The 51218-nt window shown below is 40.1% G+C and overlaps 1 protein-coding gene and 1 pseudogene across 1 annotated transcript; one reads left to right on the plus strand and one right to left on the minus strand.

The window, feature by feature from the left end:
• The first annotated feature begins 4725 nt into the window (after positions 1–4725).
• On the plus strand, positions 4726–21161 carry LOC134761924 (transcription factor E2F5-like; annotated as a pseudogene).
• Positions 21162–21772: 611 nt separating this feature from the next.
• Positions 21773–24829, minus strand: LOC134761925 (ribosomal biogenesis factor). The gene is made up of 3 exons (XM_063726629.1): positions 24693–24829; positions 22216–22332; positions 21773–21924 (listed from the first exon to the last, which is right to left on the minus strand). The coding sequence occupies exons 1-3, from the start codon at positions 24804–24806 to the stop codon at positions 21853–21855; spliced, it is 303 nt and encodes a 100-aa protein (XP_063582699.1). The 5' UTR covers positions 24807–24829; the 3' UTR covers positions 21773–21852.
• Between the last annotated feature and the right edge of the window lie 26389 nt (positions 24830–51218).

Here is a 51218-nt window from a genome sequence, read left to right on the forward strand (position 1 = left end):
CCCTGAGCCAATGAGCCTCAGCTAATCCTAACTCAAATAAAGCTACCACATAATGTCTCTCCCTTTCCACAGTTAACACCGGGTCTTAGTGGACTCGTTTGTTCAAATGAAGAGATGTGGCCTCATGATTATTAAAGCTGTTTTTAGCACTTATGGACTACCTATCTCAGCTTTCCTGGTTCATTAGTCTTGAGCACCTCTTAGCAGCATTGCAAACTTTAATTTTGTTCCACCTATAGACATTGCTTTGTTCACCTTTGGTTATCATATTTTTAGAACAGGATTTAACATTTGGAGGGGAGATCTAATTCTTTCAGAGGAATATTTTTGTTTGTTTTTTTCTGTAAATTCAGTTAATGTGATACAGTTAGATGCTTCCTTTATGGCTGTATAGGTAAAATCCTATGAGAGTAAATGTAGCCTTTTAAAGTAAATGTGATTAAGAAATGCATCTACTTATTCAACAGTTACAGTGGCAAGCATGGGTTGGGAATGGTGACTTGCTTTGCTCTCCACCTACCCCTTGTCTGTACCCAGGCAGCTGTCCAGGGCTGGAGGAAAATGCAAAATAATGCTGATAGGTCTCACTTTATATTCATGATCACCAACTACAAAGGGGCCAGTAGTGCTGTCCAGCATTCCTTCCATGCTACCTATTGTCTTGCTTTTGTACATAAGTATTTTGCACTTTCTTCTCTCCTCTCAACCATTAATAGCTCCTTTCCTTTCTCCCCCATCCCAATGCTGATGAGAGAATAAAAATCAACCAGAAGGAAATGTCTAATCTTTCTCCCTACCTGGTCTACTAATGTACCTATGCCTGTACCCAGGTACTCTGCTGGACTTCAGTTATTAATATGCCCTGTTATTATCTAAGGACAATCCTCACTTATTGAATTCACATCCTGCCTTGCCTACTTATGGCCATCTCTAGCAGTCATCCCTTCTCTCTTCTGCATTGTTAATGATTCCTCTTCGTTCTTTACCAGATTATTCCTATCAGCATACTCACATTTTGAAATAGCTCCCATCTTTAAAAGGAAAAAAAACTTCCTGGAGACCCCACAGTTCCCTAAAAATATTGCCCCATTTCTCCTTACCTCTTTGCAGCAGAACTCTTCAAGAGTTGTCTGCTCTAGCTTTCTTTCCATTCTTTCTTGAAATTTCTCCATTAAGACTTTCAGCCCCACCTCTCTGCCAAAACAGCTCTGATCAAAGTCACCCATGATCTTTCCAAAGGCAAATCACTGATAGGTTCTCACTAACTTGCTCTGACAGCAGTACTTGATATGGTCACACTTTCTTACACTCTCTTCCCTTGGATTCCAAGACCCCACACTTTCTGATTTTCTTCTGACTTCAGTGTCAGGTTGTTCCCTCATTTCCTGGACCTTAAGCTTCCCCAGAGTTGGTTCTTAACCTTCCCTTATATGCTCACCTCCTATGTCAAACTAGTGGATTCCATCTTGTGGTATAAAATGTCTATTTGCTGAAGACTACTGAATTTATATCTCTAGCTTAGATCTCTCCCTTAAGCCACACACTCTCGTGCCCAGTGGTCTTGATTTCTCCTTGTGGATGTCAGAAGGTCCAAGGCCAGTTTCTTTATTTCCATTGCCCCAAACTGGTTCCTTCTGTAGTATACCTTATCTGTAATTGCTCTTATCAAAAACTGAAGTCATTTCTGATTCCTCTCTAGGGACCTGCTGCTTGCCATACCTTCAAAATATATCCAGAATCTTACCATTTTTCACCATCTTCATAGCTACCCCTCCATCCAAGCCACTACCATCTCCGGCATGGATTATTGCCATCACCTTCTTGTTGGTCTCCTTTCCTGTCTTTATCTCCTTTTTCCATTTTCCCTCTCATTATTCTGCCGCACTGGCCTGCCTGCCTCTCCTTGAAGAAGCTAAGCATCCTTCACACTTCAGAGCCTTCATGCTTGCTGCTTCCTCTGCCCAGAATGCTCTACCACCAAACATTCACAGGGGTCTCCTACTCCATTCAAATGTTCGAATGTCACCTTGTCAGAGAGCTCTTTCCCTGAAAATCCTGTTTGATATAGCACCTTCCTCTTGCCTGCATTCTCTCCAAACATAATTATATGTATATTATTAACTTCCCTCTCTTCTTTGAGGGCAGGGACTTTGTTCTGTCACATTTATATCTTTAAGACCCAGAACCAAGCCTGGAACATTTTGGTGTTAAATGAATGGAGGAAGGTAGTGGTGATAGTGGTGGTGGTGGTGGTGGAGATTCATGGTATTATTCTGCTAGGTATTGAAGCCTCAAATTAGTTTTTAAAGAATTCACACACAACTTTTTCAAACACTATATAAAACAAGGTAAGTCTGTATACACACAAACTTTAACCAATCTTAAACACAGTCTTACTCATGATCCATTTCAACCTGTATTTGATGATGAGGCTGACTAGCCAACATTCAAGTAATCACTATGCAGTAGACATTGTGGTAAGATCATCCAGTTTAATTCCCACAATACTCCTTTCAGTATATGTTATACCATTTTATGAAAAAGGAAATGAGGCTTAGTGAGCTTACAATGAGGCCAGCTGAAGATAGGAAGTGGCAGCCCTGGGATTGGATCTCAGTGTGTTTAGCTTCAGAACTTCTTAAGAATGATGGGACTGGCTGGGTGCCATGGCTCATGCCTGTAATCTCAGCACTTTGGGAGGTCGAGGTGGGTGGATCATCTGAGGTCACGAGCTCGAGACCAGCCTGGCCAACATGGTGAAAACCCGTCTCTACTAAAAATGCAAAAATTAGCCAGGCGTGGTGGTACACACCTGTAGTCCCAGCTACTTGGGAGGCTGAGGCAGGAGAATCACTTGAACCAAGGTGGTGGAGGTTGCAGTGAGCCAGGATCACACTACTGCACTCCAGCTTGGGCAAGACAGGGAGACTCTGTCTGAGAAAAAAAAAAGAATGATGGGACTTTCTAAAATAAAAGCCTCCTGGAGATTCTTTTACATATGATCTGTACATGTTGGTCATTTATATGTTTACATACTTAAATAGTAAAGTATTTGAGAAATAATGTTTAGTTTTAGAAACTAGGAGTTAAATGTTGTGATTGGTAAGCAGTAATAAATATAAATGATAAGACACCTTTTTAAAACTTTGAGCTAAAATTCAAATCTCATGGCACTTTGCCTAATGACCTAAGCTAGATCTTGTGGTCTGGTTCATACAAACATGTTCTGATACCAAAACCAGTGTGCTGTTGCTATGGCTGTGAATGCTTTTGTGTGTGAGTACAAAGATACCAATAACACAGAGCCATGGCTTGGAGTTCTCTGAGTTACTTCTCTAGAGAGAGGAAAGTGAGAAATGAAACAGCTTCAGATTTGTACCGTTAACTTTGCAGTCATGTATTGCTCTTCATAAAAACAGCTTCGAAGTCAAGAGTGAAAATTCTATGAAGGTAGATAAAAAAAGAAGGGAATTGCTAAGTACAAGGGAAGAAGATATCAATGAAACAAACCATGGCTAGTCCTGCTGTTAATTTTCTGGTTCTCTAGAAGGGACAGTGCCAAGTTAGAGTTGGGGAACAAAGAGCCCCACTCTCCTGCTTTTCCTTCTTCTGCCACATCCTGCTTATTCTCCTGGTCCACTGAGGCATGAATCCCCTTCCTGAGGAAGACCTGAATGATGGGACAGTAGTAACCTGGGGGTTTTGGTGGCCCATACAAAAAAATGTGTCTGAGAGAACTGACATTTCTCTTAAGATCTCAAATGCCTGTACAGTCAGTATAGTTGTCAGTGGTACCTTCTCCAGGGGGAAGGTAGGTCCAGATTGCAAGCACTGTGCTGAGCTAGGTTTTTACAGAATAAAGAAAGTAGTAATGCTCTCTGGGAGAGCTGTTAGCAATTATGCGAAGCTGGGAGAGCTGTTAGCAATTATGCGAAGCTAAAACCTGTTCATTTAGATATTTTAGATAATGTGCTGAAAATTGCCAGTAGAGACACAAATATTTGTAACTACCATGAATCTTAAAATGTGGCTCCACATTCAAAATATGCTATTGTCTAATCCACTCTGAAAACTTCTTTGAGGTTCTCTTTGTTCTTTTGGGAACAAACATCAAAAACGTGAATTGGAACTAATCAGAGGAATTGTTTGTTGAATTCATAACATGATAGCTTATATTGTTTTGTTGATCTTATCTAATGTGAATGCAACTATCAAGTTTTTGTATAATAGTTGCTAGTGCAATCTTGAGCTATTGATTCTGATTTCTTGCTGATTTTATGCTTTGCGTTAGGATGGCATGATTCATTCCTCTATTTTCATTATGAATCTAAAAATGTAGATATTTATTTCAAGGTATTATAAATGTGCATATAGTTCAGAATTTCCAAGTGTCTTAACTACCAAAATAAACTGCTGAGATGTAATTCTTTAAGATTTTAAAAAATAAGTAACACGTCTTTAGATGAGACTGTTCATGAACAGAGAAATAAGATAGGAGGTGACATGGATAGGCAATTAGTAGCTCCTCCTCAGGATTACTCCATAAAGTGACACAAAGTATTCTTATTGTGTTCTTTTATTTTTGCAGGCTTTGTGTCATGACCTTAATTTCTTTTTCTGTTCCAACATCTGCTAGCTTTTAAATGGAATAATTTCTTTGGTATTTGCAGTGTTTGGGAGATGCTTTGAACATGCTCAGCTATTGTCCGCAAACAACTGACTGGGTCAAATTTGAGATTGGACTTGCTGTGGACTTAATAATCAACCCTTTTTGGCTTTAAAATATGACTTGCCCTTTATTTCACTGTTCTCATTGTCTTTCCTAAACAGGCTGCTGACACTTTGTCTGTGAGGCAAAAAAGGAGAATTTATGATATCACCAATGTCTTAGAGGGAATTGACTTGATTGAAAAAAAGTCAAAAAACAGTATCCAGTGGAAGTAAGTTACAAACCAGCACCCTCTTCTCAAACCTTTATTTTTCTTCTCAATGCTCTGTAAAATTTGAACTTCCTGGTGTTTCTCTCTCCCAAATCCTCTATTTCAGTCAGGCCCCTCAGCTTTCCCTGAACACACCTCTCTGGGCCTCTTTGTCACTCCTGTGTGGGGTGTTCCCTTGCTCTCTTGGATGTTGGGTTTTCACTCTTAAAGTTCAAATCTTACTTTCTCCCTCAAGCTATTACTCATTTGGCACACATTGCATACTGTCTTGTGTTAATCTCTTCCTAACTCTTTACCCATCCTTGAGAGCAAGAACTACTTTCATAGGAATTTGTACTTTGTAAATAGTAATTGATTGAAATGCATGTTGTCATTAATTGTGGCCTGGTTTTATGTTTGAATGTAACAACTTCTGTTCTTCTAATGTGTCCCCTTTGACCACAGTTTTTGTCTTGTTTTGTTTTAGCCAAAATTCCACCAAAACATTAAAAAATTGTAATTTATTTTACCAGCAACTCAGTCACATCCTGAGACTGCTAGGTGTGACTGATGAGCACACTCTTTTGGTACCTAGTCACCAACCAGTCTGGCCTTCCAGATGACAAAAAAACACTGTAGGGAAGATTGAGAATTTTTGAAATTTGGTTGTTCTTGCCAATAAATTTTCTAAGCAAGAGGTATGGTGTTTAAAATTTTTAAGGATTTTAGTGCTTGATTTTAAGAGTGTAAAGACTTCTGCCTTGAATATGTTACTAAATAAGTCAGTTTTATTACAGTAAAAATTAAGTGATATTAACCTAGATCTGATACTGAGGATATTAATTCTCATATGTTTTTAAGAGGTGTAGGTGCTGGCTGTAATACTAAAGAAGTCATAGATAGATTAAGATTTCTTAAAGCTGAAATTGAAGGTCTAGAAATGAAGGAAAGAGAACTTGATCAGCAGAAGTTGTGGCTACAGCAAAGCATCAAAAATGTGATGGACGATTCCATTAATAATAGGTATCCTTTTAAATAAGTTATGCATATACATATAGCTTTGGAATATGTATGTGTAAATTATTTCAGTCTGAAGATCATTCACTTTGTTTTTAGACAGTTAAGTTTTATAAGTAAATATGACATTTTAATTTTATTATATTCTTATAATATATACTAATATTTTCTAAATGTTAACTTTTTAAGTTATATAGTACAGATCCATTACCATTATTCCTGTGTTGCACTGAGGTGGAAAAAGAGATTCGTCGACTTATGGTCTACCTATTGATAGAATGCAGTATGCTAGCCAGTGTGCTTAGGAAATCTGTGACTATTAGAAGCCATTGTTAAGTACATATTTATTTTTAAATAATTATGTTCAGTGTTCTGAAGTATAAAATTCAGCAGCTCTCAAAGTTTTGAAAATTTTTCATTTAAAGATGGGATATCATGTGTCCACAATCAATCCTTGATACTTTCTGCCTAATATGAACCCCAAAATAGTTCCTACTGGAGAACAGGGGTATAAGTCAGGTGTGCCTATCACCAATATATATTGGGGCAAAAAGTTATTATATATAATACATATAATATCATATATAATATACAAAATATATATATTTATATATAATATATAAAAACATTATTTTATATATATATAAAAACACATATCCATGTGTTTCTTACCACTGTCTTCTCTTAGATATCTGTGATTCTCTTAGTTTAGGAACTTACCTGTACTCTCAAAAAAACTAACCACATTTTACCTTGTAGTACCTCATGAAATTTTGACTAATGTATACAATATAATTTACTTTTCACATTTTCCTGTATTTGGTGAACAAGTCCATTATCTCATTTGTTATTTCCTTTCAATGGATCAGAGCCCCTTAACAGTTGGAGAACAATGGGAGTTTTCAAGCTGTGTTCTGTGGAGCTCTGAAATTCAAAAGCCATTTATCTATTTTATCTTGGACTTCGCTGCCCTGCTTTACAAGATGCTGGCCATTCCCATTGCCCCAACCATGGTTATGTGTGATATATATAAAGTTTTCTGTATCTTATGGTATTTTGACATCTCCACAAACCTTTCTGGCTGAGGAGAGACTGCCCATCCTGGGACTAGTCACTTCTTAGAAACAGCATGGGCTCATGTCCTTTGTAGGGACATGGATGAAGCTGCAAACCATCATTCTCAGCAAAGTATCACAAGGACAAAAAACCAAACACCACATGTTCTCACTCATAGGTGGGAATTGAACAATGAGAACACATGGACACAGGAAGGGGAACATCACACACTGGGCACTGTTGTGGGGTGGGGCGAGGGAAGAGGGATAGCATTAGGAGACATACCTAATGCTAAATGATGAGTTAATGGGTGCAGCACACCAACATGGCACATGTATACATATGTAACAAACCTGCACATTGTGCACGTGTACCCTAAAACTTAAAGTATAATAATAATAAAATTAAAAAAAAAAAGAAAGAAACAGCATGGGCTCAGCTAGGAGAATCCCTTTGATATATAAACTAATCAGTCCAGGTCCAGACCTCCTCTCTCCAGTCCATACACCCCAGGTGGCAATATTCCTCTGCCTTAATCATCCCAGGTCCAGGTACCAGACAACTAGGGGACTACTTGCATAGCTTAGAGCCCACCAAAATTATCCAAACTAGGCAAAATGCAGAGGCTCACACCTGTAATCCCAGCACTTTTGGAAGCCAAGTTTGGCGGATCACCTGAGATCAGGAGTTTGAGACCAGCCTGGCCAACAGGGTGAAACCCTGTCCCTACTAAAAGTACAAAAACTAGCTGGGCATGGCAACGTGCATCTGTAATCCCAGCTACCAGGGAGCATAGGAGAATTGCTTGAACCCAGGAGGCAGAAGCTGCAGTGAGCCAAGATCACACTACTGCACTTCAGCTTGGGCGACAGAGCAAACTCCGTCTCAAAACAAAACCAAACAAAATTATCCAAACTAGCTAATCACAGTGTTCTCCCTACCCTGCATTTTTTTTTTTTTTTTCCTCAGATGGAGTCACTCTGTTGCCCAGGCTGGAGTGCAGTGGCACAATCTTGGCTCACTGCAACCTTTACTCCCAGGTTTAAGCAATTCTTCTGCCTCAGCCTCCAGAGTAGCTGTGATTACAGGCGCTCACCACCATGCCCTTCTAAGTTTTGTATTTTAGTAGAGACGGGTTTCACCATTTCCAGACTAGACTTCTTTTTTTATCTGTCCATGTGTGGCAGCCCGTCTGTGCATATGGTCAGGCTGGTCTTGAACTCCTGACCTCAAGTGATCCACCTGCCTCAGCCTCCCAAAGTGCTGGGTGGCTTGAGCCACCATGCCCGGCCACCCTGCATTTCTTTTCCCAAGGAAACCCCAGTAAAAGCTCTGGGCTAATGCTTTCCCCTTGCTCCTGTCTTCTGCCTCCTGACCACCTTGTTGTCTTAACCATGTGGCCCTGAGTAGCCTGCCCTGCCTCCCGTCACTAGGACCTAAGAGTATAATACTTTGTTTTTCTGAGTCTTTCTTTTCCTCTGTGTCCTCTTGTGGCCATACCTGACCATTTAATACAAGAACAAAAAACAACAATCACAGAAAATTCCTGATGTGGAAGCTGATATGGTTGCTGTTGGCCTCCTTTTCCCCATCCATTCCCTTCCCCCAGAAACCTTTGCCTCCATGAAGAATGTGCACTGCTTTCCATCTCTCTCCTAAGGGTCCTCAAATGTCACAAAAATCAGAATGGCTTCTTCTAAGAGCAAAGGATGGGAACTCCTTTAATTGTCTTTACCTTTCTAGAGTAGATTTCTTTTTTTATCTGTCCATGGGTGGCAGTCCCTCTGTGCTTATGGTCATTTAGTTATTTTGACATTCAGATGTATTACCTTAATTTAAATGCCTACGGCTTGATATAAATGTTTTTCCTTAACTCCTATGACAGTACATTTTCCTATGTAACTCATGAAGACATCTGTAATTTCTTTAATGGTAAGTACCATTAGACTTTTCCTTGCATTCTTCCTCTCATCAACCGATTCAGTGGAGAGTGATTTAGAATTCCCTGTGCCCTTATCCTGTCATTTTCAGAAGTTGTGGACACAGTGTCTCACTCCACCATGCCATGTATTCATAGACTGCTTTTGTTTCTGTTTTCATGAGAATAGCTGCTTTTCACAGCATTCAGTTCATTAGCTCCACTGGTAGGCATCAACTGTGTGTGGAAGGGGAAGGGGACAGGGACAGAGGGCAAGCTAAATCAGGGCGGGATTAAGCAACTTTCATTGTCACACAGTCACAGAGTTAGTGACCAAACTTGAACTAGAACATGGTTCTCATCAGCACTGTTTATGAAACTATATGCAGCAAGTATATGCTGGTCTCAAATGAAACTCAAAGAAACCATGAGGAAAGAATTAGGTGAATCCATCTTACAACCAGGAAACCTATTCCTATGCAATTTGCTGCCCCTGTGTTTTCTCCTTAAGATAACAATATCATGTTAATAATTATAGTTATTAATATAACTAAAATGGGGGGACGTGTGTTCCCAAAATTACAACCCAAGTAAAATGAAATTGTGCATATTTAAATTTATGTGTATTATCCACTCATTTAAAAAGATTCTGCCAAGTACCTCATCAAGTGGAATCTGACTTTCTATGTAAGACTATGTTGGAAATACGTATGGACCTATTGTTCTATTTTACCACTGTATTTACTGAGTTTTTTAAGGAAGTTTGCTGAGACTTCTGTTAATCTGCAACTCAACAGAGATTTGTTGTAGAATTTGGCTTCAAAAATAATAAAATCATTTAAGCTCAACATTTCACTGTCTCATACCTAATCTCCACTATCCTTAGTCCAATGAACAGTGTTATTTGAGGCTAAATGGTTTTAAGAATCTCAGACTTTACAGGAGTCTTAGTGAAAGCAAAATCAACTTGAGCTGAATTTGTTAATGAGAATCATACAACTAACCCATGTATAATACTGATATATGTATTACCTTATTTAATCCTCAAAATAAATCTATGCAGTAGGTTGTGTGTCCCCCATTTTATAGAATTGAAAACCAAAGCTCAAGGTCACCTAGTTTGGGACTGAACCAAACATTCTGATTCCAGAGCCCACATTCTTGCCACTATATTCCATGATCAACAGTATTTTATGTAACTTTATATTTATTTTTGACCAGGTGATACACTTTTGGCCATTCAGGCACCTTCTGGTACACAACTGGAGGTACCCATTCCAGAAATGGTATGTAGGATAACTTATATTTACATAAGTGGGAAAAATGAATCTACTGTCTCAAGAAGGATATTTTCTTTAGCTGAATGTGAGCTAATTGTGTAAACACTGTGAGTTAGTCAAGTTTTTATCTAAAAGTGTTGATAGCTGAATTTGTATGTCTTTAATTCCTTGGTAAAATTATAGAACTAAATGAATCATAAATGATTTTAAAGATTATTGGCTATATCCTTAGTCATTTATTGATATCATTTAGCTCAAATAAAGTCAATTTTTAAAAAGTAATCAGAATGTTTTATCAAGTGATTTTTGTTTCACACAAAAATTAAAACTATTGTATAAAATTATCTTCAGGCTATGTGAATAAGGTGTGTATGAAACAAATGAATATTGTGTTTAGACTTGGGTCCTGTCCCTAAAATATCTATCCCGAAGTAACCAAATGATTTAAAATGATTTAACATTTTGATTAAATTATTTTAAATTTGAATTTTTTAAGATAGAAGATGTCAAGAAATGACTAATGATATGGCCAATAATCTATAAAAATCAGTTAAAATGACCACATTGGGCCGGGTGCAGTGGCTCACGCCTGTAATCTCAGCACTTTGGGAGGCCAAGGCAGGTGGATCACTTGAGGTCAGGAGTTTAAGACCAGACTGACCAACATGATGAAACCCCATCTCTACTAAAAATACAAAATTAGCCGAGCATGGTGGTGCACACCTGTAAACCCAGCTACTTGGGAGGCTGAGGCAGGAGAATTGTTTCAAGCCAGGAGGCAGCGGTTGCAGTGAGCCAAAATCGCGCCATTGCACTCCAGCCTGGGCAACAAGAGTGAACCTCTGTCTCAAAACAACAACAACAACAACACATCTACAATTGATATAAAAATTGCCACTGAGGAAAAAGTTCAATGTACATATCAACAATCAATTCCTTTAAATTAGGTCTTTTACAAAACATTGTCCGGCTTATTAAATCAAAGACATTTATTGACTATAAATGAGTTCCATGATTTTCATTTTCAGATTCAGATTTTTAAAAACAAACTAATTTGAAAGCAATAACCAAAAACGGGAGTAGAAAAAGATTACTATATTATCTACCTCCTTCCCCCACCCCCTTATTCTAAAAGTTTAAATTTAGGCATTTGTATTACTGGAGCCTGAAGCCTCAGGATACAGATTACTTTTTCAGCTGGAAGAATGTTATATTTATTTCTCAGTAGGAGAAATTAGTTGTCTTTGTGCTTGCAGATGGGAAAAAAAAGAATTTGATTTGTGAAGCATGTTGAACTGACCAGATCTGTGGTGGCCAACCCCAGGGGATAAAGCTCCTGTATATGGGGAATACCTGGAGCATTGCTTTGCCCTGACATATTATATAGTCACACATGGTAATATCGGACAGTTGCCAGAATCTACACCAGAGAGTTTTTGATGACTAGTGGTTCAGAGCCCTCAAAATTACATTCTACTCTATGTCTCTACTTTTGTGTTTTGACTTAATGACTTTATTGTGTTATGTGAATTTAGTAAGTCCCTAGTAGCTTTGCCTGTCTTATTTTACTGTCTTAAGTTAGCTAGAAATATTAATAATTGTATATTTGTTTATACCCAATAACTTCAAAGGGTCAGAATGGACAAAAGAAATACTAGATCAATCTAAAGATTCATTCAGGACCTATCCATGTGCTGCTTATAAATAAAGAGTCGAGTTCATCTAAGCCCTTGGTTTTTCCTGTTCCCCCACCTGATGACCTCACACAGCCTTTCTCCCAGGCCTTGACTCCAGTAACTCCACAAAAATCCAGCATGGCAGCTCAAAATCTGCCTGAGCAACATGTATCTGAAAGAAGCCAGGCTCTGCAGCAGACATCAGCTACAGATATATCTTCAGGTGGGTTCAGAGCCTTTCTTTTTTTTTTTTTTTTTTTTTTTTTATTATTATTATTATTATTATACTTTAGGTTTTATGGTACATGTGCGCAATGTGCAGGTAAGTTACATATGTATACATGTGCCATGCTGGTGCGCTGCACCCACCAACCCGTCATCTAGCATTAGGTATATCTCCCAATGCTATCCCTCCCCCCTCCCCCCACCCCACAACAGTCCCCAGAGTGTGATGTTCCCCTTCCTGTGTCCATGTGTTCTCATTGTTCAATTCCCACCTATGAGTGAGAATATGCGGTGTTTGGTTTTTTGTTCTTGTGATAGTTTACTGAGAATGATGATTTCCAATTTCATCCATGTCCCTACAAAGGACGTGAACTCATCATTTTTTATGGCTGCATAGTATTCCATGGTGTATATGTGCCACATTTTCTTAATCCAGTCTATCATTGTTGGACATTTGGGTTGGTTCCAAGTCTTTGCTATTGTGAATAATGCGGCAATAAACATACGTGTGCATGTGTCTTTATAGCAGCATGATTTATAGTCCTTTGGGTATATATCCAGTAATGGAATGGCTGGGTCGAATGGAATTTCTACTTCTAGATCCCTGAGGAATCGCCACACTGACTTCCACAAGGGTTGAACTAGTTTACAGTCCCACCAACAGTGTAAAAGTGTTCCTATTTCTCCACATCCTCTCCAGCACCTGTTGTTTCCTGACTTTTTAATGATTGCCATTCTAACTGGTGTGAGATGGTATCTCATTGTGGTTTTGATTTGCATTTCTCTGATGGCCAGTGACGGTGAGCATTTTTTCATGTGTTTTTTGGCTGCATAAATGTCTTCTTTTGAGAAGTGTCTGTTCATGTCCTTCGCCCACTTTTTGATGGGGTTGTTTGTTTTTTTCTTGTAAATTTGTTGGAGTTCATTGTAGATTCTGGATATTAGCCCTTTGTCAGATGAGTAGGTTGCGAAAATTTTCTCCCATTTTGTAGGTTGCCTGTTCACTCTGATGGTAGTTTCTTTTGCTGTGCAGAAGCTCTTGAGTTTAATTAGATCCCATTTGTCAATTTTGGCTTTTGTTGCCATTGCTTTTGGTGTTTTAGACATGAAGTCCTTGCCCATGCCTATGTCCTGAATGGTAATGCCTAGGTTTTCTTCTAGGGTTTTTATGGTTTTAGGTCTAACATTTAAGTCTTTAATCCATCTTGAATTGATTTTTGTATAAGGTGTAAGGAAGGGATCCAGTTTCAGCTTTCTACATATGGCTAGCCAGTTTTCCCAGCACCATTTATTAAATAGGGAATCCTTTCCCCATTTCTTGTTTTTGTGAGGTTTGTCAAAGATCAGATACTTGTAGATATGTGGCATTATTTCTGACGGCTCTGTTCTGTTCCATTGATCTATATCTCTGTTTTGGTACCAGTACCATGCTGTTTTGGTTACTGTAGCCTTGTAGTATAGTTTGAAGTCAGGTAGCGTGATGCCTCCAGCTTTGTTCTTTTGGCTTAGGATTGACTTGGTGATGCGGGCTCTTTTTTGGTTCCATATGAACTTTAAAGTAGGATATTATCCAGGAGAACTGCCCCAATCTAGCAAGGCAGGCCAACATTCAGATTCAGGAAATACAGAGAACGCCACAAAGATACTCCTCGAGAAGAGCAACTCCAAGACACATAATTGTCAGATTCACCAAAGTTGAAATGAAGGAAAAAATGTTAAGGGCAGCCAGAGAGAAAGGTCGGGTTACCATCAAAGGGAAGCCCATCAGACTAACAGCGGATCTCTCGGCAGAAACCCTGCAAGCCAGAAGAGAGTGGGGGCCAATATTCAACATTCTTAAAGAAAAGAATTTTCAACCCAGAATTTCATATCCTGCCAAACTAAGCTTCATAAGTGAAGGAGAAATAAAATACTTTACAGACAAGCAAATGCTGAGAGATTTTGTCACCACCAGGCCTGCCCTAAAAGAGCTCCTGAAGGAAGCACTAAACATGGAAAGGCAAAACCAGTACCAGCCACTGCAAAATCATACTGAAATGTAAAGAACATCGAGACTAGGAAGAGACTGCATCAACTAACGAGCAAAATATCCAGCTAACATCATAATGACAGGATCAAATTCACACATAACAATATTAACTTTAAATGTAAATGGACTAAATGCTCCAATTAAAAGACACAGACTGGCAAACTGGATAAAGACTCAAGACCCATCAGTGTGCTGTATTCAGGAAACCCATCTCACGTGCAGAGACACACATAGGCTCAAAATAAAAGGATGGAGGAAGATCTACCAAGCAAATGGAAAACAAAAAAAGGCAGGGGTTGCAATCCTAGTCTCTGATAAAACAGATTTTAAACCAACAAAGATCAAAAGAGACAAAGAAGGCCATTACATAATGGTAAAGGGATTAATTCAACAAGAAGAGCTAACTATCCTAAATATATATGCACCCAATACAGGAGCACCCAGATTCATAAAGCAAGTCCTGAGTGACCTACAAAGAGACTTAGACTCCCACACATTAATAATGGGAGACTTTAACACCCCACTATCAACATTAGACAGATCAACGAGACAGAAAGTCAACAAGGATACCCAGGAATTGAACTCAGCTCTGCACCAAGCGGACCTAATAGACATCTACAGAACTCTCCACCCCAAATCAACAGAATATACATTTTTTTCAGCACCACACCACACCTATTCCAAAATTGACCATATACTTGGAAGTAAAGCTCTCCTCAATAAATGTAAAAGAACAGAAATTGTAACAAACTGTCTCTCAGATCACAGTGCAATCAAGCTAGAACTCAGGATTAAGAATCTCACTCAAAACCACTCAACTACGTGGAAACTGAACAACCTGCTCCTGAATGACTACTGGGTACATAACGAAATGAAGGCAGAAATAAAGATGTTCTTTGAAACCAACGAGAACCAAGACACAACATACCAGAATCTCTGGGATGCATTCAAAGCAGTGTGTAGAGGGAAATTTATAGCACTAAATGCCCACAAGAGAAAGCAGGAAAGATCCCAAATTGACACCCTAACATCACAATTAAAAGAACTAGAAAAGCAAGAGCAAACACATTCAAAAGCTAGCAGAAGGCAAGAAATAACTAAAATCAGAGCAGAACTGAAGGAAATAGAGACACAAAAAACCCTTCAAAAAATAAATGAATCCAGGAGCTGGTTTTTTGAAAGGATCAACAAAATTGATAGACCGCTAGCAAGATTAATAAAGAAAAAAAGAGAGAAGAATCAAATAGATGCAATAAAAAATGATAAAGGGGATATCACCACCGATCCCACAGAAATACAAACTACCATCAGAGAATATTACAAACACCTCTATGCAAATAAACTAGAAAATCTAGAAGAAATGGATAAATTCCTCGACACATACACCCTCCCAAGACTAAACCAGGAAGAAGTTGAATCTCTGAATAGACCAATAACAGGAGCTGAAATTGTGGCAATAATCAATAGCTTACCAACCAAAAAAAGTCCAGGTCCAGATGGATTCACAGCCGAATTCTACCAGAGGTACAAGGAGGAGCTGGTGCCATTCCTTCTGAAACTATTCCAGTCAATAGAAAAAGAGGGAATCCTCCCTAACTCATTTTATGAGGCCAGCATCATCCTGATACCAAAGCCTGGCAGAGACACAACAAAAAAAGAGAATTTTAGACCAATATCCTTGATGAACATTGATGCAAAAATCCTCAATAAAATACTGGCAAACAGAATCCAGCAGCACATCAAAAAGCTTATCCACCATGATCAAGTGGGCTTCATCCCTGGGATGCAAGGCTGGTTCAATATACGCAAATCAATAAATGTAATCCAGCATATAAACAGAACGAAAGACAAAAACCACATGATTATCTCAATAGATGCAGAAAAGGCCTTTGACAAAATTCAACAACCCTTCATGTTAAAAACTCTCAATAAATTAGGAATTGATGGGACATATCTCAAAATAATAAGAGCTATTTATGACAAACCCACAGCCAATATCATACTGAATGGGCAAAAACTGGAAGCATTCCCTTTGAAAACTGGCACAAGACAGGGATGCCCTCTCTCACCACTTCTATTCAACATAGTGTTGGAAGTTCTGGCCAGGGCAATTAGGCAGGAGAAGGAAATCAAGGGTATTCAATTAGGAAAAGAGGAAGTCAAATTGTCCCTGTTTGCAGATGACATGATAGTATACCTAGAAAACCCCATTGTCTCAGCCCAAAATCTCCTTAAGCTGATAAGCAACTTCAGCAAAGTCTCAGGATACAAAATCAATGTGCAAAAATCACAAGCATTCTTATACATCAATAACAGACAAACAGAGAGCCAAATCATGAGTGAACTCCCATTCACAATTGCTTCAAAGAGAATAAAATACCTAGGAATCCAACTTACAAGGGATGTGAAAGACCTCTTCAAGGAGAACTACAAACCACTGCTCAAGGAAATAAAAGAGGATACAAACAAATGGAAGAACATTCCATGCTCATGGGTAGGAAGAATCAATATCATGAAAATGGCCATCCTTCCCAAGGTAATTTACAGATTCAATGCCATCCCCATCAAGCTACCAATGACTTTCTTCACAGAATTGGGTTCAGAGCCTTTCTTTTGTAAATTAGAGAGGGAGAAACATAAAAACAGGTTGGCTATCTCTTATCCAAAGTGATTATGACCAGAAATGTCCCAAGCACTTTCAAATTTTTGGAATATTTGCATATACATAATATCTTGGGGATAGGACCCAAGTCTAAACACAATATTCATTTGTTTCATACACAGCTTATTCAAATAGCCTGAAGATAATTTTATACCATAGTTTTAATTTTTGCATGAAACAAAGTATTGACTGTGGCTTGACTGCAACCTATCACAAGGTCAGGTGTGGAATTTTCCATTTGTGGCATATATAGATGTCAGCTTTTACCTGGAGTTTACTTGGTAAGGTTATTTTATCTCTCTTAGTAAGTCTTGGATAAATTAGTGAAATATGTTCCAACTATCTTTAAGTATAGACCATAGTGACTTACGCCTCTTGTTTCTCCATATTCTTTGTTATACTTTTTATTTGGGAAGCTTAGTTTTACAGAAGTGATAAATGGTCTCAACTACAATTATGTAGGAAATCTTACTTTCCTCAGTTGTTTCATTTATGAAATTTTAAAAAGCTAAAACATTTCACACTGGGTATCAGGAGTAGAGAGCACAACTCTTAATTTGGCAGTATCTTACTGATTCCAAATAAAGGGACCATGGTAGGCAATCTCTCACTGACTACAGAATGAATGAATGGTGCCAATATAGATATCATATTGCAGATAATTTAAAACTATATTGTATATAATCCAAATTGTTTATTTTACCTCTAAGATGTGTCTCATTGCTAAAATGGGAGTTCACAGGTTAAAAGTGATGCTAACAAGATCTAACTGGACATGGAATGTTTTTTAGCTTCTTTTTGCCCGCATCTATTCTTTTCCTTCCCCTATAAATATGTCTATACTATAGGCCATTAGGGTGCACAATAGAAAATGTAGTCCTGGCTGGGCGCAGTGGCTCACACCTGTAATCCCAGCAATTAGGGAAGCCAACACAGGCAGATTACCTGAGGTCAGGGGTTCAAGACCAGCCTGGCCAACCTATAGTGAAGCCCTGTCTCTACTAAAAAATACAAAAATTAGCTGGGCGTGGTGGCGCACACCTGTAGTCCCAGCTACTTGGAAAGCTGAGGCAGGAGAATTGCTTGAACCCAGGAGTTGGAGGTTGCAGTAAGCCGAGATCGCGCCACTGTACTCCAGTCTGGGCGACAGAGTAAGACTACGTCTTAGAAAAAAAAAAAGAAAGAAAGAAAATGTAGTCCTTAAAAAGCTTACAATCTAATTAGAATATAAAGCAGGCAAGCTTTACGTGGGTTTTACATGGGTAAGCTTAGACACAATTAACACATTGGCTTCAACAAAGTGTTTTTAAAAAGTGAGTATTCTGTTTTTATGGTTTCATATTTGGAAATCCTAACTAAGGAAAGTAATTTTGGGCCACATTAGAGCGGGCCTTGAATTTCAGAGTAGTTAGGATATTTATCCAATAAACCAGTGAAGATCTGTGACCAAGAAAATAGCATAATTAGCTATAATGGTGCACACAGGAGTAATATGATTAGGAAAGATGGTTTTGGCCCTGGGAAGCAGAATTCAGAGGCAATGGAAACTAGACGTTTGCAGTTATGCAATTGAGAGAACATTAGGGCTAAAACAAGGGCCAAGAGTGGTGGGGCTCATGCCTGTAATCCCAACACTTTGGGAGGCCGAGGCAGGTACACTGCTTGAGCCCAGGAATTTGAGACCAACCTGGGCAATACAGTGAGACCCTATCTCTAAAAAAAAAAAAAATTAAAAATTAGCTAGGCATTGTGACGTGTGCCTGTGGTCCCAGCTACTGGGGAGGGAGGCCAAAGTGGGAGGATTGCAAGCCTGGGAGGTCAAGGCCACAGTGAGCCATGACAGCACGTAATGTACACCAGCCTGAGTGACAGACAGAGATCCTGTCTCAAAATAAATAAATAAATAAAAAGGCTAAAACAGTGATTACAGTGAGATCGGGAAGAGAAATAATGAACAGATCTGAGAAACACTGTAGGCAAAATAACATTTGATGTGTGAGATCTGGAGATAAAGTTAACAGGAGGAATGGAAAGTGATGTTGAAGTTTTAAGGTTCAATAACTGGGAGAATTATGAAACTACTGACCAAAACTGAGTCAGTTTTGGTAGAATGATGCTGAGGTGATTTTTTGTTGTTGTTGTTTTTTGTTTTTTTTTTGACAGGGTCTCACTTTGTCAGCCAGGCTGGAATGCAGTGGCGTGATCTCAGCTCAGTGCAGCCTCAACCTCCTGGGCTCAAGTGATCCTTCCCACCTCAGTCTCCCAAGTAGTTGGGACCATAGGTACGTGCCACCAATGTCTGGCTAATTTTTTTTGTATTTTTTGTAAAGATGGATTTCACTATGTTGCCCAGGCTGGTCTGAACTCCTGAGCTCAAGCAATCCGTCCGCCTCACTCAGCCTCCCAAAGTGCTAGAATTATAAGCATGAGCCACCATGCCTGGCAGATAATGAGCCTTTTGGTCTTCCTCTTGAGTTTGGAAGTTTAAAAGTAATGCCAGGCATAGAGTAGGTGCTCATGAAAACAACCTGTCCACAAAGTACTAGTACTTTATATAAATGTGCACATCAGTCAAGCTGCTGCTGTGACTACTTGTGTTTAAATATAAGTATCTTTTACTGTTAACAGAAATGTAACAAAACTTTATTACTGTTTCCAGCAGGATCTATTAGTGGAGATATCATTGATGAGTTAATGTCTTCTGATGGTAAGTAGGTTAGAATTTTACTAACTCATATATCAGTAATGCTTTTGTGGAATTTATAAGTGAAACATAATTTAAAAGAAATGAACATATATTTGCCACCTGCTTTACTATGAAGATTCATGAAAATTCTCCCTTAACACTTACAGTAAGTAATAGGCATCCTTCAGAATTTATTTCTCTTTGCTTGCATTTTGAGGGAAAGGAATCCATATGGGGATACTTCTCACCTTCATTGAAAATAAACTGTTAGCCCTTTCCACTCCTGAAGGATCTGGTCCAAGAAGAGTAAAATAACTTGTCTAAATCAGCAAGTGATCTGAACACCTGCTTTTGTAAATACCCCTACCCGGGCCAATTTCAAGCTGCCAATGTGAAGTCACTGAATTAGTATTAATATTAACCACGTTGTCATCTAACCTGAAAAATTATTAAATATCAGTTAGCTACAATATGCTAATTACTTTAATAATTTCTCTCCTTCTGTAAGTTCTTGGATCAGAGTCCTAGTTCCTAACAAATATAGTAGAAACCTACGAAGTGGTAGCAATTAAGTTAGCAATGTTATAGTAACTAGAGATGTACTAAACATATATGTAGAAGCAGAGAACATCAGCAAACTTTGTAAGTCCAATTCATTCTTCTGTTTGCAAAGTGGCAAACAGAACACTTTCATTAGTGTTCTGTTGTGTGTTTGTTTTTTTTTTAGGCAGAGTCTCCCTCTGTCATCCAGGCTGGAGTGTCATCTAGGCTGAGTGCAGTGGCACGATCTCAGCTCACTGAAACCTCCACCTCCCAGGTTCAAGTGATTCTCCTGGCTCAGTCTCCTGAGTAGCTGGTATGACAGGCGCCTGCCACCACACATGGCTACTTTTTGTATTTTTAGTAGAGACGGAGTTTCACCATGTTGGCCAGGCTGGTCTCGAACTCCTGGCCTCAGGTGATCCACCTGCCTCTGCCTCCCAAAGTGTTGGGATTACAGGCATGAGCCACTGCACCTGGCCTCATTAGAGCCTTTTAGTTATATTACCTTAGTGATAAGTTCAACCAATAAACAATTTAACTTCTAGGCCGGGCGCGGTGGCTCACGCCTGTAATCCCAGCATTTTGGGAGGCCAAGGTGGGCACATCACGAGGTCAGGAGATAGAGACCATCCTGGCTAACATGGTGAAACCCCATCTCTATTAAAAAATACAAAAAATGAGCCAGGCATGGTGGCGGGCGCCTGTAGTCCCAGCTACTCGGGAGGCTGAGGCAGGAGAATGGCGTGAACCCGGGAGGTGGAGCTTGCAGTGAGCCGAGATCAAGCCACTGCACTCCAGCCTGGATGACACAGGGAGACTCCATGTTAAAAAAAAAAAAAAAGAAAAAAAGAAAAATTTAACTTCTATTTCTCAATCTAGTATCAATAATCAATGTATAAATTGTTACTAAATGAGAATCTTTCAAAATACACATTACACAAGTCTTTAATTTGGAATGATGTATTTGAGAGTATTTTGTTAAAGATCATTTACTGTATGTAGAAACCATCTTTAACACTGAATTTGTTTTTTGTTTGCAGTGTTTCCTCTCTTAAGGCTTTCTCCTACCCCGGCAGATGACTACAACTTTAATTTAGCTGATAATGAAGGAGTTTGTGATCTGTTTGTTGTCCAGATACTAAATTATTAGATTCAATGGAAACTTGGGACTGTTATCTACCTCTAACTGTGTAACATTTTAGACTTCTTAATAACCTAAGTATTTAAAATAATGAATGTAACACCTCTTTTAGTTCACTGATTCTGAAGTGTTCTTCCCTAATACTTTCTTTACTTCACAAAACTTCAACCATAAAAACAAAGGGCTCTGATTGCTTTAGGGGATAAATGATTTAATATCCACAAACCTCCCCACTCCCAAAAGTAACTAGATTCTGGATTTCAACTTCTAATTGTGAATCCTTCTGTTTTTTCTTCTTACAAGAGGAAAGTTAAAGGACACTACAAGTCATCAAAAACAAGTTGGCCAAGGACTCATTACTTGTTTGTCTTATATTTTTACTGCCACTAAACTGCCTGTATTTCTGTATGTCCTTCTATCCAAACAGACATTCACTGCCACTTGTAAAGTGAAGGATGTAAACGAGGATATATAACGGTTTCAGTGAACAGATTTTGTGAAGTGCCTTCTGTTTTAGCACTTTATCACATTTTGTTGACTTCTGACATTCCACTTTCCTAGGTTATAGGAAAGACATGTTTATGTAGTTTGTTTTCAAAATGTGCCAATGCCTGTACATTAACAAGATTTTTAAAAATAAAATTGTATAAAACATTTAATTTATTGGTCTTTGTGAAGAATTAGATGCATCACCACTATATTACAACAGAGCCATTAATCTTGTAGCTTCGTCAACATTAACAGGTTTGCTTTCATGACGCTGCTGAGGAATCTGAAAGGAGAAAGTATTGTATTTAAAAACGTAGACAACAATAGCAGACAAATGACTTATATAAGCTGTTATTCAATTTAATTTTTCTAGTCATATCTTTGGAAGTAGAACAATAAATCTGTATATTCAGACAATGTTTTAGAGTCTGAATATGCTATTTATACTATAGAGCCTAGTACTAGAGAGCCAGTACCAAGAAAGACACTCAATTTACAGGCTTTGAAAACTTGGAGTTTAATTTACTAGCCTCAATTTGTTAGCCATAAAAAAAAGCAAATGATTTCTGCTTACCAGTTCTTTCTGCAGAGGTTCAAGTGAAGTGCTTTTTGAGAAATGTGCAAGTTCCTTTTGTACATTTACAAAAGCTTTATTTACTCTGTTAACTTTTTCCTCATTCATAATGTTTATCTTTTAAAAAAGAAAAAAAAGCATTAATCTATGATCTCATAACCATTAAAGATAAGATATGTTCAACCTTAACCCATTAAATCTAAAATCTAAAAACTCTTACCAACAAATTAGGAATAATTCACTCAAAAATTCTTATAGTCTTATTGGGAAATTACAGACAAAAAGTTTTGATTTTTAAAAAATGGGATTTATGTGGATATGCCTCACACTTATGTTACAGAAGGCCAAGATATGTGACTGTGATACTGTGATTCATAATAAGATATATACATATATTTGGTCTTTGTCCTCATTTCCCGTCATACAGCTTTTTAAATCACTGTATTAAGAGGCATAACAGTGTCTTTTTAATGCTAATGAGATGGCTGGCAGCTGGGAGTCTCTAGATAGCCTCAGGAGGAGGGCTAGTCAGATAAAAACCAGGGTTGGAGGATTAGGACTTTCTGCTCCAGAGAGAGGAGTTGGGAAAAAGGTTAAGCCCATCACTAATGGCCAATGATTTAATGAATTATGCCTACATAATGAAGCCTCCGTAAATCTACAGAAGAACTGGGTTCAAAGAGCTTCTGGATAGCTGAACACATGAGGGCTCCTAGAAAGTGGCATGCCCAGAGAGAGCAGGGAAGCTCCATGCCCCTTCCCATGTACCTTGCTCTCTGCACTTCTTCCATCTGGCTACGCATCTGTCTCCTTTGTAATATCCTTTATAATAAACTGGTAAAAGTATTTTCCTGGGTTCTGCAAGCTGCTCTAGAAAATTAATCAAACCCAAGGAGGGGGTCATGGGACCCTTTATTTATAGCTGGTTGGTGAGAAGCACAGGTAAAACATCTGGGACTTGTGATTGTCACTGGAAGTTGGGAAGAGGCTTAGGACTCAAGGAATCTGACGCTATCTCCAGGTCAGCAGTGTCAGATTTCAATTAAAGGACACCCAGCTGCTGCCTGCTGAAGATTCATCTGCTGAATTGTTAGGTGTGGGGGAAACCACCCCACAAATCTAGTATTAGAAGTGTTGAGTGACCATATGAGAGTGACAATAAGAGAGACTGAGTTGCTTTTTTCCTGTATCCTTATAGTGACCAAAATCTTTCTAGGCTACAGTGCTGTCATCCCGCATCTATAGAAGAAACCTGGATCAAATACTTTTAGTCCCTTCTAACATAACAGTACATCTCTGAATCCTTCCTGGACCTTCTTGTCTTAATGGAAGACCCCTGATGACAGCTTCCCTTGCAGTCCTCCTCTTTTGAGTGTAACAGAGGTAGGGGTGGTGCTCTTGTTCTTCACTGCTGCTGCCGCCAAACAATTTCTCCTTCAAAACCCTTACCTCCTATGCACTTTATGCTGCCTACCCATAGATCTCTCTCTTAGATTCTACCTGGTGGCATATATAAAAGTTCTAGTACCTCCTGTCCAAATAAAATAATCTTCCTCAAATACACCAAGCTTTTCCCTAGCTCAGGGCCTCTGCACTGGCTATTTTTCTTTGCCTCGAACCCACCACTCCCAACACTTCCTGGCTCTTTGCATTGCTAGCTCTTTATCATTCTAGTGTTGGTTTCAATGTTTCAACTATGAAGACTGTCCTATATAAACTGTCATCCCCAAAACCCCCACCATCTGCTTAATTTCATTCCTAGCATTTATAAAATCATAAAACTATTCAACCAAAAAGCTTAACTCAGCTAGCTCATGAAAGTTGAAAGATGAAATGTTAGAATTCTAAGGATTATTATAATTAAACTGAGTCCTGGAGAGCTGACTCCATCTACTACTGAAACTTGAAAACATTTTCTTAAAAATTTTTCTTAAAAGAATCTAGTTAATCTTGAAGAAATTTCTCAGGTATTTTGAAATATAGACAAAGAAAAGAAAGAAACCCCTTTCAAATTGTGCATTTCAATAAATATTTTTTATCTTCATTTTACAAGTTTTTGTTTGAATTGCAGATGTCTTCAAAGAGACAAGAATTACTGAGGAGAAAAAGAATGGGTGCTCACTGACATCCCATGTCTTGCCTCTATTAATACATTCTTGTATTTGAGTTTAGAGATAAGAACTGTTTCCCATACTATGGTTTTTAAATGAGTTCTATGCTTCAGTAAATTATTAAATTGAAGCTTCACACATTTGTAGTTAAAATGTTTATTTCTTTTCAACATTTGTTTTCAAGAAAGGGAGGTTGTTTTTCTTCCTTTTTTTATATATTTTTTTAGACAAATGCTTGAAACCATCCTTACCTTTCTAGGAAAAATGAAGAACCTTTTTAAAAAGTCATAGCCCACAGTTGTTCAGTAGCTTAAAATGACACTTTGCTTGTAAACAATAAAGTCAGAGTACTTAACTAATACTCACCTTCTTAAGATTAGTGGTAACTGGTTTTGCTTTGTTTTTAGCCTTAAAGTTTTTTTGGCTGGCTATGTGAAATACATTCCTGGACTTCGGCCCTCTTAATTTGTTCTTGGCCATTGTGTAGAAAAGAAAATAAATTCAATTAAATTGCCCACATTTATGAACCGTAAGTCAATTTTAACTTTTTAAAGGTACCAATTAAATCTAAAAAATTCCATCTTACTCTTGATTATTTTTAAAGTTGGTGCATATATTATTTCCATGTCTTTCACTCCTAGTAGATTTTCTGCTCTTTGAGTACAGAGTAGCTAATTCTTCCCTGTATCCCCAGTAATGGGCCCATAGGAGGCATCCAATTAATATCTGCTGGTTGAATTCACTAATATCATCAACACAATAACTGTTATTCTCAGCAGTACCTCACCACCCATCCTTCTGTTAGTCTATATACTACTATGCTATTCTGGTTCCTATCATACTTTAGAGACTGATTCTGCCTCCTTCTTGACTTCTTTTTTATTCCTTTTTACTCTCCCCACTTTCTCTCCTGTGCATCCCATCAAAATCAGTCCTTAATCCTCCATTTCCTACCTCCCTCTCTCCCTTAATTTACTTTTATGACTTCCATATTACCTCTACGTCAATGGCCCTTGCCTTGAAATGTTGGATATTGTCTTTCCTCCGTAGCTAGAGATGAATTAAGCCAGTAAATTCTACCTTAAAACATCTCTCAGATCTGTCTTTAATAATGTATATGAGGAATAATTTTTAAAATATTAAGTTAACATGTATTGAGCTTTTATTGTATGTACAAGCACTACACTAATGTGCTTTAACTCATTTACTCCTTACAACAACCCTTTGTAATAAGTACTATTATCCCCATTTTAAAGATTAAAATTAAAAAACTGACACAAAGAGAAGTTAATTTGCCCAATGTCACACTGTCATTAACCAGGAGATGCCAGGACTTACAGCCAGGAAGACTAGATCAGAGCTAACGTTATGTTGTATTGCACTTCATGTATAAATATAAAAGCTATACAAAAACATGGTGTAATATTGCTTAGTTCAGGACTGGGTTCCTGTTGAAGTCCCTAGGTCCATTTGTTCAAACCACTGTTTGTCAAACTATGCCCATGGACCAAATCAGGCCAAGCACCTCTCCTTGTAAGTAAAGTTTCATTGGAAGCCAAGTGCAGGCACGGTGGCTCACACCTATAATCCTAGCACTTTGGGAGGCGAAGGCAGAGACCAGCCTCACCATGGTGAAACCCTGTCTCTACTACAAATACAAAAATTAGCTGGGCGTAGCGGCACATGCCTATGATCCCAGCTACTCGGGAGACTGAGGAAGGAGAATCACTTGAATCCAGAAGGCGGAGGTTGCAGTGAGCCAAGACTGCACCAGTGCACTCCAGCCTGAATGACAGAGCAAGACTCTGTCTCAAAAAAATTAATTAATTAAAAAATAAAGTTTAATTGGAATACAGTTATGTCCATTCAATCATGGGCTGATATGGCTGCTTTCCTGCTATAACTATGACCCACAAAGTCCAAAATATTTAGTGTCCGACCTTTAACAGAAAGTCTGCCAACCCCTGGCTTAAGCCATCTGCACAGTGGCTATCTGGCACCAAGCTATGCGATCGACCTTCCCATTGTTAAAAACCAACAGTTTTCCCAATGTATAAGGGGCAACGTGCCTTGGCTTGGCATATTACTGGCACGCTGAATCTACCCTAAATCTGCCACATATATCTCCTGTTACGTCTCTATAAACTCTGCTCTAGCCAGCCTGGTCTAACTGTTCTCCTGCACAGACACCTTGAACATTCTTCCTTTTTTTCCTTTGCTCAGTCGTAGCCTTGACTGAAATTTATATCTTCCTTCAATGTAGCCTTACTACATTTTAAGTAATTAAGGAACTACTTAACCGAAACAGCAATGCTTTTGAACCCCAACAGTATTCCTCCTACTTAAAAAATAATGCAGTAGAAAATACATGGTTATTACAGAAGATGCAAGAAATAAAATATGCATAATAAAACCCCTCAAATGAAGTAATCTAAAATCATTCCAGGCCGGGAGCGGTGGCTGATACCTGTAATCCCAGCACATTCGGAGGCCGAGGCGGACGGATCACTTGAGGTCAGGAGTTCGAGACCACCCTGGCCAACATGATGAAACCCCGTTTCCACGAAAAAAAAAAAATTACCCGGGCGTGGTGACGCGCGCCTGTAATCCCAGCTACTCGGGAGGCTGAGACACGAGGAGGCGGAGGTTTCAGTGAGCCGAGACCGCGCCACTGCACACCAGCCTGGGCGACAGACTGAGACTCAGTCTCAATAAAAATAAAAATTAAAATTAAATTATTACAATAGTAACCAAAATCCAATCATTCATCTAGTATATATTAATCAATTGCTATATGCCAGGTGTGGTAGTCACAAACCTGGTATACACAAAAAATATATATGGAACATAAATAATGACAGTATATATACGAAACATACACAAACTTGATAGGTATATTGTACATGACACTACCTATAATATATACACATGGACCATGAACAGACAGTCTACAAGTGAAGGAGAGGTTTACTAGGGCTGTAGACCTGAGGAAGGTTCCTGGAGAAAGTAATACACCAGTGGCGGTGTGCGAGTGGAAGGAAATTCTCTGAAAACCACGTAGAAACTGATCATGAAAGACACAGTCCGAAACTGGGACCGCGTCAGGAGATGAAAGGCCAACAAGCACCGGGGTTTCCGGCCTGCTACCCAGTAGGGCTGCCCGAGGTAGAGCGCGATGGAACCGTGCCTACAGGCCACAGCGGTATGAGACCAGCCCAATCCAACCCCGACCCCTGCAAACTTCACGCCAGCCCTCCAGAAAACTTAATTTATTAAACTCTCACCAGCAATTTAATACTTGCGTGTAGCTTTTTAAGCTCCAGGTGACACCATCTGGCACGTACGCCGTCTAGGAAGTTCCGGGGAGAATGAACCAGTCAGGATTCCACTCACGAGCCGTAGCTCCACCCACTGAATGGAGCCCCGTCCACAGGCGGAAGTCCCGCCCATAGGGCGAGTTCCCACCCACCTGGCATTGTCCCGCCCATAGAGCCAACTCTAAGGAGCAAGGTGCAGTGAGAAAGCGAAGCCCAACTCATAGAGCGAGGTTCGGAAGTTCAGTCTCATTAGCATCCCTTGTCTTCCGCGGTGTTGCAGACTTATCCTCAGCTCAAGCGAGTTTGGGGCTATAGAGCCAGCCAAGTCTCTACTTCCTGGCGTGGGTACTTGTGCAGAAACTGCCCGAGGTGCTTCTGAGACTGCACAGTGAAGACCGAGGCACTGGAGGTCAGCGCTCCGCCGCGGACTCCCGGTTAACTCTGCTACTCTCCCAGGAGGAGGCGCTGTGCACCTCTGGGTGGTTTCCTGGGTTCGGCTGGTGGTAGAGGGAACCTTGAGGTTGGAAAAGATCTAGAGCTATAATCTCCGAAAGGAAGATTTGTAATGCACTGCGAGTTAGAAATGCTTTTCTCATTGCAGCCTCCACGTTTCAAAAAGAGAATTTTTGACAGCACTGCAAAGGCACAAGAAACCAGGCACAGTATAAAACATACAAATAAAACAGGTACCAGGAACTTAAAACATTCAACCCATAACATCATCTAGGTTTTTCTGCTTTAAGAAAATTGACTCAATTCTTCCAAGAGAAAAACCCTACTTAAGCTAAATTTTCACATGTGCCTCTGTGAAGCGGTGGGTCGCCCCTCCACACCTGTGGGTGTTTCTCGTTAGGTGGAATGAGAGACGTAAGGCTGACTGTAGACATACTCGGGATCTCTCGTCGACTTGTCCTCAATGACCACGCTCGAGCGTACCTTCACCCTAGAGAAAAGCCTCCACGTTGGGCACCAGATGAAGGGGGAAATGTGGGGAAAAGCAAGAGAGATCAGGTTGTTAATATGTCTGTGTAGAAAGAAGTGGACATAAGAGACTCCATTTTGTTCTGTACTAAGAAAAATTCTTCTGCCTTGAGATGCTGTTAATCTGTGACCTTACCCCCAACCCCATGCTCTCTGAAACATGTGCTGTGTCATACTCAGGGTTAAATGGATTAAGGATTGTGCAAGATGTGCTTTGTTAAACAAATGCTTGAAGGCAGCATGCTCCTTAAGAGTCATCACCACTCTCTAATCTCAAGTACCCAGGGACACAAAAACTGCGAAGGCCACAGGGATCTCTGCCTAGGAAAGCCAGGTATTGTCCAAGGTTTCTCCCCATGTGATAGTCTGAAATATGGCCTCGTGGGAAGGGAAAGACCTGACCGTCCCCCAGCCCGACATCCGTAAAGGGTCTGTGCTGAGGAGGATTAGTATAAGAGGAAGGCATGCCTCTTGCAGTTGAGACAAGAGGAAGGCATCTGTCTCCTGCCTGTCCCTGGACAATGGAATGTTTTGGTATAAAACCCGATTGTACGTTCCATCTACTGAGATAGGGAAAAACCGCCTTAGGGCTAGAGGTGAGACATGCGGGCAGCAATACTGCTTAGCAAAGCATTGAGATGTTTATGTGTATGCATATCTAAAGCACAGCACTTGATTCTTTACCTTGTCTATGATGCAAAGACCTTTGTTCATGTGTTTGTCTGCTGACCCTCTCCCCACTATTGTCTTGTGACCATGACACATCCCCCTCTCTGAGAAACAGCGACAAATAATCAATAAATACTAAGGGAACTCAGAAGCCAGAGGGATCCTCCATATGCTGAATGCTGGTCCCCTGGGTCCCCTTATTTCTTTCTCTATACTTTGTCTCTGTGTCTTTTTCTTTTCCAAGTCTCTCGTTCCACCTAACGAGAAACACCCACAGGTGTGGAGGGGCGACCCACCCCTTCACCTCTATTTATTTTGTTGAGGTCATAGGAAAAACTGGATTTCAAACAAACGTAGATGTAAGAATTAAATAGAGGAGAGAAGCACGAAGGGTGGTTTTATAGTCAACAGGGACAGGTTTATTTTAAATAAACCTGAGACTGGTGGCTGGCCAAGTTAGGTCAGAGCCACACTCTCTTACAGACTAAGAGTTTTTAAGGATTCAGGGTGGGAGAGTTTAACAGAGGCTTGGACTGCTTCTGTGTCTCTTTGCTGTGCTTATCTGGGAGGGAGAGTTGTGTGTCTATTGCCATACATCTTTCTGCAGCTGCAGGCATACCAGCAGCTAAAAGTCTGCTTTTAGCTTCCCTATCTTAGTACACCTGAAGGGAAAGGAATGTGCTTATTAAGGCCCACTGTTTCACTGGGGCCCATTGTATGAGGGTGAGGTTTGGTAGTTACCCAAGAGACTTTCCCCCTACTTCACACTGTGCCTGAGCTGTCTTATCTGTGTTTTACTGACTGCTCTTTCTATCTGCTTGTAATTAGAAGAGAAGTGATTTCCTTGAGATTCATGAGGCTAGAAAGGGAGCTGGAAATTAAAAGTGGCAGTGTTTGTCCGAGATGACGGTGCTCCTGCTCTGTCAGTAAAACTGTCATTTATATGCCATTTTGTAGCTTACAAAAGATTTCAGCCTATACTATGCTCAAAATAGGGTGATAAAACCACTCCTCTTTTGCAAGTGATGATACTACTAAGGTTCAAAGTTTAAGCCATTTGCTGGCAGCCACACAACTAACTAGAAATTGACAAAGCCAGACAGTTTTGTAAAACTAAGCATTTTTTTAAAACAGTTTTTAAAAAGTTTTTGTAAACTTAATAATTCGCAAATCCACATTGGTTAGCACTTGGTCAAGTCCTCTTTCCAACAAACCAGGCTCTTGCCTGCTTACAGAAAGATTAGCAATTTTTGCAATAAATCACTTAATTATGTTTATGCCCATCACACACAAAAAATTAAGGAGTAGAATATACTAAGGGAAGAGGAATAATTGCTTGCCAATGTATGTTTATTCAAACTTTTACATTCTTTCTGAAGATCCACCTGTTAAAAACACCTAAAAATGCTGGTATAAAATGCCCATAAAGTGTAAGAGCAAAACAAAAACAGAAAACCGTTAGACTTTTTTATAGGCCAGAGTTATTCACATATACTGAGGTGAATAAGTTGGGTATAATTATTTGGTTCTTTGAATGTGAGGCTATTGATGTATATACAGAAGGCAAAGAAATAGATGTAACAGAATGACATTACAGTGTTTATGAAAACTGGTAGGTCTCACTTTTATTTTGAAGTGGCGAAATAACATGGTTATTCAGGCAAGAGCAGAGGTCTGAGTGAGGAGGCCTCGGTTTTTGGTTTACCTCTGCCACCAACAAACAGTTTGACCTTGGAAAAATTACTTCATTTCTCTGCCTCCCTTTCCCATATGCATGTAGATGGTCATTATAACCTCTTCAGAGAACATTGATTATCTGCTCTGCATCCCTTTCTGGATAACCACTCTTCTCCCATCAAGTGGTCCTGGTTGGGCTGATAACTACAGTCCCCCTCTAAGAATTTTCCAGCTAGAGCTGGTGGAAAATGCTGTCTCTTGCATTTGGTGTCTTTGTGCTGGGATGATATACAATCAAAGCTACTAGTGGCCATCTCCCCAGCAACTTGGAAGAAGTCTTCCTACAATGAGAGCAACACACACAAGAAGACAGAATTGAACAGACCAGAGGACGCTGATGCGATCATTTGAGTCCTTGGATTCAGCCATAGATGGGAGAAAGATCCATCCCTTCATTTTTCAAGTACCTGAGCTAAAATATTACCTTCTTTGAGCTTAAACTACTTTGGGTTGTTTTTATTTTATTTTTTAGTCACTTTTACCTGAAAGAGTCTTGACTCCACTCCTGTCCTACCTACTTCACAGGATTATTGTGCAGAGTTAGTGAAATATAAAACATGAAAGCATAAAGTATAACTAAAACAAAATAAAGGATTATGTTAATTTTCTAAGAGCCATATTTACACATGTTCCAAATGAATCATACATAAAGAAAATAGCTTAAAGATTTTTCATCTTTAAAAATACATGCAAAAATTAAATTTCCAGTTTTTCTAACCATCTTAAAGATGAATAAAATCATAAATAGAAAACTAATCTTTCAGAAACCTTGGTTTTCCTGTGATAGACTCAGCAATGCAGAGTTATTTATACAGACCTGGACCTCAAATAATTGTCTTGGAGGCAATTCAACAAGTAAACAAAGATAATTAAGGAGAAGAAGAAAATGAGAACACCACATAAATTACAAGCCATCTATAACAAAACTTATAGTCCTCTAAGGGAACACAGCCAGCCTTGTATAGATGATACTCCATAATTTCTCTTGCTTAGTCAACCTCCGTCTCTTCTCTCCACCACACAGTTTCATTAAGTCAAAATAGTTTGGACACCTAGGCTCTGTAGGTGCTCAAAGGAAACACATACCACATTTCTATCTCTCAGGGCGCAATCGTCTGGATTGTAAATGCACAGGGAACAATGATTCTTGACAGAAAGTGGTAAGAACTATGATAAATGCACAAAATATGCTATTTATGGGTGGAGATAATTCCGAATTCCGGAAACATTCATGTTAAAGCTCTTATTTGATTGTCTCAGAGCAGAAATCAGCAGACTTCAGTCCAAAGGCCAGATCCAGCCCACGACTTATTTTTGTATAGCCCACGAGCTAAGAATGAAGTTACATCTTAAGATGGGGAGAAACTCAACATAAGAATGATACATAGCAACACATGCATATTCTATTAAATTCATGTTTCTATATCCACAAAGTGTCACTGCAGCACAGCCATGCTCATTTGTTTACATCTTGTCTGTCTGCTGTCATGTTGTAACGATAATGCTGAGTACTTGCGACAGAAACCGCATAGCCTGGAAAGCCTAAAACATTTATTACCTAGGCCTTGACCAATTTAATTTTTTTTTTTTTTGAGACGGAATTTTGCTCTTGTTGCCCAGGCTGGAGTGCAGTGGCTCAATCTTGGCTCACCACAACCTGTGCCTCCCTGGATCAAGCGATTCTCCTGCCTCAGCCTCCTGAGTAGCTGGGATTACAGGCATGCGCCACCATGCCCAGCTAATTTTGTATTTTTAGTAGAGATGGGGTTTCTCCATGTTGGTCAGGCTGGTCTCGAACTCCCGATCCCATGTGATCCACCCGCCTCAGCCTCCCAAAGTGCTGGGATTACAGGCGTGAGCCACCGCGCCCAGCCCTAATTTTTTTTTTTTTTTAAACAGGGTCTCATTCTGTTGCCTATGCTGGAGTGCAATGGTGCGAGCACTTCTCACTGCAGCCTCCACCTCCCGGACTCAAGCGATCCTCCCACCTCAACCCCCCAAGTAGCTGGGACTACAGGTGCACACCACCATGCTTGGATAATTTTTGTATTTTTTGCAGAGACATGGTTTCACCATGTTGCCCAGGCTGGCCTTGCATTCCTGAGATCATGTGATCCACCCTCCTTCGCATCCCAGATTCTGGGGTTACAGGTGTAAGCCACTGCACCCAGCCACCAATTTAAAATTTTAAAACATTGCCAATCCCTATATTAGAGTTGAGCAGCATGGTGGTGTTATTCAGAATATTGCTGTTTTATACTCAAATACACAGGCAGCTTAAATGAATATTTCCTCCCGGCATTTCAAGAAGGTAGAAAAATCTTAATGTCACGACTTTGGGTTCCCTTTCATCTGATGGTTATCAATAATTTTCATTCTTCCGGGCTAAAAATGGAAGCTCCCAGTTATGTAGAAGATATTTCCACCTGGATCCATCTTAGAAAGTGGAAAGAGGAAATGGCTTAATCCTAGAGGAGATGATAAGACTGGAGAAATTATCGGGGAAAGGGCAGTTAAGGGCTTTCTGCAAGTGCTTGAGACTATCCCTGTGGCACCCCCTACCACAGCCCTAGGAACAATAGCATAAGATCCTTGTACCAATAAATGTCACAGAAGGGATGGAGCTTTCTGCCTTTAAATGTAATCTGGACTTTGGCATTGAGCATCTCAGCAGCCACTGTGATGAATTGAAGATGAGAGAAAGTTTCCTATTTTCTGGGCAATGGGTAAGCCACCCACTTCCATATACTTGAGACTGAGATCACATTTTTATGCCAAATTAAGAAGGGAGAGTCGAAGTCAGATTTAATTTTATGTAAAATTTTAAGTTTTATGATGTTTCTAGCATACTTATACTCAAGTATTGAAGTGTTATGGTGATCCTCTTTTTGGAGACACAAAGGCTTACTGCAACCTCCGCCTCCTGGGCTCAGGCGATCCTCCCACCCCTCCTCCTGAGTAGCTCAGATTATAGGCGCATGCCACCATGCCCAGCTAATTTTATTTTTTGAGAGATGAGGTCTCACTATGTTGCCCAGGCTGGCCTGGAACTTCTGGGCTCAAGCAATCCTCCTGCCTTGATCTCCCAAAGTGCTGAGATTACATGACATCATGCCCCACAATGATGTTTCTTAAACTCAAGCATTTTAACTGGCAAAAATGGAGCTGTAAGGCTTTGTATATATACATACATATGGCCGGGCATGGTGGCTCACACCTGTAATCCCAGTATCTTGGGAGGCCGAGGCCGAGGCGGTCGGATCACCTGAGGTCAGGAGTTCAAGACCAGCCTGACCAACATGGAGAAACCCCATCTCTACTAAAAATACAAAATTAGCCAGGCTTGGTGGCGCATGACTGTAATCCCAGCTACTCAGGAGGCTGAGGCAGGAGAATTACTTGAATCCGGGAGACAGAGGCTGCAGTGAGCTGAGATCATGCCATTGCACTCCAACCTGGGCAACAAGAGCAAAACTCTATCTCAATAAATAAATAAAAATAAAATGATATATACATATATCTGTGTACATACACATATACATACAGCATAACATAAGCAAGCCCTAGACCCAGAGATGGACATGCTATGATTGTGGGAAAGGTCTAATATGGGTGGAGGATGGGGTTGTGGAGATGCTATTGAAGATGAGACTGTAAGATAAACTAATGAAGGGCCTTAACCAGGAAGGGTTCATTTCACTTTAGTATTTTAAAATACTTTAGTATTTCCAAAAAATAAGGATATTCTCCCTCATAAACACAATGCAGCCATCAAAACTCAAAAAAATGGATACTGACACATTACTGCTGTCTAATCCATAATTGTCATTCGGATTCCATCAGTTATCCCAATAACATCTTTTATAACAAAAGAATCCTATTCAGGATAAAGTGTTGCATCAGGTTGTCATGTCTCTTTAGGTACCTCTTACCTGAATAGAACCTCAATCTTTCCTTGGCTTTCCTGGCTTGATGCTTTTGAAAATAACTGTTCAATCATTTTTTGAAATGTTTTAGAATGTTTCTCTTTCTATTGTTTCCTCATGATTAGATTTAGTATACACTATTTTGGGTGATGGGGAGAAAGTGATCACAGCACTACTCTCTCCTCCTTATAAGACCTAATGTCTTTTAGACTGAAGAAGGAAGGAAGGAAAAAGGAATAGAGAGAGGGAGGGAGGCAGACAAGCAGATAGCAGAGTTTGAAATTTTATTCTATAGGCAATGAAGGACTTGTTCGCCTCTCCACACCCCACCCCCCCCAAAACACACAGGAGATTGCTTATTATAGGGAATAATTTTGTTAGCTGCATGAAAGTAGCTTAGAAGAAGGAATGGTTGCAGGCAGGGGAGCAGTGGTTCAGGAAATAAGTGATGAAGCCTAACGAGCAGATAGAGATCCTTAGATGACTGTGCAGCCACTATGGCTCCTCTGAGCAGCCAATGCATGAAAAACAGTCAATAAAAATTATATGCAGTCTGCATTTCTGTGTAGTTTCTTCATGGGTCAAATAAATATTAGAGCTACTTTCCAATGAAATTTTTATTTCTTGGCCAGGAAGAGTGGCTCATGCCTGTATTCCCAGCAATTTTGGAGGCCAAGGCAGGAGGATCACTTGAGCCCAGGAGTTTGAGACCAGCCTGGGCAACATATCAACACCTTGTTTCTACCAAAAATACAAAATTAGTTGGACACGGTAGTGTGCACCTGTAGTCTCAGCTCCTCAGGAAGCTGAGGTGGGAGGAAGCTGAGCTTGGGAGGTCAAGGCAGCAGCAAGCCATGATTGTGTCACTGCACTCCAATGTGGGTGACAGAGCAAGACCCTGCCTCAAAATAATGAAAGGAAAAAAAGGAAGGAAGGGAGGGAGGGAAGGAAGGAAGGAAGGAAGGAAGGAAGGAAGGAAGGAAGGAAGGAAGGAAGGAGAGAAGGAAAAGAAGTCTACATTTCTTATGAGGAACCAATCAGATGAACATTTTCATGATTGACTGTGGAAATAGAGAATCATTTTTTTTAACCCCCTATTGACAGGAGCATTTATTTCTAGACTATAAATGAAAATTTGTGACACAGCCTATATAAGAAAATGCATCAGAATAAACAGGATCCTAGATATGATCTGTCTAGGTCATATTCCTGGAAATATCTGGACGGTAAGAACCTGTTAATGAAAAGAGATGGTTAATGCTTTGCGGTGAAGGAAAAGTGACTCGCATCAGTAGATTACTTTGAAGCTGCAAGAGGTGAGTCACAGGCTTTAGCTTTTCATGGTATGGTTTCTGTATTCAAATACCATGTTACTTTTATGCACGCTTTTCTCTCATGCTCTTTTCAGGGCCCAGAAAAAAAAGTCACCTTGGATTTCCATTCATGAATACATACTTCTGTGACATAGGAGTGAAAGAAGCATTTGCTGAATGAAATAAAACTTCCTGAAATGTAAAAATAGGCAAGGGTTTGTAGCCCTACACTAAAAATTATTGTAAAGCACTATCACTGTTAGCACGGCCAAGATATACTTAGAACACTTTTTGTCTTCCTGTAGCACTGCTTCTTGGATGTGATAGGTGCTCCACAAGTACACTATTAATTTAATTAAGCAAATTTGATTTAGAATAATCTCCTGGCCAAATGCCTAGGGATCTTGAACCTGAACTAATTATAGTCACAAAGAAGGGCTTGCAGTTGAAATACTCGAGGGTTAAGAATGGTCAAATACATGTCACAAACAGAATAAAAATATTCCAAGGGCTTGCGTCATACTTTTTCACGCTTTATGATACTTGGTTAAAATGCAAGTAATGGTTAAAAATTAGAGGAACTGTGAAATATTTAGCAGGTGCATATTTAAAATGCAGAAAGTTGGCAAAGGCAAAGAAGGCAGTGTGCTATTAAATTTAAAAAAATGAAAGGATGCAGTGCTTTGTAATTATCAAGTTTAATTGATAATGTAAACTCTCAGCTATCTAAGTCTCAACTATGATTTTGTGTTTCAGTTTAAAGTGTTATTTTCAGAGTTTCCGCAGACCAAAGCAGACAGTCAAAAACTGAGAGAATGCTTGAAAGAGGTGAAGGAGAGTGTCTTGCAGATATTTAGGGGGAGGATGCTCCAGGCAGAAAGGCCAAGAGCAGGAGAGAGCATGCATGATTAATGAACAGAGAGCACATGGCTGAAGGGGGTCACATAGGGTTCTGCAGGTCATTGCAAGTACTTTGCTTTCATTAATTCATTATTTCTTTTCTTTTATTTTCTTTTTGTTTTTGTTTTTGAGATGGAGTGTTGCTCTGTCGCCCAGGTTGGAGTGCAGTGGTGCAATCTAGGCTCACTGCAAGCTCCGCCTCCTGGGTTCATGCCATTCCTCTGCCTCAGCCTCCAGAGTAGCTGGGACTACAGGCGACTGCCACCACACCCGGCTAATTTTTTTGTATTTTAGTAGAGACAGGTTTCACCACGTTAGCCAGGAAGGTCTCGATCTCCTGACCTCATGATCCCCACGCCTTGGCCTCCCAAAGTGCTGAGATTACAGGCATGAGCCACTGCACCAGGCCCATTATTTCTTTCTTTAATTATTATTATTATTATTAATTTTTGAGACAGAGTCTCACTCTGTAGCCCAGGCTGGAGTGCAGTGGTGCGATCTTGACCCACTGCAACCTCCACCTCCCAGGTTCAAGTGATTCTCCTGCCTCAGCCTCCTGTGTAGCTGGGACTACAGGCATGCACCACCATGTCTACTAACTTTGTATTTTTAGTAGAGATGGAATTCCTTCATGTTGGCCAGGTTGGTCTCGAACTCCAGACCTCGGGTGATCCACCTGCCTTGGCCTCCCAAAGTGCTGAGATTACAGGTGTGAGCCACTGCACCCAGCTTTTTTGATATATTTCTTTACAATCTTTTTTTTCTAGGCATATATACTATATTGCTTATTAAAATTTCTGTGTAGATACAATTTTATAATCTATATATCTATATATATACAGTTTAATAAGTAGTTTGGAAATATGGCATTTAATGTCTTTCAAAAATTATATCATTTTGATATACATAAGTTGTTTCAACCCTTTTCTTGTCATTATCATTTTTGTTGTTTCTAGAGCTTTTTTCTGTTATAAATACACTGTAATTAACATCCTTTTGAATAATCTTTGACAGAATCTCTTAATATTTTCTCAGGCAGCGTGTCTATCAATAAGATATAAAGTTATGAATACACTAAAAATTCTTGATTTAAATTACCAATTTTTTTCCAAAAGATCATATACTCTACATTTCTACCAATAGTGTATGAACATGCCTGTTTTGCCATATTCTTATTAACACAAATTGTTTATACATTTTTGGTGGGTTTTCTTTTTTTTTTTTTTTTTTTTTTTTTTTTTTTTTTTTGAGACGGAGTCTTGCTCTGTCACCCAGTCTGGAGTGCAGTGGTGCAATCTCAGCTTACTGCAACCTCCGCCTCCCGGGTTCAAACTATTCTCCTGCCTCAGCCTCCCGAGTAACTGGGACTACAGGCATGTACCAGCACGCCAGGCTAATTTTTGTATTTTTAATAGAGATGGGGTTTCACCTTGTTGGCCAGGCTGGTTTCGAATGCCTGACCTCAGGTAATCCACTTGCCTGGGCCTCCCAAAGTGCTGAGATTACAGATGTGAGCCACCGCGCCTGGCCACTCTTTTTTTTTTTCTTTTTTGAGACAGGATCTTGCTCGCTTTGTTGCCCACGCTGGAGTGCACTGGTGAGATCACTGCTTACTGAAGCCTCCATCTCCTGGGCTCAAACAATCCTCACGCCTCAGTGAGTAGCTGGGGCCACAGGATTGTGCCATCACACCCAACTAATTTTTGTTTCTTTTTTTTTTTTACAGACAGGGTTTCACCATGTTGCCCAGGCTGTTCACAAATGCCCAGGCTCAAGTGATCCACCAACCTCGGCCTCCCAAAGTGCTGGGATTACAGGCATGAGCCACCGTGCCCACCCTGATACTTTTTTAGAAGCAGAAAAAATTTGATTAGGAAGAAAGGGCATACAGATTGTTTTAAAATTATACATCTTTTGAATTTTGTTTTAGGCTTATAGTATAGTGGAGTGTTTTTTTGTGGTGTGAAGATTGCTTAGGAGTTAAAACTGACAAAACTTAGAGGTGAAGAGAAAAAGAGAAAATCAGAAATTAATGTGACTATGAAGTTTCTGGTTTGTGCATCTGGTGGATGGTGGTACCATTGGATGAGATAGAAATGTGACAGGGAAGTTGGGACAGGGAAATACTACATAATTCCATGTGAACAATTTAAGTTGAAGTCATTGGATCTAATTCAGTAGATCTAGAGCTGTGCCGCCAGCATAGTAGCCACTAGCTTCATGTGGCTTTTGAGCTCTTGCAATGTGGCTACCCTAAATTGAGATGTGCTGTCAGAATAAAATATACACAGATTTGGAACTCTTTGTAAGAACAAAGAAGATAAAAGACATATGATAGTATCAGTTAAGAGCCAACCAGGAGACAAATCACACAGTAATTTGAACAGGGAAAGTTTACTGTAAAGAATTATTAAGTATAATGGGGCAACTATAAAGATGTAAAAGATAACTCTAAACAATATCCCAAGGCTAAGGAAGTTTCTAATGAGGGACAAACTTGGATGTCAGCCTCCGTTCCAAAGGGATTCAGGTCACTGGAGAAGATACGGTTGCAACCCAGTGGATGACAGAGAAGTTTGCTGGGTTGTCCAGGTCTGAGCTGGTCCACAGTTACTAGACAAGCAAGAAACAGGGTAAAGGTGGGCTAAGACTGGTGTGCAAGACTACAGGTGTGCAGAGGGACTCAAAGCATTGGGAACAACTCTGGCTGACAGATGCATAGCCCAGAGTGGACAGTGTCCATGTCAGGAGGCCATGGGAAACACTCTTTGGGGTGCAGGCAGACTAAGGCTGGTGGGCAGGTATGAAGAGGGAGTTGGGGCATCTGCTTGCCAATAGGGTGGCATGAGGCCTGGATTATGTGGGGTTTGTTTTGGGAGGGGCAGTGAGATGGTCACTGGGTTGGGACTAGGATTGTCAGCTTGCTGAGAGACTGCATACTCTGAGTGTGCTGCTAGGCCGGAGTGCCTGGATGTCTCCATACATGGCCACATGTGGCTACTGAGAGCAGCCCAGCAGGAACAAGAATAAAACAAAAAACACAGCATTCAGGAACCAGGAAGAGAAGTTCCTTTCTCCGGCAATGACCTTCCACTGAAGAAAGCTTAACATTATGCTTGCTGCAAAAAAGAAATGCTTAAAGCTTCATTATCACAGAGCTGGTAATGCAGGGTAAAATTAGACGTGAAAGACAATAAATTGATAACTGAAACACTCATTAATTTTTATTTTTTTTTTTGAGACAGAGTCTCACTCTGTCACCCAGGCTTGAGTGCAGTGGCGTGATCTCAGCTCACTGCAACCTTCATTTCCTGGGTTCAAGTGATTCTCCTGCCTCAGCCTCCTGAGTTGCTGAGATTACAGGCACCCACCACCATGGCCAGCTAATTTTTTGTATTTTTAATAGAGACGGGGTTTCACCATGTTGCCCAGGCTGGTTTCGAACTCCTGAGCTCAGGCAATCCACCTGCCTTGGCCTCCCAAAATGCTGGGATTACAAGCATGAGTTCATTAATTTTTTTTTATTGACTAATGTTGAAATGATATTTTTGATGTATTATGTTAAATAATATATATAATTAAGTATAATTTCACTTTCCTTTTTAGTTTTTAAAGTGTACCTAGTCAAAAATTTAAGTAACATATATGCTTAGCACTTAGACAGTTCTGGAATAGATGTCTAAGCTAGGTAGATTACTTCCATAAGAACTGATGGAAGGGCCTAGGAGGAGAGTGTAGAGAGAGGAGAGATTATAGTAGAAAGCCCCAAACCCCCAAATTTAAAGGTTGGTGTGATGATTAATTGTATGTGTCAATTTGGACCATGAGGTGCTTGGATATTTGGTAGAACAGTATTCTGGATGTTTACATGAGGGTGTTTTTGGAGGACATTAACATTTCAACCAGCAGATGGACTAAGGCAGACTGTCTCCCTAAGGAGCTGGGCCTCATGTAATCAGTGAAAGCCTGAATAGAAAAAAAAAGCTGACCCTCTTCCAAGTAAGGGAAACTTCCTTCTGCCTGATTGTCTTTGGGATAGGGCATTGGCTTTATCCTACTCTAGGATTCAAACTGAAACAATGGCTTTACCTGGGGTCTTGAGCCTGCTGGGCTCTGGACTGAAACTACACCATCAGCTCTCCTGGGTCTCTAGCCTCCAGCTCGCCTACTCACTCTGAAGATCTTGGGTCTTGTCAGGCTTCATAATGAAGTGAGCCATTTTTAATAATAAATCTCATTTTCTCCCTCAGTAAATATACATGGTTTTGGAGACCCCTAACTAACACATAATACAGTTGAGTATAGAAAGAAGGACCAAAGGAATTCCAGAGAGCATAGGTGGGTAGCAAATGGAAAATGTAAATTCAGGAAGAAAGTTTCCTTCTAATGAGAAGAAATTCCAGAACATGTTAGTATGCTGTTGGCAATAATGGAGAAGAGTGAATGGAGGTGGCAATGGAGGCTATAAGGGATAAAATAGTATATGTTCGGCAAGAGTGCAAGGTTTTGCTAGGCACATAGCGCTAGTGCAGCAAGCTTTCAGTAATGAAATTGTGGCATCCAGGTCAGAACTTCTTGGAATGAGGGTAAATCACACCTTCCTAGGTGGTGAGACGGGCATATGGGTACTGCTTTTCATAGAGCAAACTGTTCGGCCAGGGGCACGGTGGCTCACACCTTTAACCACAGCACTTTTAGAGGCCAAGGCAGGCGGATCACCTGAGGTCAGGAGTTCAAAGCCAATGTGGTGAAACCCCGTCTCTACTAAAAATACAAAAATTAGCTAGGTGTGGTGGTCCATGCCTGTAGTCCCAGCTACTCAGGAGGCTGAAGCAGGAGAATTGCTTGAACCCAGGAGGCAGGGGTTGTGGTGAGCTGAGATTGTGCCACTATACTCCAGCCTGGGCAACAGAGTGAAACTCTGTCTCAAAAAAAAAAAAAAAAAAGAGGAACAAACCTTCCTGTTCTAGAGGACAGAAAGGAATAGACAAACCTTACAAGAGCTGATGACAGAATGCCGTCACATCCCTAATATCACTCTGTGGTTACATTTCAAAGAGCTGACAGCAATAGAATGACATTGACTTATTCATTCTAGGCCAAGGAACTACGAAATTCTTTAACAGCTGAATTACTTTAGCATGAATTATCTGGACTTTTCAACACTGATCTGATGTTTATACAAGCGTATTTCCTTTCAAATAGTCTTGATGCTTCCTTTTTCTCTTTCACACTTTACCTACTTTTGTAATATGCACAAATAAGATGTGAAACACTACAAAATAGGGTGTAGATAAATTTCGATTAGAAAACTGTATAAAATTAAACAAAACAAAAATGTAGAAATTGAGTTTTAGCAATATGTTCTTTTCTGAGAATAGACGACAAAGAATGTTTGGCTCTAGTTTCTGAAAGCTATCATTGGAGAGGTGACTGGAGAAGAGATTTATTGAAGTTATCCTTTCAATTTTGGTCTGAGAATCCTCATCTTGGCATGAAAACTTGGTCACCTGAGAAAGTCCTTTAACCCTTTTGAGTCTCAAATTCCTCTTTGGGAGATTGCATTATGCAAGCCTAACCATAGGATAACCTTAGGAATAAGAAAATAAAGAAATCGAAACCCCATATAGTATCAACTCCATAAAGTCAACAATCTCCACAAGATATCAAGTGATAAGACGTTCTTGTGGGTAACACTTCCTGGTTGTACAAATCACAGGACTCAATGAATAAAGGAAGCTGGGCAGAAATTGGAGAGCACCTTGGACTTGGGACTCTGCAGACTGGTGCTACGTCCCTGACCATCTGGCTTGCCTCTCTAGGGGATTGGGGAACCTTGCTCATCTAAGCTTCGTGCTTGGTAAAAATCAGATGATAATAGCTACTTTGGCTCACATTTAGAGTTTTTCAAAATAATACCTGGGGGCTGGGTGCGGTGGCTCACGCCTGTAATCCAGCACTTTGGGAGGCTGATGCAGGCAGATTGCCTGAGGTCAGGAGTTTCAGACCAGCCTGGCCAACATGGAGAAACCCCATCTCTGCTAAAAATACAAAAATTAGCAGGGCGTGGTGGCACATGCCTGTAATTCCAGCTATTCGGGAGGCTGAGGCAGGAAAATTGCTTGAGCCCAGGAGACGGAGGTTGCAGTGAGCCAAGAGGGTGCACTCCAGCACTTCAGCCTGGCCAACAGAGCAAGACTCTGTCTCAAAAAATAAATAAATAAATAAATAAATAAATAAATAAATAAATAAATAAATAAAAAGAATACCTGGAAAAATGTGCGTCTCAGGGACAGTCTGTATACATGCCATAATAAAACAATATGAACTTATACTCTGATATTTCCTTAATATGTTACTGTGTTAATTAAATATTTTCATGGCTAGATTTGTAATTTACAAGTGTTGCTTTATTATGACACACAGTGTCACTGAAGAGGAGAGTGGACTTCAGCACATTTTGTTCCTTAAGGGTGCTTAAATTGGATCTAAACAGTTCAAAAGTGAAGTGAAAAAAAAACACACATCTCCACCAACCAAAAAAAGAATGAGGTGGAGATGATGACCATATCGTGGGTCCACATTTCTGGGTTATTTGGTTAGTGTTAGTCTTTTTGTTTTTGTTTTCTGTTTGAGACAGGGTCTCACTATCTCACCCAGGCTGAAGTGCAGTGGCATGATCACAGCTCACTGCAACCTCCGTCTCCTGGGCTCAAGAATTCACTGCAACCTCCACCTCCCAGACTCAAGTGATTCTTCTATCTCAGCCTCCCAAGTAGCTGGGACCACAGGTGGGTGCCACCATACTTGGCTAATTTTTTTTTTTTTTTTTTTTGGCAGAGACAGGGTCTCACTGTGTTGCCCAGTCTGGTCTTGGACTCCTGGGTTCAAGCAATCCTCCTGCCTTAGCCTCTCAAAGTGCTGGGATTACAGGTTGTGCCCAACCAGTGTTAGTCTTCTTTTACTTGGTTACACTTAATCGTTGTGAGCCTGGAGACAGAGACTCCTTGTTAAGGAGAAACCACACAAATAGTTATGAAAGATTATTTAGTAAGTTAATGGATTCATTGATTTGAAGAAGTAAAAGATTTTTGTTTCCTGGTTTTTTTTTTGAAAAAAATTCAAACCTACGGAAAAAAAGTAAGAATATTATCATGAGTTCCCAAAGATCCTTCAGCTAGATTAATCAATTATTTACTGAGACATTTGGAAGTCAGTTTCAGACATCAAGATATTCAGCCCCAGCAGTTTAGGAGGCCGAAGCACGTGGATCACCTAAGGTCAGGTGTTCAAGACCATCCTGACCAATATGGTGAAACCCGTCTCTACTAAACATAGAAAAATTAGCGGGGTGTGGTGGTGTGTGCCGGTAGTCCTGGCTACTCAGGGGGCTGAGACAGGAGAATTGCTTGAACCAGGAAGGCGGAGGTTGCAGTGAGCCGAGATTGCGCCACTGCATTCCAGCCTGGGCAACAGAGCAAGACTCAGTCTCAAAAAAAAAAAAAAAAAAAGTATTTCAGCCCTGTAGCTTTAGTGTTGAACTCTTAAATCATTCTCAGTACCATTATCACACCTGAGAGAATTAGTATCAATTAATAATATCACATAGATGCTGTCCATATTTAAATTTCTCCAAATGTCCCCCAAACATTTATTACAGCTTTTATGTAACCTAGAATCTAACTAAGTGTCATACATTGCATTTGGTTGCTACATATCTTTTGTCTCTTTTAATCCTAGACTGTGTGAATATCCTATTCCCCAAAAACCTTTCATCCAGAAGTTTTAGTACCCATTACTGATCCTTGCCTGAATCAGATATTATACAGAGATTATATGGGCCTTGCAAAAATGGTGGTTTTAAAATTTTATCATTTCATCTGTATTTATTAGTGGACATAAAGAAGATCTCTCATTCTCTCTCAGCATCACTATGCACTGATGGATATTTGGTGGGTAGGGAGTTATAATCTATTACTATCATTATTTCTTTTGAGGGTCAAATTATCCCAAATTTGTCAGCAGTTCCTCCTTCAAGCTACCTTATTGGTGCATATCTGTGTATGTGTGTGTGTGTGAATATGTCTCTGTGTGTGTGTGTGTTTGAATGCTTTCTAGCTTTCTGGCATAAGAAATATGTTCCAGGCTCATCTTAGTCTTTCTCTGCTCTAGACTTAAAACTGTTATGTAGGTAGTCAGGAACACATAAGCAGGGCAGGAGAGCCCCTACTGCCCCCCAACCAAGAATGTCAGACAACCATCAGGTGATGGTCAGGTGGTTATTAACCTGCTTCTCTAAAATAATAATTGGTTGCAGCTGGCATCAGGAAAAGGCAGTCTCCCAATAGATAGAAACACTTAAAGTTGGTGATCAGCAGCTTCACAATAGGATCTCAGGAGTTGGTTGAGTGGTCTCAAGCATGCACACTAAGAGGCAAATGGCAGAGTTTAACTGGTATATGACCTTCCTCTAGGAACACTCAACTGGTAAGGGAAAAACCCCTCAAGTGAGCATGTGCACAATTTTGGTAAACACACTGGGCATACAGCCCCTTTCAAGTGCTGGCAGTCCACTATGCCTATGGACAGCCACCTCAAAGAAGAATCAGGGAAGAAGGATTGCAAGACCCCAGAAGCATGCCAACGTATAAGACCCCAAGTCAAAGGTCAAACAGTGCACTTCAATCTCTCAAGTTGCTGGCTTGGCCATCTTCCAGGTGTACTTTACTTCCTTTTTTCCCTCTAAATTTGTTAGTGAACTTTCATTCCTGCTCTAAAACTTGCCTTGGTGTTTCATTCTGCCCTATGCCCCTTGGTCAAATTCTTTCTTCTGAGGAGGCAAGAATTGAGGTTGCTGTAGACCTGTACAGGTTTGCAGCTGCTAACAAAACTAGTCACTTCTCCAAGTAGCTCTGGTTCCTTCGAATGGGGAATGGTGTTTAGGAAACAAGATCTGAGTGCTAGTGTTTAAATTACCTTTGCAAAAATCATAATAGTGAGAAAATTATAACAGTGAAAGAGGTCTGACCTAACCAACTTCATCTTGCCTTTCATCTCCAAACTGTCCTTGATCATTTCTGTGTGTGAACCAAGCTAACTTTGGGAGAAATTTAGTTTATAATTTCAATGGTAATAACCCTTCCCAAAGCTATTTGCTCTGGAGCTCACAACATTTGCAACTTCCCCAATTACTCCCATAAATAACATCACTATTGTAGAACCTAAGATTGACCTTTTGAGATGTTTTTTCAGGCATTTGCATTTAGGATGACCAGATGGCCCCACCCAGACCAGCAACTCCTCTGTGGCCCCCACCCAAAGTGGACTCAGCTCATGAGGACCATTTTCTACACCCCTATAATTGCATTTCCAACCAATCAGCATCACCAATTCCCTAGCCCCCTGCCTGCCAAACTATTCTTGAAAAACCCTAACCTTGGAATTTGGTGGGAGGCTGATTTGTGTAATAATAAAACTTTGAGTAGGGCATGGTGGCTCACACCTATAATTTCAGCACTTTGGGAGGAGGCTAAGGAAGGAGGATTGCTTGAGCCCAGGAGTTTGACACCAGCCTGGGCAACACAGTGAGACCCTGTCTCTCCCTGCTACAAAAAAAAAAGTTAGCCAGACATGGTGGCACATGCCTGCAATCCCAGCTATGTGGGAGGCTGAGGCAGGAGGATGCTTGAGCCTGAGAGGTGGAGGCTGCAGTGAGCCATGATTGCACCACTCCACTCCAGCCTAGGTGACAGAATAAGACCCTGTCTCAAAAAACCAACCAAACAAAAAATCTCCAGTCACTCATTTAGCTGGCTCTGTTGCAATTCCCCTGTCTTGATCAATAATTAGTTCTGCCTAGGCAATGGGCAAGATGAACCCATTGGGCAGTTTCAGTGTCTCATAGCAAGGGGTAGATTCAGATTTGTAGAGCCTGAAGCTACTATAATTTTGGGACTTTTTTTTTTTTAAAGAAAAGGAACGTAAAGTTACAAATATAAAATTAGTATATGGCTTTAGAAGTGGTTCCTCAGTGAAGGGCAATAGATTTTAAGGTTTATTAGCTTCATTATTATTGGGATATTATTGTTTTGGGGATCTTTCAGTGAAGAGAGTGTTCAAATGCAACACCACAGGTTTATTACTTAGCTTCTGTCATTTCCTATTTTTGTATAAACCAGAATGAAAATCATGCTTCCAGAGATTATCAATATATTTGTTCATTTGCTCTATCTTATGATTTTTACACAAGTGGTTTCCAGCCAGGCACAATGGCTCATGCCTGTAATCCCAGCACTTTGGGAGGCTGAAGTTGGTGGATCACTTGTCAGGAGTTCCAGACCAGCCTGGCCAACATGGTTAAGCCCCATCTCCACTAAAAACACAAAATTACCAGGGCAGGAGGGCGGGCGCCTGTAATCCCAGCTATTTGGGAGGCTGAGGCAGGAGAATCGCTTGAACTGGGAGGTGGAGTTTGCAGTGAGCCAAGGTCACACCATTGCACACCAGCCTGGGTGGCAGAGCGAAACAACATCTCAACAAACAAACAAACAAACCAATAAAAAATGGTTTCAGAAGCATAACACCAATATCCTACCAAAAATAAACCTACTAGTAATGTTCAAGATTTTCTTGCATTTCTTCTTAATATGTTATATGTCCTAGTAAGGATATACAGCAAAAGTACTATCTTCGAATGCTATTTAACTTTTTCTTTATGGTTACATTATCAATTCAATATACAATTGATTTTAATTGTTTCTGTTTGAATTCAATTTCAGGGTTTGATTTTTTATTCTCTTTGATTTAATTTTATTTTTTTAAAATGCAGAACAATGTTAAAAGAAAAATCTTAGCCAAATTAAATTGAAAAGAGTTTAATTGTGCAAAGAACAATTTGCAAATTGGGCAGCATCTCCAATCAGAATAGGTTCAGAGAGACTCCTGCCCTTCTGTGTGGTTAGATTGATGGACAGAGAAAGGAAAGTGATGGACAGAAAATGGAAGTCAGGTACAGACAGCTGGTTTGGTTACAGCTTAAAGTTTACCTCAGTTGAACAGGGTTTGAACAGTTGGCTGCCATTGATTAGCCAACACTCAGTGAATAGCACAAGAGTGGGCTGCAGTCTATTTACACATCTAGTTAGGTTAGAGTTCACTATATACAGAGAAAACTTTAAGCTGAACTAAAATATGTAAGGAGGCAGCTTTAGGCTAAAGTTAATTTAACAGCATTTATGATTAAAAGTCAAAAAGATACACTGAGAAGTTTCACTCATCCCTATCCCTCTGTTATTGGAAAGAGGTCCCAATCCAGACCCCAAGAGAGGGTTCTTGGATCTCATGCAAGAAAGAATTTGGGTCGATTCCAAAGAATAAAGTAAAGGCAGGTTTATTAGAGAAGTAAAGAAACAAAAGGGGCCGGTGGCTCACACCTGTAATCCCAGCATTTTGGGAGGCCGAGGTGGGCAGATCACAAGGTCAAGAGTTCGAGACCAGCCTGGCCAACATGGTGAAACCCCATCTCTACTAAAAATACAAAAATTAGCCGGGCGTGGTGGTGTGCACCTATAGTCCCAGCTACTCAGGAGGCTGAGGCAGAAAAATCGCTTGAACCTAGGAGGCGGAGGTTGCAGTGAGCTGAGATCATGCCACTCCTCTCCAGAGACTCCATCTCAAAAAAAAAAAAAAAAAGAAATAAAAGAATGGCTATTCCATCGACAGAGTGGCCCTAAGGGCAACTGGTTGTCTACTTTTATGGTTATTTCTTGATTACATGCTAAACAAGGGGTGGATTATTCATGAGTTTTCTGGGAAATGGGTGGGGATTTCCTAGAACTGAGGGCTCCTCCCACTTTTAGATCATATAGGGTAATTTCCAAATGTTGTCATGGTATTTGTAAACTGTCATAGGGCTGGTGGGAGTGTCTTTTAGCATGTGAATGCATTATAATTAGCATATAATAAGGTTTGAATGGAGTTGCTGTGGTTCCATTGCCTCTGACACTTCCAGTCCATTCACACTCATCCTCTACAAGGAACTATTTTTATTAATTTATGGCTTATTCTCTACTTTTTTGGTAAAAATCTGAAAATATGTGTGCAGGTTCTTATTTCTATTTTTTTCTTAAACATGCAGTCTATTATATACATTCTTTTGTTCTTTTGCTTCCCCCACCCCCACAACCTCAATACATCCCAGGACTCACTTTACATCTGCTCTGCTCATGGAGATCTTCATTCTTTTTATAAATGGACAATAGTGCGCACCGCTGGGTGCGGTGGCTCACATCTGTAATCCCAGCACTTTGGGAGGTCGAGGCCGGTGGATCACCTCAGGTCAGGAGTTGGAGACCAGCCTGACCAACATGGTGAAACCCCATCTCTACTAAAAATACAAAAATTAGCCAGGAGTAGTAATGCATGCTTGTAATCCCAGCTTCTCTGGAGGCTGAGGCAGGAGAATCGCTTGAACCCAGGAGGTGGAGGTTGCAGTAAGCCGAGATCGCACCATTGCACTCCAGCCTGGGCAACAAGAGTGAAATTCCATCTCAAAAAAAAAAAAAGAAGTCCATTGAATGATGGATGCTCTACAGGTGATCTGACTAGTTTCCTATGAAAGGTAATTTGATTGTGCCAATACTTACGTTGCTGTTTTAGAAAATTTTATAGACTGCGCTATGAATTTAAACAAGAAGGAACTTGAAACCACTACTGCAAAATTATAATTGAGACAGTGAAAGAGATCAGACCTAACCAATTCCATCTTATTTCTAACTTCCAAGCTGTCCTTATTCATTCCTAGGCATAGGCTGAACTAACTTTGAGGAGGAACATAGTTTATAGTTTAGAACAAAGACAATAACAGCCCTTTCCCAAAACAAACCTTCTTGCCAGGGGACTAGACCGCCTTTGTAGGACTAAAAATTTAGTCAAAAGATTAGAAATTATGGTTTAGGATTTACACAGCTGAAGGCTGTATGATTCTGACCCTCCCCAAATTGCTCCTGGGAATAACATCACTATTGTAAAGCCTAAGACCAGTGCTTGAGATATGTTGCAGACCCTGCACTTGATGGATCAGCAGGCACCACCCAGCTCGATAAACTGGCTCATCTGATCCCATGGCCCCCACCCAGGAACTGACTTAGTGCAAGACAGCTTTGACTCCCTGTGATTTCACCTCTGACCCAAACAATCAGGTCTCCTGACTTGCTAGCTCTCCCCCACCCACCAAATTGTCCTTAAAAACTTTGATCCCCAATGCTTGCAGAGACTGATTTGTGTAATAATAAAACTCCAGTCTTCTGCACAGCCGGCTCTACATGAATTACCCTTCATGTATTGCAATTCCCCTGTCTTGATAAATCAGCTGTGTCTTGACAGCAGGCAAGGTAAACCCATTGGGTGTTTACAAACTGTGTACCCAAGCAATAAAAGTAACAATTTGGGAAGTATTTGAAAACCACCGACCAAAATTTCTTTAACAATTTTGATCTATTCAGTCATTCATCCATTCATGTAACCACTATTATTGGGTATCGAGAACTAATATTTACTTAGAACGTTAAGAACATTATTCATCTTGACATACCAAATCATCCAAGTTACTGAAAATGGGTTTACTAGGTTCCTTACAAAGAGGTTGCTTGGATTTATAAAATATGAGGTAGTTGACCCGAGACAAGGAGGTAGAAAGTGGTTCATGTACCTGATTTTTATTTTTCACTTTGAACCCAGAACACTCACTACTCCAGGCCAGAAATTCAAGGCTCTGCGGCTAGTTCTGACTCCAGTCCTTGGGTAACAAGCCCACCAAGCATCCAGGAAAGATGTCCTGAAAACCTTTCTTGCGGGGTCAGGAAGGCAGCACAATTTTGGGACCAAATCTCAACAGCTGGTTTTGGTTTCCTCACTCACCAAGCCACAAGCCTGCAGAGTGAGAGGAAGAGGCAAGGAAAGGATGAATGGGTAATGGAGGCAGCCCAGGACGGGGAGCCGGTCCTCTCTAACAGCGACCCCGCCCGCTTTAGCTGTGCGACCTGGGGCAGG

This window comes from Pongo abelii, chromosome 7 (genome assembly GCF_028885655.2).
Source record: "Pongo abelii isolate AG06213 chromosome 7, NHGRI_mPonAbe1-v2.0_pri, whole genome shotgun sequence".
Taxonomy (NCBI): domain Eukaryota; kingdom Metazoa; phylum Chordata; class Mammalia; order Primates; family Hominidae; genus Pongo; species Pongo abelii.

Bases quoted from the DNA above. Each gene is read 5' to 3' on its own strand.
- LOC134761925 (XM_063726629.1), bottom strand. From the start codon at position 24,806: ATGGCCAAGAACAAATTAAGAGGGCCGAAGTCCAGGAATGTATTTCAC. The intron at 22,333-24,692 runs GTGAGTATTAGT...CTTTTTTAAAAG, and splicing joins TTACCACTAATCTTAAGAAG to ATAAACATTATGAATGAGGA. The intron at 21,925-22,215 runs GTAAGCAGAAAT...TTCTCCTTTCAG, and splicing joins AACCTCTGCAGAAAGAACTG to ATTCCTCAGCAGCGTCATGA.